The sequence below is a fragment of the Lagopus muta genome, chromosome 7 (assembly GCF_023343835.1).
Source record: "Lagopus muta isolate bLagMut1 chromosome 7, bLagMut1 primary, whole genome shotgun sequence".
Taxonomy (NCBI): Eukaryota; Metazoa; Chordata; class Aves; order Galliformes; family Phasianidae; genus Lagopus; species Lagopus muta.
Window position 1 is genome coordinate 12,675,418 of NC_064439.1, and position 72,089 is coordinate 12,747,506.

Genomic DNA, 72,089 nt, shown 5'->3' on the forward strand with positions numbered 1-72,089 from the left:
AACAAAAAGTGATGAACTCTCATAACCTGAATTCAAGATTAAATTCCTATAAGTGACCCCTATTGTACATTAAAGGTAACTATCCATCACATTTTTAAATATATCTACAAGGGAGTTCAGTAACTTCAGTCTAAAAAATTCAAAACACAGACATATTTTCAGCCAAAACAAAGCCAGAGCCAGGAATAATTTTAATTCTTTTCACTAAGTATTGCTTTGGCCATGAGACTACGTGTAAAATGGATGTGGTTGAAGCCACAATGGACTGTAAGGTTTATAGGATGAAAAAGTTGCTAAGGAAGAGCTTGCATGCCTAAAAACTTACATTATTCCAGCTGGAGTGCATCCTGTAGCAACAGTACTTCTTTCTTCTTCCATATCTTCCCTAAAAATCTCAGTGCTCTGGCTGAAGACAGGCCAGAAGAGGCACATGGACATTTGCCTCTTTCACATTGCTTGAAAACCTGGTCCTTGTCTCATCTGGGAACAAGACAGTCATGCTAAGTGGATGCATCTCTCTGCATCTGTGGAGAGATAGTAAATGTGCTGTCTGGAACATATCTGCATTCTAGGAGATGAGAAACTGGCTTGGGCTGCTTGATTTCACTTCTACTCAGAGAAATGGGGCAATGAACTTTCTAATAAACAGGTTTGATTCACAGAGGGATGACTCCACCATCAATCATTCCACCAGAGGAACAACTCAAGATTCCAAACTTTTAACCAGATGATTTTTTCAAAATAATTAAAAAAAAAAAAAAGCAAAAAAAAAAAACAAGGATCAAGTAATAACTAAAAACAGTTACTAGGATATCACATGTACACCCATAGGGTCCACTAGCCTATGGGTTAGTTTTAATGTGCCACTGATTAAATCCTGTGTACTGAACAAAATACTTACCAAAACAATACATGCAAAGTAAATAAATACTCAAGGAGTACTCTATGTCCCACATCCACTCAGATGCCAAAAGAGTGTATTTCCAGTCTGTGAAATACAATAAGTATAAGCAATGTTTCTCCACAAGCAAACATGCATTACTCAGAAAAAGCACTTTTAAGGCAGTCAGTGTGATCTTTAAAAGCCACTCCCAGTAAATAAATAAATAAACACCTCTACCTGCACAGCTATCTGAAGACAAGTTAACAAATTCTGTTTTCCACTTGTTAGCAAATCAGTTGTTCTGTAAAGAGTGTATGATCAAAACCTATAACAGCTTGCACGTGTATAAAGTGGGGCAAAAAATTCAAATGAAGCATTTCTGACTAAAAAATGTATGAAAAAAAAACAAAATTGAAAACTGAAGCAGATGTCAGATGACCATTTTGGCATTTGTAACTCACTTTTCCAGGACATTGCCATGTCTTTTCACTCAGTATATCCTCTGAGTCACATATTAAGCTGATCAAATTTGTGTATTATAGTAAACTGAAGCTTGAAGTTGCCTCCACTTCTTTCATTTCGTTTACAGTTTTGTTTGAGGGTTGTTTTTTTTTTTTTTTTTTCTTTTTCGCTTGCAGAAACCTGAGGGAAAAAAAGATTTTTGGGGTTACTATTGAAGTAGTTTATTCAGTAGTCAATGAACTGAGAAAAACAGATAGTTATAAACTGACCTATTATATACCACGACCCTTTTCACATCATAGTTATTCTTTCCACTCTGTTGCTATATTTTAGTGAATACACTATGAGTATGAGAATATTGCTCAAAGAGCAAGGTGAAGATTTGTCCCATTAGAAATCTGCTTTTTAACTTACATTTAATGAGGTTATCACATATGTCTTTATGAACTCTTCATCCCTTGCTGAAAGGTAAAGTTGAAATTGGGAGATAGATTGCATCAGCTATTGGGCATTCTGGGGTTCTCCCTTATTTTAAAAACCTTCTATCTGCCTAATTATAGCTAATAAGTATCATTTAGAAACATAGCAGAGAACTCATGATTTCCTTCTTCACCCAATGCCCAGAAAATGCATATCTGAGAAAAAAATCTTGAAGGTATTTGTGATCATGACCCATTCTCATTATCTGTATCCATTCTAAGATTTTTATATTATGTGAATGAATATTTTAAAGTGAAATTATAGCATTCAATGGCAAATTACAACTACATGTGACCAAGAGAGGATTAAACCCATCATTTTGCTTAAGATCTCTGATGACTGGAGTAATTGGATGATAGCTGTAGGGCATCTTTTTGGTCTGTAATTAGGTTATTTCTTTCTCATCCCTTCACTGTGTGTATAATTATGAATTAATTTGAAATCCCACTGTGAGTAAAGAAAATCAGTTTAATATAATGGAAGTGCAGAAGCCACAAGATATTACTTTTTAAAAGATTTTTACTGCTCATTTCAAAATACTCAGTCTGGCCCAAAGTTATATCCCTATGGACTGTATGGCTGATATTTGGTTTCTCTTCTAACTTTATACAAGTGCTGCTCTGGAAGTAATGCCTCCTGTTTTGTTATGTTGGTGTACAATGTCAGAGGTAGATTTTAGTGGTATGTCAGTAGAGAGTGAACCTTCACACCAATCTTCCATTACATTTTTTTGCTGTGTGACAGATGGCAGCAGAGGGGCAGTCTGACAAAATGGCATCTGACATGGAAGCATGTGAGAAGAAAAGATATGGAACTGAATTCCTGTATGTGGGAAAAAAATTGCACCCATTGACTTTCACTGATGCTTGCTGAACATTTATGGAGACCAAACAGTGGACATGAGCATAGTGAGGTTGTGGGTGATGTGTTTCAACAGCGGTGATAGTGGCAGTGTTTCACCTCCGTTGGTGCAAATTTTTACAAGAATGGCAGGCAGGTTCTTGTTCATGATTGGCAAAAATGCACAGCTAATGACAGTGAATATGCTGCAAAACAAACACTGTTTGTTGTTGAGAATTTTCTCTATGAAATAGTGTTATTATGCTCTTTGTTACAATTTCTATGGAAATTAATGGCAAGTATTACTTTTGAATCAATCTATGCTCTTGGACATATTTTCTCTTTTAAAATAAATGAATTTTCAAAGCACCACACTTTGCTCCAGTATCTGTCAGTACGTGTCAACAGCACAAAAAGGTATTGGAAAGAAATGAAAAGTAACTATGAGAGTTTTGATAGACAGTATTAGCATCAGAGAACTTAGAGGCAACTCTCAACACAGTCAATCATTTGATCCTTTTTACCCTGAAAGTGTTAAACATTGCACAACCCCAGCTAGCATACCTGCTACTATGTGCAGCAGGAGCTCATCGTTTCATCTCCTGGCTGAGATCTGCTGCTGGCAAGTTCTGCTTCCCTTCCTTTATCACAACACTGTGGTCGGATGCATCAGACCTCCTGCTTGCCTTAGTGACAATACAGGTAAAAACATGCATTTCTGACAGATGGATAACCCCAAGCAGATCTGTGGAAACAATGTTTTGACTTGCTGAACTTCCTGTTTCATTCAAAAGACAAAGGTGTTTTCATCTGTCCCCAGAAACTTTGAAACGGTTCAGTGAGAGGGTCCCAGGTGTGATCTGAGCACCAGTGATGTCAGCAGAGACCCCAGGAGCTGAGCAGGGTGTGAAGTTGAGAGGAAGACCAGAAGAAAAGATTGTTGGTAAAGAGAACAAGGGTATTGAGATTTGTATTTGTAAAAAAAAAAAAAAAGAAGAACAACTGTGGTACATCCCATGCCGTTAGCATGATAAGATTAGATTTCTGCCAGGAAAAAAAAAAAAAAGAAGAAGAAGAAGAAGAAGAAAGAGAAGAAAAAGAAAGGAACTGCTTAGATGTAAGTTCCAAAGTTCATTAAGAGGGTTCTTTTCTGCATAGCTCCAAAGCAAAGATGTGCTAAGGCATGTAGAAAAATAAGGAGGTGTTAAAAACCTACCCAACTTCTTAGCTTTGAAAAAACAGTTCAAAGTCCTAGTCTTCGATTATTTACATGGTGACCTCCAGGCCTATTTGTGATGCCAAATAAAAAATTGTACTCAGGAAGGAAGGAAGAGATTATAAAAAAGGAAAGAAATTCTGTTTAATAATGTCATGATAAAAATAATCTTTTTCTTTTACATAAAATAAAAAATTCATTAGAAAATCTCAACATATATTTATATACAATAATAACTGGCAACATAGCTAGAAATAAGAAGCAGAGAAAGAAACTTGGATGCATTTCTTGCTTGCAAGAGCACTATGAGGAAATAAGGTAATCTAGACTTCTCATTCTGAATAAAATAGACATGATAATAGAATATATAAATCAAGACATTTCTGGAGAAATAGTTTTTGAAAGTAGAAATAATTTAAAATTCGTGCATGAAACTGAAAAGGTGAAACAATTCTGAAATAATATAACAATAAAATTGATTTATAAAACTTTTTTTTTCAAACAAGTCTTATTTTATACTTGGAAAATTTTCTTTAGAAAATTTTCAATTCCTTCTAAGTAACTCCTGGGTAAATATGGTTTTATGAAAACCAAATAAATGAACTAAATGAATACAAGAATTATTTGCTCTAAATTTATTCTTTTTCTTCTGATGTTACTAGAACACTATATGAATTATAAAAAAAATGTTATGACACATATAGAAGTAATATACTTCCATGATAAATCTTCAATAGAAAGAATTTATTAGCGTCTTATATATCTACTTCTTTCAGATATTCACTTATGCTGCTATGGTTTTTAAAACTAAATTATTCTGATTAGCAAAGTCTGGAGGCTATCAGTGAGATCTCTTGTTTAAAAAAAAAAAAAAAAAAAAAAAAAGGCCTAAGCAGAATTATCATTGGGTTGTTTAAATTCAACTTCTTAATAATATTAATCTCTCTAAACCACAGTTTAAAAAGGGGTGGTCTCCAATTAGCTCTAAATAATACAGTTTATATTATGTAAGTAGTGAATTAACTCATTTACCTCCAAGCTTTTACAAGCCTTTGTTTGCTATGTAAACGATTCATGACATTTCATTTATACCAGATCATAGGAAATAAAACCCAGTACTATGATATTTTTTCTTCTTCTCTTATTACTCCACTATGCCTCAGCAGCAACAAATATTCCATTGATGTATATACATTTATAAGATAGCAAAGCATTTGTCCCTACTGTAAAGTTACCCTATAATCATTCCTCTGTTCAGGAACAGACTAATGTACTTAGAGCAAATAAATCCCACTCAGTTTACCCACACTACATCCCTCTGGATGCTACCAGAGCAGTGCAACATTCACCTGAAACCTCAAAACCACTTGAATAAAACCTTGGTTTGATGTCTTCCTGACCCTCAGGACATGCTTACAACAGTTTATGAATACAACTTGAGGTTTTGCATGCATCTGGGAAATTTGTGGTCTCCAAACACTTAAAGTTTCCCAGGTGATATTCTTTCCACATGTTTCTACCTTTCTTTGCTCTCCTAAAACACAGGGTCTGAGCTCTGCTTTTTGCTAGGCCCGCACTTCTTCAAGATTACAAACTCCACCAAAGCATGGTCACTACAGCCCAGGCTGCCTCCAAGCTTAACCTCTCTAATGCTCTCCTCTGCACTGGTGAGCATTTTGGGTTGGTCCATCTATTACCTGGATCAGGAAGTTGTCCTCAACAGACTCCAGGAATCTCCTGGATTGTCTGCCACCTGCCATGCCACTATCCCAGCAGATATCCAGCTGTTTGAAATCCCGCATCAGGACAAGAGTCCACAAGCATGACACTTCCTGCAGCTGAAGCAAGAAGACCTCTTCAACAGGCTCCCCCTGATCAGGTGGCCTATAGCAGACCCCAACCACTAGATGCCCTTTACTGGACCAATCCTTGATTTTAAACTACAAGCTCTCGACCCGATTGAGGCTGTTCTTCAGACACAGCTCTTTGCAATCTATCCACTTCGTAGCATAAATGGTAACTCCCCCACTCCTCCTGCCCTGTCTATCCCTTCTGAAAAGCCTGTAGTTCTCAATCAGGATATTCCAATCATGGAATTCATCCCACCATGTTTCTGTGGTAGCAATTATGTTGTATTTTCCTAATTGTGCCACGGTTTCTAGCTCCTCCTGTTTATTTCCCATGCTGTGTGCACTGGTGTAGAGGCATTTCAGCTTAGCTATTGGCCACGTTGCCTTCTTAGAGGAGCCCTCCCTAATATCTCCAGGGTGTTGTACTAAGGGACATGGTTTGGTGGGGAAATCTTGATGGTAGGTGGAGAGTTAGACTGGATGATCTTGGATGTCTTTTCCAACCTTCATGATTCTATGATTCGATGCTCAGGGGACTGGAGAAACTCTCCTATGCAGAAAAGTTGAGGGATTTGAGTTTGCTTAGCCTAAAGAAAAGAAGGTTCTGGGGAGACCTCATTGCAACCAATTAAAACAGGGGAGATTTATGTTAGATGCTAGGAGGAAATTCTTTGCTCAGAGAGTGGTGAGGTACTGACATAAGCTGCCCAGAGAAGCTGGGGATGCCCCATCCCTGGAGGTGTTCAAGGCATGGCTGGATAGGTTCCTGGTCTGATCTAGTGGGTAACAGCCCTGCCCATGACAGGGGGTTGGAACTAGATGAACTTTAAGGACCCTTCCAACCCAAGCCTCTCAGTGATTTAATAGCGCTCACTGAATTCTCCATCCTAGCACTGACTGAATCCTGGATCACTGGGTAAAACAAGAGCATTTCTTCCTCTCTTGGAATTCTGGCTTTTGTTTTTCCTTCAAGTGCCTGAAAATAAATATTTCTCATTGAGCTAGATAATCAGTTCTTTCCTGTTAGAAACTTTTATTTTCATTTTTCCTTCTAATTAAGGAAGTATTACTCTTTTCCAGTTATGTGCCATTCAGCATTGGGCCTTTTACCTATCATTATAAACACAAAGCAGGAAATCTAATCTTTGTGTCATCTTCTTGTATGAGGGAATACTATAAGGTGTAAGCAATGCCTCAGATGGATCCGATATATGCTCTCCCTATAGAAAGGAAGGTCTTTTCTTGTTTCTGTACTTGATCAACTAATAAAGATACTGAAGTTAGGCAATCAAGCCTAATGAATGTGTATAGGTGCAGCGTACTCTCAGAAATAATACATGTTTGGTAGAACTAATGTTAGATAAAATAAATTCAATTTCCAAGAAAGGCGCTGTTCTTGACTGTTTCATAAGATTAAAGCCATCCTTCCTTTGAGGTAAAATGATAGGTATATTTTGCCAAGACATAACAACCTATAATTGTTTTTAAATTATGATTCAAAATTGAGAACCTCTGCTGTTTCACCAGGCTTAGATCTATCGGGATAGATTTTCATAAGGACAGATGTCATGCTGGTGTTTACTGATGGGAATGATTTCCTGTCTTCCATAATGGACATTATTTTATTACTAGGAAAGAGTTTGTATGTTCTTTCATTCAATGTGTACAATATTAATAGAGTACCTAAACATTCCTGCTTTTCAAAAGTAGCATGTCTCTGACTTCAAGCAAGAACAACTTTAGTTTCCAGATTTTGTGGCTATGAATGAACACATACTAACTGATATTGGGATTAAGTAGGTACTGGGTTGCAGCTAAAATCTAACTAAATGGGTGTGTTCTTAAGCTTGAAAGTGAATAAAATTAAAAAAAAAAAAAAACCGTACTGAAAAAAAAAAAGTTGGATTGACTTGCCCAATATTGTTTAATGAAATCACTTTCATAGATTTAAGCTCAGAAGTGCTCATTCCTTCTGACCTGAAGTATAACATTATAACATGGCCCATAGAACTTCATTCAAGAATTTCAGCCTTTCCTCGGTAACTCAGAGTGGATTTGATCTTTTACAAAAACACAGAGTCTCTGTTGAAAGCCATGAAGGGTTTATCTTTCTTTACTAAAAACCTTACAGGTAATATTGCATACAAGAGGTTGTCACTCTTCTAAGGTTACTTAGTCACTAACAGGAAAATCCATTTAAGAGACAAATCTATCCTGAACAAACAGGCCTTTAATCTCTTGCATTATCTTCATTTAAGGTGATTTTACTCTGCGATCTGAGGAAAAAGACTTCTATAATTGCACTGTCTGCATATGGACATCTGTTTAATGACTTTTAACCTGTTAGCCTACCATGGGATAGCAATCTCAAGAAAATATATCTTCCAGAGGTAGCTAGATAGGGTTTGGTAGTGTCCTAGTGAACTTAAGTACAAATAGTATGAGAAATTATGCTATAAGGATGAACAGTATACAGAATAAAGAGAATCACAAGCAGGACAGTAAAGATATGAAAATAATTCTGAGTAAATAAAAATAATTCAGAAAAGACTCTTCCACATTTATTCATTGCTAGTGGAAGACAATGGACTTTCTGTGCATGAATATGGCACCATGGGGCCTCCCCTTTCCACCCCATGGCAAACCGAACCCATAGATAAAATGGAAATTGGAAAACAGCACTCTTTCTTCATGTGAGGTGACCTATTCTATAGGCTTATATCAAAGGTTTGAGATTTTAATGGGTAATCAGCCAGCTTGAGACATTCCCTCGAGGTACCTGCATATTTTGATTACAGAAGAACTCAACACTACAGCTCTGCTGCTAGGCTGAGCTCTCTGTAGCTATACCTTATATTATTAGACACATATTTTGTATTAATTTATACCTTGGGGAATAACAGCACATTAGTTTGCAACTTGAAGAAATCACCTGTCTCTTTAAATTGACATCAGGTGAGGCTCCTACAGCAGCATTGTGAAAGCTTCCTCACATACACATATTCACCACAAAAATAGGTCTCTCTCAGGGACTGAAAGGTGACAAAAATGGCCACTTAGAAGCCTTGTTCAGCTGCAGTATTGACTGCTCTTAGCATTCAGATCTCATGAATAAAACTTTAAAAAGATCACGAAAATAATCTTCATTCTTATTTTCTTTTTATTATTATTTATTTCCAAACTTTTCTGTCACCGTGATACTCAGTCTCATTTAATTCTTCAAAAGTGCACACGGTGATTTTCACCAAAACACATTACTCCAGTGTCCTGGTTTCAGCTGAGACACTGTTAATAGCGCATTGGTGTTTTGATAGTTGCTGAGTGATGGGACTCTCTCTAGGAGTATCGTACAGAGCAAACATGCTGATATGAGCAGATAATCTCTTCATATTCTGTATAAAAGATGGAGCCAAAATGAATGCCTGCAACACATAAGCTGTGGCTTGTCTTGGTTAAGCTCTGTTTGCTATCTGGATTTATCTACTGATAATCTTCTGCTCAGTCTTCTGTGCACACAGGCAGTGTACATACAAGCTTTTGCAAACAGGTTTACAAATCTTCACAGCCAAATATCCAAACACAAATCAGCTGCAAAACAAACGACTATCACAATATTACACTCAGGATAGAAAGTCTGGCTGAGAAGAGCAGAAGAACCAAAGCTTAGTGCCTTATTTATGTGTCTGTGTAGCTTTTACTCACTGAAAATACAGAAAAAGCATCATGTGTTCATCGTTGTACAACTACAAGGCCACGTAGTTTAGCGTTATCTCCAGCCACCTTCCCCTTCTCTATGACTAATTTGCTCACTTTTTTTTCTTCTTTCATCTTTCTTGTGTACTGCCTCCTGCTGACCATATATGCTTGAGATTCAACATACTCTATGGATGAGATCCAAACATGATATTAGAGCAGCACTTTCATGAAATCCAAGATGCTACATCTAACTGAAACAACTGCTAGAGATTTGCTATACTTAAATCAGAAGACATGCAGCATTTCAGCTTAAAAATTTCCCAGATGCCTTGAGCTCTGAATCTCTATGTGCATACAATTGCCTAAGCCCCCACAGCCAAAGAAGCCAATGTCAGAGTTCTGACAAAGCTTTAAGTCCACAAACTGGAAATTCTACTTATGGCTTGAAGACACTGGAGCACATTCTGAAAACAATATTAGAGCAAACATCCTTCTCTTTATTAAAATATGACCACAGTAAGAGCATCACACACCTCCCCTATTCACTGCTTTGAGGGTAAGAACAGTTGTCACCAAAAATCAGCTTCAGTTTACCTGAGGATACTCATTTCCACATATCCTCTTTATATCTATCCTTTCTTTAAGGTATACAACCAAAGAAGAGCATGCCCAAAGCCCTCTCACTGAAGATTTTCTGTTTTCCATAAAAGTCTTAAAGGACTCCTAGAAAAGGAAGGTAATTAGGAAACATAAGATGACCCTGAACCTGCGGTTACAACACTCAGTTTGCAACAGGGAATCAAAACTCCTGGTCTTTTCTGAAGGCTCTTTGTGTATGTGTCATGGGATAAAATACAGAAGCAGTCCCCAATGCAGGGACTAAACAGCACATTTTCCCCTCTGAAGATCATTTGTCTCTGCATAAAGAATCAATACTCCCTTTCCCAGTGACTGTAGTCAACCATTAATCACTATAATCACTACATCACTATTGCCACCATCTGGCCTGATTCCCTGGGAGAAGGGGGTTTCCATTTACTTACTTTCAGTGAGCTGAGATATGCAGAGGTCGTGAGGTTCTTGCAGTTTAACTTTAGGACTAATAGCACAGTGACTCCCACCCTCCTTTAGTCTGTTATTAAAAAGAAGAAAAAAGGATCTCAGTTGTGTTTTATAACAGAAAAATTACAGATGTTGTAGGAGAAGCTTCCTAGACGTGTAACAGTGTACTTTCTCATCACAGAGTACATGGCTACATTGTTCTCAGCAGAAGTCCTAAAGTTTGGTGAGAGGAAGAACTGATATTTAAAACACTTCACTCATTACTGTTTATTTGTTACTTAATTAAGTGTGTCTGTTCATAGCTGTTTTTGGCATATGGTTCTGTCCATTTGTTGCAGAGCCCTAGCACTATCACTCAGGCCTTTTTGAAAGAGCTGAGATGTAGATGCCTGCATCTCTCACTACAGGCTGTGTACCAAGATTTCAGAAGAGAAGAACCTTTCTCCATTTCTTTGAACTCTTTTGAAGCACTTTAAAAATGTTTATCAGAAATGTGCGTTCAGTCCTTAGATCAGTCCCAGTCCCTTTGTCAGTTTAAATCAATGATGGATTTTAAACACAAACCTAAAAATACAGGCCTTGTGTTCACAGACATTCTTCCAACATTTTTGTGGCCCCGATCAATCCATTTCTTTGGGCTGATACACGTCCTTCATTGGTAAACACTTCAAGTTTTTCATTTGATTAAATGAAAAACTATTTCTTTATAAAACAAATATCTTATTATTAGTGATGTGTGTTTGCATTTGCTCAAAAATTTGAGTTGGTTTCTGATAGAAAATTAAAAGTATTGTGGAAAAGTTTATATGTAAATATTAGGAAAAAATCTTATTTCATGGTAGACAGTTTAATAATTTGGGAAATAACTCTGATATAACTTTTTCCTGTTTCAAATCAAGCTTTACTTATTTAATAAACATCTCATGGCTATTTTATGTCATCAACTCTAGAAAACCAATTCCAAACTTATTAAAACACAAGTGATTATTTGAAATTCTAGACTACTAATCAGTGGAAAATTTTAGACATGCTGGGTCTTGAAGGCATTTTTTCCTACAGGAAAGGCAAAAACAATATAGAGGTGAAAACAAGTTCTGACAGGCTGTGCATGGACAGTGCTAATGGTCTGTGCCTTCAACTGCGCACATTCAAAAATTAGTTTAAACTTCATTTGTCAACTTTTTGGGTATATTCAAGTGGCACATTTTTCCTCTCTATTACTCTTTGACAGAATTATCTAATAACTTGAAAAATATTCTCTGGTCAGCTGCTAATAGCCATCTGAAAAGAAACCCTCTCTGATAGCTGACAAAGTGTCACTGTGGACACGTGATGAGGGCTAGCCCTTACAGTAAGCAGTCTACAACTAGTTTGAGAAAGCAGACACATGAAGTTGTAGATGTTTTCCCATCCTCCCACAGGTACAGCTACACCTCAAGCCCTCGCCACATGTAGTCACAGGCCTTGTAGCCACCAGGGTGGTTAACTGATGAGTGGGTGGTGCCCAGCGGTGTGCTGATGGAGCTGCACTCCACCACCAGACAAAGTTACTGTTTTCTGCCAAACCTCACTGCACAGCCACTTCCTAACCTGCCTAAATGGTCATGCTCAGGCTAACCACGTTTAAAAGTAGTAGTGCTATTTACAGAACCAGCTTAGAGCGCAGACATGCGGGCAGAGCCAGAGGGACAGTATACCCAGCTATGGAAGCAGAAGATTTAGAAGCATGGAGACTTCAATGCCTGAGAGCAGCTGAGCTGTAGTTGGAACAGCATGTTGGGCTGCAGCTGGAAAGATCTGCAGCCACACTGACAAATAGCTGCACCTCATTATGGAAATATATAAAACCACTCAATTTCAAAATAATCCTAATGACCTGTGATTCCTCCTGGGGATTGCTGGGCAATTTAATTGTGGTTATATGGAGCTGGCGCTGATTAGAGCTGGCTGGTGTGTGGTAATACCTGTTTGTTTGTGGTGAGTGGTGGTGGTGAATCAGCCCAATGTTTAGCATATGCCAAATAGCATTAATCCTGCAAATATAAAAGGAGAGCAGCATTTGGAGGACAGTTTAAAGCAGACAGGATAGCAGCATTCTGGGAGTGCAGTAAATAGAGGGAAAAAAAGTGAAGAATATGAAGAAGAAAAAAAAAAGTAATGTGATTAAACCTTTTAATTTATAAAAGATTATGGTCTCAGCTGACAGAGAGAAGTCAGAGAAAGGAGAAAACACAGCAGACTGACAGTAGTAGAAGGTCTGGGAAAAGTGTGGTTAAGCAGGTCTGCCATTCTCCAGTTCACAATGCACTGACCCAGGAGTTGCCATGTCCAACCTCACCCTAACTCTACTTGTCAGCGCTACAGAACTGCTGGCTGAAATGACTCTCTGATCATGCCATGACTTACCTCAGTCAAAATGAATAAAAACAGCTTAAATAAATCTTTACTGACTGGACTCATTTTGTATGAAACGGCTTTCAGAATAGCTCTAATTTGGAAAAAGTTAACTTATCCCAGAAATAATAAGATGAGGGCAGTAATATTATTATTTGGTACAAATGGCACCACACAGTACCATGTGTCTAAGCACAAATAGCATCACTCGGCACCTAGCCCGCTATTCCTCCCTAGTGAGGTGTGGCTGCTCAGCACTGGCCAGAACCACAGCCAGATGGCTACATCAGATTGCCCAAGTTCTTCATGGCACTGTACAAAGCAGAACCATATTGATTTGAAACATAAATGCTTTTGTAATTGTGTGCTTCTGGAAGGGAAAGCATATGCAGAAAGAAAAGAGTACTCCAGAAATCCTGACAGACCATCCAGAGGAATGAGAAAAAGGAAGGATCACACTATGTACGTCATCCTTCCTATAATCCTATCTAAGCATTCATTACAGAGCACTTGGAGAAATGGGATCTCAGGCCAGACAGAGGATGAACATGAACAGGACTGCAGACCTTGAAGTTCTTGAGGATCCATATGCACTCATGCACAAGTGATCAGCCATAGCAACTTGAAGAACATCCAGAAGATCCTCCTAATACTGACTGCAAGGGGTTCCACTGAGTTTTGACACAGTTTTCCTGAATGACCTAAACAAAGACCAGACCTTTACAAGGTTTTTTTTTTGAGAATACTTTAACAACAAGCAGTAGATACTAGCAATGGATTAGGCAGGTAGAAGAAAATCAAAAACCTGAGCAGCTGATGAAGTTCCATAAATGAGCAAAACTGTACATGCTCCAGCATGATGGCTGTCAGACATGGAGAGGCAGTGGAAAGCCATCCAAATTGTGTATGATATATGATACAATCCAGTATGAAATTCAAAATTTTAACATCTTTTGAGTGAGTGAAGGTGACATTCTTCCTTGCATTATTTCTATCTATTACACCTCTGACTTTTTTAGATTTGGCCATTCCTTCTAGATTCAGACCATGCTGTCAGCCAACAGCGTAAGTCACTGATCTGGACATATAGCAGTAATCCATTAGTTACCTTCCTTTTACAGCAAGTATTTTGTGGATGTAAGAGGGAAATTTTGCCACTGCAGATCATGAAGCAGCAGATTTTGAGCCAGAGTTTCCTATTCACCCTGTCACACTTTACTTGGTTGAGATCTCCCTATTTTCTTTTATCTAAATATGTTTCAAGTCTTTGAAGAAAAAGAACTTACAACAAACAAGTATACAAGCAAACACACAGCTACTGTCCAAATGTGTTACTTCTACTGTCATTACAAAACAAGTGAAAGAATAGTAGCAAGAAACTTCAAACTTAAGAATACAATTAAATCAAGAGAAATCACTGCTGAGAGAAAATATGGCTATGCTGTGGTTTAAGTCAGCGGGTAGCTCACCACCACACACTTGTTTATTCCCGTCCTTTTCCAATGGATGGAGGAGAAGATTGGAAAGAAAACTACAAAAAATCACATAAGAAACAGAACTTGTTGACTGAGATAAAAACTACCAAAACAGAAAGCAGGAATGAATATATATATACACAGTCTAAGTGATGCTCAGTCAGTCTCAATCAGTAGCTGCACATCTGCCCCACTCCCCACTCTTTTTCAAGTTTTATTCACATGATGTTGTATGGTATGGAATATCTCTTTGGCTAGTTCAGATCAGCTGTCCTGGCTCTGTCCCTTTCCAACTCCTTACTTCACCTCAGCCCCTCTCATTGGCAGGCCAATATGGATGCTGAGAAACTGAAATATCCTTTGCTCCATGCATCACTGGTCATCAACAATTAAAACACTGGTATGTTACCAACATCGTTTTTTGTTTTTTTTCCTAAAGCTAAAACAGCATCATACCAGACATTATGAAAGAAAAATCATCTCCACTCCAGCTGAAACCAGTCTATAAATACACCAGAGAGTAAAGCTGCAGAAAGGAAAATCAGTATTCTCTTTCAGTGCTAGCTACTGCTAACTGGTGTGCAGCGTTGGGTGGTTTAAAACATTACTCAGTTCAGCTGTCCACACACAACTCAGTCTACCTTCCACATAACCTGGAAGATGTCCTGTGGGAAAGGAGAGCCATCCTTCAGCCTAACACGTTACCTGCAAAGGGTATGCACAGTACACTGGGCTGGGCACTGGAGTATCTAAGGTGCAAGTTTGCTTTCTGCAGCATGAAATGTGTAGACAGGACTCACTAGAGAAGATATGGTCAACATCCAGGTGCAAGCAAATTCATGATATCCATCATTCCCACAAAATACTTCTCCTTACAGTATGGTGGAAAAGGGGGAAGACCTAACAATCCTTCTTAGTTTTCACCTTTCTGAGGTTTTATACACAACATTCATATGTGTCCTATCTTAATTTTGGTGGGTTCATCAGTCTTGTTTTCTCCACACTAACATCTGCTCCCATCTGCATCAGGTTCATCGATAAGAGATATTATTAGGAAAAAAAAACATAGGAAAAGGCTGTACATTAAAGAATGTAAAACTGGGTACTTAGGTTCACTGAGTCTAACTATATTAACAGTGAAGAGGTAATAAAGCTTCAGCTAATAAATGCTGGTAACCTATAAACATGGCTTGATAGTTTTGATGTAATGACTTTGGACTACATTCACTGACGGAGTTAGAGTCCCAAAAGTGTTAGCTTTCCTAGTTTGTACAGAAATTGCAGATTAAGTGCCAGAGTACCCCAAACAGAAACACAAGACAGCCAGTTTCTGTCCTCATGAGATGCAAAGCCTATGATCCTCTTCAAAACCTAATGTTTTTTCTTTTGAAAGAAAAGTGTGTGGTTACTTTTTTCTTTTTTAATTTCTAGTGGAAGCAGAAAAAAAAAAAAAAGCTATTTCAAAACTATTTTAAAGTTTAGTGATTTCTATCTCCATGTAAGAGGTGAGGGTCAGTTTCTTTACAGTAAATGATTAGAGCACATATGTGCTAGAAGAATGCCTGAACCACAAGGCAGTACAAGATGGAACAGTTTTTTCCTTAGAAAGTGAGGAATATTTTTTAATGATAGTGTCTGTTAGAAGCAGCTAGAAATCTGACTGCTAAGTAATGGTTCTGGTGATGACAAACTAGTGAGAAAGTGCAATTCAAGCAGGCAGAGGTGAATTATATGTCTCTGCAATATATTACATGGCTCTCATCACTTTGTGAGATATATGTGTGAATAATTAAAAATTTGAGGTTGCTGTGCTTGGGTTGGAAACAGAGATTTCATTTCTGATATTATATATATATATATATTATACTCTGATAAATAATATCTAAAAGCAAATACTTATAGTAAAACTTACTGGTGTGAGATCTATACAAATTGAGAAAAATAGGAATGTAACACATAGTTCCTGAAAGTGAAAGGCAAGCAGGTTCAAACCATTTCTTTTATTTCTTCACCTTGTAGTTGAGAACGCAGTTAAATTAGTCAAGAATCTTCATTTATCCTTTTTTTTTTTTTTTTCTGTGACCAATTCTTCCCCCCCCCTCTTCCTCCCCCCATAGTGAAGGAAACTAAATTCAGAGAATTTTACAGGCATTTCTATTGACTCTGTGCATAATCTTGACACAGCGGATTATCCTCAAGCAGCTGTGGAGAACACAAAAGCTTTCCCTAGAACACAGGAAAGAGAATACCAGTGCAGCCTGGGGCAGATTTTTTTTTTCCTGAGCTCTCAAGTGATTTTTAAGAGCCAGCCGGTCTGGAAAAGGACGTATTTGTTTGTAGCAAAAGTAAACACTGCCAAAATCAACAAGTTCCTTCCTTAGGGGGCTGTAGAGCAAATTGGTCCACAGATTAAGACAGTTCAGTCAAGTCATGTTGGGGCTGACACAAACCCTTCAGGCTCCCTAGCTTTTACCCTAGAAAATATGAGGAGGAATGATAAATCTCTTCTGGTGTTATTATATGTTATGGGTTCAAGAAAAAAAAAAAAAAAAGAGAGAGAGAGAGAGAAATTAAAATTGATCTTTTCTGATTCGAGGAGGGGAATGATATCTGAGATGGCCAGTAGGTTTACTAGTGGTTTCCTTTGCACTGGGTCAAATAGGCACTGTCTTGACTCACTGGACTGGTATTGGTGAAGGATTTAATGGTGATTAGAGCTGTGTAAAATGATCTCATATGTTATCACCTGCCAAAGAAATTTCAGTGGGTGAATGTTAACCCTATTTACAAGTCATTTTTCGAACCTAAGCCAGGATATGTAACAAGATATAAACAAGCAGAGCCACAGTGTCCTACATCTTCATGAATGTACAGGATGCAAGGGAGATGGGAAAAACAGCATTTTACAGTCAGCTTTGCACTTTCCCAGCATTTTTTGTTTCAAATGCACTAAAGAATGAAGACAAACTGCTTTTGAATCCTGTTAAGACAAAAAAAACATTCATCACTCTCATTTCACAGATCAAGAAATAGAGGGAAATAGAAACTCATCACTATTGCCAATTCTGGTTCTATAAATCATTAGGAAAAATATTATCAGAAACAGTCAAATAGGAAACTGGGACGACGTTTCAAACTAATCTGCAAACTGAGGTGGCTAAAACTTTAGCAAGCAGTAGTGAATATTTTGGCTGGCTGTAGCTGACATGGCCAGGTCACGCACAGTTCAGTCAGACTTTATTGGCATGACAACATCTTTGCACACAGCTACAGGAAATCAGCAATACAGCTGGGAGGGAACCTGGGTCTCCTGACTAGCAGTTCGGTGTACTAATGACAGTGCTCTGCTTCCTAGTCCCTTACATCCTCACAGCATTTTTCAAACATTTCAAACACCAGTCAGGTTTGTTTGAGAGGGAGGCGCAATGAGCAAGCTGAAAATGAAAAGCATGTAGGGCCACCATTTCAGTGGGAAAAGGTTAAATCACTCTAATTAAATCCCATAGAGCCTCTCTGTTCAGAAACCACCAGATTTTAAAAGCAGTGAGGGTTAACATCTCATTAGCAGGGAGCCTGGTTGCTATAAGTCTGATATATTAAGATTTTTAATAATTATTTGTGCTGGAAATCAGTGTCCAGGAAAGCTAAATTCAAAAAATCTGTCAGAAAGGATAAAGAACTGCTAACCAACAAAATTACATCTTATTTTGATCTAAATTTACATGATTCAGCAGATCTATGCATGAGCTCCTAGATGCTGCATGATGAAATTGGAGGGAGCATGCATGTACATCAGATCATCTGTTTGTCTTAGGACAGAGTTTGTTACATCTGCTGGCTCCAAGAAACACCAGTCCTGATTGCAGTGTATACGGTGATGCATTGCAGTGTTCAGTCTCCTGAACCCAGCTCCATTCTGGTCCAGAACCAAGAGCAGCAGCAGGGATAAATGCCACTGAATTTGGTGCACAAAGCACAGGCAGCACAGCAGCAATACAGCCTGAGTTTGCTTCTAAGGGTGCCACGCTTGGATCTGACTTGTAGCAATTATCTCTGTTTTAGTAATTTCTAAAAATGAACTTTATTGTTACTAGCCTGGGACCTCCCTTGAAACTGTTTCACCCTTATTGTTGTAAATAAATAAATACATAAATGAATAAATAAATAAATAAATAAATAAATATTTTGAAAAAGCTTAATATTTGCTGTAAGTTGAAATAGAAAACCTTTGCCTGTTCATCATATATTATTGACTGATATTACTGAAGTGCTGTTTAGAAGGTGAGTGACTAAGAAACATTAACCAGTTAAAGAGAGACCCAAGGAAATATTCACTACATGTGTTACTCATAGCCAGAGGAAGAGAAGAAACTCATGCTAGAGAGAATAAAATAGCAAACAAACAACACATATGCTGTTAGCAATTCAAAAATATAGCCCCCAACTCTACCCATTGAAGGATAAATATACAATCTCTCTCATGGTTAGATGAGAGAAGAACTCTTCCCTAATAAATCCATAGCTTAATAGCTTCAGTTAGCTTCTCATACAACTGAAAAAATCATTGTTGTCATCACCACATGGTGGAAACAGAATTCAGTCAGTTCCAAAGAAAAATCCTTAACATGTCAAAATTTAAGCTAACAATTTAAAACTGAAGTGTAATCCCAGACCTAAGAATGGAAAAGTACTGGATAAAACTTTGGAAAATATACTGCAGGGAACAATCCCACTTTGGCAGTGAGATAGATTAAATGACCTAATACAATTTTTCCATTCCTAAATTATATTACTCTGTGATTCAAAAAAAAACAAACTGCAAAATTAAAAACTAAAGCAAGTCTATAACCTGGCTTCCATATTTTATAAATGTGTATATACACATTTCTATAGGCATTTAAAATAGTGACTCTCTTGGCACCAGTGCTGTAGGAGATATATTCAGACTGTCAGATTTCCTCTTAAAACATTCATCTGTCCGCCAGGCTGAACAGCTGCCAGTAGCCTAAAAGGTAGACCTAAGAATAACCCCGAAGACACTCCAGAAAGAAATGATTGCTAAAACTGAAAAAGTCAATTATACTGACTGCTATGGGCTAAAACTCCAATTTTGTTGTGAAAATGAAGGCAGCATCAAAAAAAAAAAAAAAAAAAAAAAAAAAAACCAGGAACGGCAGGAAGACAGGGACCTGGATGAGAGCAAGTTTGCTGGAGGATGGATGCTCTTAGGCAGTAAGTGTTCTTTAAAATGTTGTGCTTCCCCTCAGCAGGGGATTAGACGAGGTAAGTGTTGCTGAAAAGTCCTTATAGTGTATTTATAAATACACAGCTCACACTTGTGCAAATTAAGTCCAACACTTGAACTGACCTTTGAGCTGACCTTCAAGGAGTAGGCTGATCAGAATATATAGTATTCAATTCCCCTTACTGGGTAGATGCACATAACAGAAAATTAATAAAAGTATGGAATACATCCAAGAACCTTCTTTCGTTTTTATTTCTATTTTTTACATTTTTATGATCTTTTAAAGGAAATCAGTACTCACAAGAGATTGGAAAGTGAGATCTATATGTGTAGGTTCTCTTAGCTTACTATTAAAGTTTTCCAAATGAGAACATGCACTAACAAAGGTTGTCCTGTTTTCTGAGAAGGGAAATATTGACTTTCAAATGCATTTCCCCATGCAGATAATCCTGTGACCACAGAGGTTCCTGCAGTTGTAAATAATTTGAGACCACCTGGACATTTGTCTAATACAGACAGCCCCAGTCATTCAAAAAGAAAAACAAAGTCTTCACTTTCGAGACCCTCAGTACATGTCTGTAGCTGAGGCAAATCAATTAGCTCTCAGAAGAAGAATGGGTAGCTCTGTTCTGGAGCACCAACTTCAGTGACTTTCCAAACAGTAGAAGAGCCCCGTCATCCTGCTTCAAACAAGCAACAAGCCTGAGGGGGACAAAAAACGTGGTTTAAACAGTTTATTAAAGGAGCAGTTGTAGAAGAAAATATTCATCCTATCTGTTTTTTTAAGGAATTTTTGTTCCACATGAGAAAATAGCTACTGTGAATTGCTTTTCCACAACTGTGATATTCCAGTTATTAAAGTTTTGGGTTTTTTGTTTTTTGTTTTTTGTTGGTTTTTTTTCCTCAGAGATTAACAAACAGTAAAAGTATTGACAAAAGCAAATGCTAGGCAGACCATATTTGAAGAGATGATTACCTTTGGAACTGGATAAAACAAGTTTACTTGGGAAGGTGTCTCAGCAGTAGAATACAAACATTAGGCACTGAAAACTGCAGACCTCTTCACTTGTTTTCAAACCCTTTCAAAACAGCCTTATTCAATTACCCTCCCACTTCCCACATCTGCTTTAGCCTTTACTGTACAGCAGATGTTAACTTAACAGTCAAATCCTTACAGAATCTCACATCTTGTGATTTAAGAATATTTTCAAAAGCCTCTGAGAGATTTAGGAGCCAACATAACTGATTTCCATAGAGCTTTGGGCTCCTGGGACAAGATTCACAAGTTGTTTTGAAGAATTTCTATTCTGAGAGTCAGAGTTCCCACTGCTCTCTCCCAGCTGTTGGTGGCCCTGGAGGCCACAGGAGGCCTGGAGGCCATTACTGCCAGCACAAGAGTAACAGAAGACCAGAGCAGGAATACGATGATGCATTCCACTGCTTGCTGCAATCATTTTTGGCTATAGATTTGTCAGTACTGGAAGTTATACCTAGTATTGTATGTTCAGACTTCTTGACCTTCACAAACCTAGAATGGATGCTTGACTTGTGCAGTTTCTTTGAATAAATTTTAGATTAGTGCAGAACAGAAGCACATCCCCATTAAATTAGCAACCATGCAGAAGAGAAATGCAGATTCAGAGGACATTTTATGGTTTAGTTTTAATTCACAAGCCATGGACTTTGCCAAGCTAGGAAGGGAAGCCTATCACAGGAAAAAAAAAAAAAAAAAAAAAGGAAGAAAGGGAAAGATAGCAGCAATCATATCCTTAAATTATTATGATTAGGACATTCATTTCAAACATCCATGTGCATAGCCCTCCTTATATAATTGAATCTGAGACCAACCTTTTCTATGCATCTGCTTTTTAGTATCTGGGGACAATGCTTCTCAGTTCCTCAGATCTTTCACTTTGTGTTCACAGAATCACAGAATGACAGAATGGCCAGGATTGGAAGGGACCTCAAGGATCATGAATCTCCAACCCCCCTGACACATGCAGGGCCACCAACCTCCACATTTAATACTAGACCAGGCTGCTCAGAGCCCCATCCAATCTGGCCTTGAACACCTCCGGTGATGGGGCATCCACAACCTCTCTGGGCAGCCTGTTCCAGCACCTCACCACTCTCTCTATAAAGAACTTCCCCCTGACATCCAACCTAAAACTTCCCTCCCTCAACTTAAAACCATTTCCCCTTGTTCTGCTGTTATCTACCCTTTCAAAGAGTTGATTCCCCTCCTGTTTGTAGGCTCCCTTTAGGTATCGAAAGGCTGCAATGAGTTCACTCCACAGCCTTCTTTTTTCTAGGCTGAACAAGCCCAGCTCCCTCAGCCTCTCTTTGTAGGGGAGGTGGCCGTGATATTTTTTGTGGCTCTCCTCTGGACCCTCTCCAACAGTTCTCTGTCTTTCTTGTACTGGGGGCTCCAGACCTGGACACAGTACTCCAGATGGGAAGATCACCAGAGCAGAGTAGAGGGGGACAATCACCTCCCTGTCCCTGCTGGCCACCCCTCTACTGATGGAGCCCAGGATACCATTCACTTTCTGAGCTGCAAGAGCACACTGCTGGCTCATGTTAAGCTTTTCATCCATCAGGACCCCCAGGTCCTTCTCTGCAGGGCTGCTCTCAAGGACCGCTCCTTCCATCTGTATAGATGCATGGGATTCCTCTGGCCCAAGTGCAAAACCTTGCACTTTGCTGTGTTGAACCTCATCAGGTTCACCCGGGCCCACCGTTCAAGCCTGTTGAATGGCCTCTCTGAATGGCATTCCTTCCTTCCACCATGTCAATTGCACCACTCAGCTTGATGTTGTCAGCAAACTTGCTGAGGGTGCACTCAATTCTGTCATTGATGTCATTGATAATGATGTTAAAGAGCACTGGTCCCAAGACAGACCCCTGGGGGATGCTGCTCACTACCGGCCTCCACCTGGACATAGTACCATTGATGACCACCCTCTGTCTGCAGCCTTTCAACCAATTTCTTATCCATCAAGTGATCCACCCATCAAATCCACATTCCTCCAATTTGGAGATAAGGATGTGGTGGGGGACCATGTCAAAGGCCTTGCTCAAGTCCAGGCAGATGACATCAGTCGCCTTTCCCTTGTCCACTGATGCTGTCACACCATCTGTTAATTAAGTAGTCTTCAATTTAGGGTAAAGAAAGGAAAGTAAGAAATTAAATGATGCAAGAAGTTGAAGAAAAAACACCTCCTAACTTTTGAAGCAGAACATATTCCTGAGAATTAGGGCACCTGAAGCTGAAACAAGGTTGGATGAGACACACTCTCCAAGGCTGCGTTCTCTAACCAGGCCATTCTCCTGCAGATGCAAAATGCCAGAAAACATGTAGGAAGTTGAAAATGGCCTGCGTGTGCCTATCCATCAAGGAAAATAAGAAATATTTGGTGATGTGTTGCATGGACCAAAGTACAACTGCAAAGATTTAAATGGTTCTCTACACCAGAAGTGAAACTAGAGGAGATTTTGACAGTGATGTGCAGACAGTTCTTTGCTTTTGATTTTAAAAGAAACAGGCTGCTGGCCCTAGATAGGGCCCCTTTGGAAATGGAGTCTCCAAGTACCCAAGTTATTTTGGAAGTGAGACATGTTCTTCTGAACTTACCTTTCCTGTGCAGTGGAATGATTTTCACAGATATCCCAATGAGTGCCAGACCCCAAAGTCTATAGCCGTGTTAGGTGGGTCCAAGGCTCTTCAGTACCAAGAATACTGGATTCAGTGGATGTCCCAACCTGAGCAAGACAATTCAAATTCTGTTTTATGATAATTAACTACCATCTTTTATGCCTGTATCTAAAATCTAGCCTTTGGGCACCTGTTGCTTATGTTCCACTGGATGGTGTGTTCATTCTCAGTGAAAACTTGAGCTTCAATCTCTCTTTAGTCTTTTACACCCATCTTTCCTATCAGTTGTTTATGGTTATTTGGTACAGTACACACAGCAAGTCTGAGTAACTACTGTAGGAAATTTAGAGTAATATGCAATTCTCTGGTGAAAAAGGGGAAAATTTGCAGAGTTGCAATATCTTATTTCAAACAAAGTGATGTAATTTTTAATTTTTATAGCTGATGTTTTTTAAACAATAAGAAGAAATGCCAACATTCAAAAGATTTTTTGGTCTTAGAAAGTTGAAGTCTTTGAGAGTTTGACTCCATTTGGAACAATGCCAAGTTTTTGACAGCTTGAAATATCTTATAGAATGGAATGTCAGCTTTCCTCGTACTTTGTGAAATTTAGTCCGCTAGTTGAAGTCAACTATCTAGTTTTATGGGATCTGTCCAGATAGTCTAGATTCTTTGTTCTGAATCTGTGTTTTTTTTTAATTTATGCTATTTTTTTCTTCTGTGTGTGGTCCCACTAAAATCATGAGGACTCTTCACAGTTGTTATATTAAACACAAGTGTGAGTGTTTGCAACATGACGGCCTGTGCCTACCTATTCCCAAAGAAAAGCACTTTATTTGGGGAGAGGGAAGTTTCTCTGGGTTATTTGACACCCCTATTATTCTATATAAACACCACAAATGAAATAACAGTGTCACATTTTCAAGTTCAAACTCTGGTACTGGCGGCTTTCTTCTGTGATGTCAAGAATCATATAAGTCAAGAACCTTAGAATAGGCAATGTGTTTTTCAAATTATTCCTTATTTTCTTAAGTTGACTGGGCAGTGATATTTTACATGGCTCTCAATCTATTATCTTTTATAATAAGGAATGTTACTGGAGAAATACAATATTATGGAATACTGCTGAACATATTATTAAATCTAATCATGGTAAATGTGTTTCCCTTCCAAAATTTTATGACTCTGTCTATCTTTCTCTAAAATATTTGGATAACCAGCATTTTCATTCTACACACATTTAAAGGTCCAGTAATTACATTATGAAAAGACCTTTACTTTACAGTATGGGAACTCTGGTAGGTTAGCACTGCTCCTTCTGAGAGGGGGCAGAAGTGCTGAAGCAGAGGGACTGCACTGCTCCTGAAAAATTCCAAAACTTCAAGCTTTTATGTTCATCTGAAATTAGACAAAAAGTCTACATTTTAGAACGACTATAACCAGGAACACTGCTCCTTTTTATTACTGTTTGGGATTAAAATAGCACCAATTTTAAAACATTCACCCTTTTAATTTTACCACTGGAAAAAAAAATATCACACAGAATCACACAAAATCAGCGTTAGTACAGAGTAATGACTGGTCCCAGATCTCATATTATACAGAGGAAAATTCTATAGTCAAATAACTGCTGCCAGATGTGATTTTGAGTGAGAGCAACAGTTTTTCCTCAGCAATGAATGGGGAGATATCTCCAAAGAGAGTGGGTTGGTGTGCCACACGCTCAGTGGGAACAACCCGTGTCACATCTGTGATGTGCACAGCTGGCTAAGAGGAATACTTGTGTCATGGCTTGTCTCTGTACCATCCAGAGAATGTAGCTCATCATTGCAGCAATTTTTAGGATCCTTCCTTCCATTATAAGGCTGGAGCAGCAGCTCCACTTATATACAAGTGTTTTAGATCCAAAACAAGAGAGAATCATGAGCAGGAGCAGCCATCAGGGCCAGACACTGAAAAAAATTGCTTCCAAAAGTCCCCATGAAATATTATCTCTCTCAAGCAGTTGTTAAATATCTCATGATGTGCATGAGGCAGTGCTTCCCTGCCAGCCTACTGGATGGCTCAGTATGCACACCTCTGCTTGCTTTATGTTATTAGATTGTGAATTAAAAAGCATTATTATCAGTGCTCAGTCAACAACTTCCTTTACCAGCGACTCACTGCTGCTCTTACAACCTTCATGTACCCTTGGGTCCACCCAGGCCATAATTTGTCTCACTATACCACACAGTGTCAAACACCTGATCCATTAATTGATCCATTAATGCAAGTAAAGTCATACCTTGTGTGTGTACCTGTGCCATTTCAGCTGATAATTTCTTCAGTCTGTATGAATGGAAATTTTCCTTTTGGTGAGAGTGTGACTTCCATGCATGTAAATATAAATGAAAAATATAAATCTGGATGTTGCTCACTGTGAGCAAACCTCTTGGGCCCCACTATAGCCCCAGTCTGACCATGAGCCCCTACACCTGTGTACAATTGGCAGAAGACTGCAAGTTGAGCAGAATACAAATAACATCAACAATTACTAATCTGCCTTTCTGTTAACAAAATAATGAAAGAGAAATAAATCTTCCATATGCACAACATGAATATACAAATAAGATCCGTGAGGAATAATTCAAAGAAAGCTTGCAATAATTTTCTGTTGTTTGGATTGCTTAGTCCAAATAAAAAATTCTTTATTCACACTCTTAAATCCAGTATGGAACTGAAGGCTTGTTCCACAGGGCTTGGTCTCACATATCACTGGAGTTTAGAGAATGGATTCAACAAACCTCAGAGAAAATTTTATTGCTAGCTCTTTAGAGTACAAAGTGTCATCATACACCAAATCTGCAAACTTTTCTCTAAGTAGTCTTATCTTTTACAGACTTTAATACAGACTGGGTTTTTTTTTCTCAGAGAATTGAAAAGAGAAGGCAATAATTCCCTAGTTAGTCAGGCTAAAACTCCATGCGTTATTAAACAATCATTTAGTCAAGGTCAAAGACCACCCATGAGCCCAGAAGAAGCATCATATAAAAAAAGGGCATATTTAGGAGATCTGTAATCTCCTTCATTTTTTAGCTGTACTATGTAATAGCAACATTTAGGGCAATGAGGAAAATGACTGTCCTGAAAAATGTGTAGAAGCAGCTTCTCTTGCCTGGTCCTCAGCCACTCATCGTTTCTGGAGGTCAGAAAGGAGTCCTCAATCCTGCCACAGCCAGGATGAATGCAGGGAAACACATACCAGTCTCACAGCACAAGCCAAATCATTAAGAAAAAGATGACTGTAATGAATGTCAGAAAGATCAAATAAGGGTCAGGATAGCCTGATCTCCTGCTTGCTTCCTGCTTACTCAAAAATAATTTCTTCTTTATTCAAGTGAGGTTCATAAGAACTGTTATTTGACTCAGCCTCCATGCAATGATGTTTGCCTCTCAGAGTCAGATCAATGGGAACATTGCTTGTGATTTCAAATGGGAGCAACGCCTGACTCATCATATACTATATTTTCTATATTTTACTATACAGTTCCTATATAGCATGCATTCCCCACAAATGACAAGAATATGCCAATTAGTAATAATGTAATTTGCCTAAAATGATATGAGCTTCAATAACAGTTTTCTTTATAAAATTGTTGTATTTTTTACCCCTGAAAGGAAGCCTATCGTACAAATAATTTCAATCGTAATTTTAAGTTAAATGTCACTGTATTTTCCCATTGAGTTTGAGGACAATATTCCACCATCTCCTGAGAAAACTATACCAGAATCTCAGTAATTAATATATTAAGGAGAACGACTGAAGTTCTGAAAGTTTCTTCTGAGTTTTCAAGCCCTGTTAGGGTTGCATTTACCTACAAGGTTCTGGTTTCTTATTTAATTTTAGTGCTATTTGCAGAAAGACAGAAGGAATCTTTTATTTGCAACAGCATATGACATCGAAGCATACTTATGTTTTTAATCTTAGACTCATATTGCTCTACTTTTCTACTTAGCCCTGCAGGTGGCTCAGCACCACACAGTTGTTTGCTCACTCCCCCTCTTCCCAGTGGGACAGGGACAAGAATCAAAAGGAAAAAAATAAACAAAGTAGAACTCCTGAAATAAAACTATTTTCTAACATACAGTAAAAAAAAGAATAATGATTATGAGAAATATATGTATATATGAATGTGTATCAAAGGTAATGCACAAGCAATTGCTCACCACCCACCGACAGACACCCAGCTCATGCATTGAGAAACTGGAATGGTCTTGGCTCTGTACAGTGCTGCTTATCAGCAACTATGAACATCAGTGTGTTATCAACTTTGTTTTTCTCCTAGAAACAAAACAAAGCGTCATATCAGACACTCTGAAAAAAAATACTCTGTCTGCTGAAACAAAGACGATTCATAGGGTGCTAATTGATTCATTTATTTTCCTTTCTTTTCTTTCTCCATTCTACTACTTGTTGGGCTCTCCATTACCTTTGCATATGTGTTACACCTTATCTAGCTTTATCAGACAAAGGACTAAGTATCGTAGGAACTTTTTGATTTTTAGATATAGCAGTTTTATTCATTAGAAGATGTTGACAGAATGTTCATTACTCATAATGAAGCCTGAGGTCATTTACCTCTACTCTCAGAAAAAAAAAAAAAAAATGCAATAGTTTCTGCAATAAACCTCACTGAAACAAATGGTTGTGTCAGTGCCACAGCAAACAAATGAAGTCTACAAAACAGAGTTCCAACTAGCCCATATCTTCATTTAAAAAATTACTTTTTCTTCATTATCCTCAAATTCTTTATACTTACCATCTTCCTTCCTCATACAAACCTTGCTTATATCAGATTTGCTTGTAGCTCTTGCCTCTGGTCAAACAGGCTCTGCTGATTTCAAGCTGTTCTGTTCCACCCTTTCTTCAACCCACCTTTTTCCTTTTCATGTCTCAAAATGCCTTGCTTTTACAGCAGTCATGCATGGTTGAGTCCTTCCCTTGGAGGATCTTTAAAAGCACATCAGCAGAAAGGAAATCTGCCAGTGCTCATACTGAAAAACTATGTACAAAGTGCAACCTAAATAAGAATCCTCCTCCTTTGGGAGAGTTTTCACAGCAGAGAATGAAGCAGAGCCTGGTTTACATGTTTTATCCTACCTGCTGTGCCTGGTTTGATCCAGTCCAAACAATGTCTATCTACATGTTCCTTGATTTCTTTACCCAGAGACATAAATAATGACTACTTAAAAGAACCTCAGTCCCTAAAGTGTTAATATAGAATAGATAGCATAAAAACTAGTGTTCTTTTTCTTTTTCTTTTCCTTTTTCTTTTTCTTTTTCTTTTTCTTTTTCTTTTTCTTTTTCTTTTTCTTTTTCTTTTTCTTTTTCTTTTCCTTTTTCTTTTTCTTTTTCTTTTTCTTTTTCTTTTTCTTTTTCTTTTTCTTTTTCTTTTTCTTTTTCTTTTTCTTTTTCTTTTCCTTTTCCTTTTCCTTTTCCTTTTCCTTTTCCTTTTCCTTTTTCTTTTTCTTAACTCAGCAACTATTCTTTATTGCAGGAAAACCCCAATTCTTTTAGCCTCAGAATTTAAGTCTTTATTTTATTCCTCAATAGGCATGCTGAAGCTCTGCCTTCATCCAGCGAGTGCTCGACTGCTGCTGAGTTAATCAAGCAATGCAGCAATGATGCAAATATAGAGAACAGACCTGACACTTAAATGCTTAGCAGCCAGTGACAGACAGGTACCCAGTTTGCTTCAGATAAACTGCTCAAAATTTAGATCCTTATTCAGGCTATGTTTCTGCCTCACTGCCTGGAAAAAACTGTAAGGACTAAAACACTTGAATAATGAGAATTTATAGCAGTATTTCTATGATTCTCTGAATCTATTTTGAAGAACATACAAACAGAAAGTGACAACCAGGAAAAAGGAAAAAAAAGAAGGAAAAAAATATATTCACCCCAACCAATGGATGCAGAGGAGCTAAAACCACATTTTTATAAGTTTCTTGTTTTCCTCTCATCACCTTCCCCACATCTCTATCAATCTACCAACTGTTATTTTTAGAGGTTGAACAAGAGGAAAAGGAATTTTCCATACTCTAAAGGAATTTCTTAAGGAAATAATGTCTGTCTGACAAAAATGTGTCACAGAAAGAGCTTTCCATGGATGAAATTCAGCCTGACTCCAAACACATTTTTTCTGGAAGGTTTGAGGCTTTCTGGGGCTCTGCTGAGACTCGCAGGTTACAGTTTTCAAGCAATCTCTTTCAAATGCAAGACTGAGTATTCGTATTCCTCAGCCAGCTGATTCTCCATCACACTCAATTTCTAGTTTTGTTTAAAGAAAAAATGCGATGGGCAAGATTTCATTCAATAGTTGCTATAATCAGATGCAATTTAAGGAGCCAACTTCAAATGATATTCTTGTTGTTATTGACAGTGTCTGCTTCATAACTATCCTTTTTTTTTTCAACTGCTTTCCATATAAATGCGGTAAAAAATTTCCAAATACTGAAGTTTGCCCTGAATCATAAACTATAATTTTTTGTCATCTCTGGCCTGAAGATGATTCACAGTTAAATGCAAAATCCAGCTGTTCTAATTAAGTGATGGGAGCTTTTTTCTCCCTATTTCTTACTTTCTTCTACCCAGTCCTATTGAAGATGGAATAGAAAACTTAAGTCTAGATGTTAAAGACCAGCAAAATGAACAGCTGTTAAAGAAATCAACCAGCCCACGTAAAGCAACTGATCTTCCTTCCATCAGACAAAATTCTATGCAGTGGAGACCTGTTAAATGAATACCTGAGGAAGGTGGTCTTTAGTGTATCCAGCACAATGGATAAAAGAACACTGGTAATCTATTTTCATCAAATCGAACCAAAATGTATTTCATATAATGTGATAGCTTGCTTAAATGGTATCACTCACTCGGAGAGGTGCTAAGGTATTTGGGGGCAATGTGGATATATATTCAGCAGATTTATACTTTAGATGTAATAACCCTTTAGAGATTTACCATGCTTATGGCTTCAAAATCAGACTGTAAGTCTACTGACTACTAATAGGGACTTTATTGATGTCTTTTCCTGTGCATAAGAAAAACCGTATAGTACACTGATATTGACTTTCACAGCTATGTCTACTTTGTGTATGTGTTTTTTCTTGTTTTGAAGGGACTTCTGACTTCAATGTATTACTTATGCAAAACCAGCAGTGCTGTCACCAGAGGGATTTCGGGAAGTCAAAAGGTTATTTAAAAAGAAGTCAAAACTCCACTCAAAAAAAAGTTCGTTTTTCTTCCTTTTCCTTCCTGGATGAAACTGTCTGGGATAAAATCATGATTCCGGTATGAGTAGGACATTGTTCTCCACACAGTCATAACAGTGAAAATTTTATTTAGGAAAAATACTAAATATTTGTTGCTTTTCGAAAACATTCCACCTGATACATATTTGGTGTTTAACCAAATATTGAGTATATTATTAAGTTTACTAATTTTATAACATTTTTAAATTATAAGCTCCCTAAACACTTCTACAATGTCCAAAATGATTTTCATCATTCAGAAACCAATTTATGAGTTTAAAACATACTCTCTTCAAATTAAATATGTGCATTTTCTAAGAAAAAAAATTTGGAAATAGAGATTTCTTGAAGTAGTGAACCCTCAGATCTGCTGCAAACCAAAATTCAGATCCTCTCCTAGAAACTCCTCATCATGGCCATTTATAAAACCAATCGCTCAAATGAAATAATATCAAGTCAACAGATTTCTACTGTCAAGAAAGAATGAAAAAGAGAAGCAGCCTCTTAACTTGGAAGGCTCCAAATGATACACAAATTCACAAATCAATGGCAATCACCCAGATGCTGATGAAGAACTTATCAGTGAATTAGTATGACTTGCTCCTTTCAACTACCAGTTGAAATCAAATCCTTTCACACTTTTTGTACCAACTTTCAGGTATTAAGCAAATTTTATTATGAAGCTTGGGAATTCCATTGGTATGGATAGCTATATCATCATTAGAGATTGCAGATGGTGCTCATATTCTTAATCATTTTCTCCCAAGCTTAGCACGATTAGAGATATAGCTGCCTCAGAAAAGTACATCTTCCCCACGCAAACCTTCTCATCCTGAAAAAAATACAAACCCAATTAACAGCAGAATTAAAAATGATAAAAAAAAAAAAAAAAATTCTTGCAAAAGAAGACATCAATAAAAATGTGTGTCTACATCCTGGTTCACTGCACATGAAAATGGCGGAGCCTGTTCATATGGAAAGTCAGAGAATTCTGACACTTCTTGCACAAGAAAGTCAATTTTGAAAAAATAATTCTTTTTCAGATAGTCACTTTCCCAGAAAGTTCCTGCTCTACCCCTCATAAGCAAGAGAATCTATCCACATTCTAAAAAAAGATGACATAAATTGCATGGGAAGGTGCTATGGATAATTTTGTCCATGTTGTTGTAACACCAAATGTCTTACTGTCTCTTTATACTGGTAAGTAATATCTTCTTGACATAGAGAAGAAATTCAGTTGAAAAGAAAATTCAAAGTAAAACATCTGTAGGAATTACTGATACCCTGAATCTATGTTTCCTAAATACACTGAATTAAAATTTGGTAGAAGGGTGAAACATCTTATCTTAGCAATGTCAGAATTTTTTCCCTAACATAATGCTCAAATTTCAGTAAAATACATCAGATTTGTAGTGTATTTGAATCTCACTGAAATATAAATTGGGCAGGCTGAATGTTTCCAGAACAGTTCTGCTAAAGATTGAAAATGGTTGGCTGAAAATCAATTCTAAGAAACTGTTACTTGTCCCTTTGGGATACACATCTACCACTACAGAAGCAGACACTCTCCAGATCTGATCTGGGAAAGCAGTAAAAGCTGTTCACAGTGAGAATAATCTGACTTTGCTCCCAAAGACTCTTTGGACTCACCAAGCTATATACCACCTGGAAAGGCTTTACATTGAATGAGAGAAGAGTTTATTTTCTTTTTGCCTTCAAGAAGCTCCTTATTAAAAACAGCTTTGTTTGTGGGACTTTTTGCACCTACACCCATAGACAGAGCCTACACAAAGCTACTTGTATGCTATGGGCCCATCAGATAGGTTGTGAGATGAAGATACAAGGTAGACATCAACCATGCAATTGATTTCTTCACCCAGATGATGGTATTTAATTGTTTCCCCATATGAGGACAGAACAAATACACCAAGAGTCTTAGAAAAAGCTCTGTGAGATGAGATATAAGGCAGCCTTTGCCAATAGAAGGTGCAGTGAGATTGTCCAGCTGGAAGCTGCTTTTTCTGCCTCTTACATGCACAGTTGTAGCCAACGTGTGAATTTGTCATCAGGCTCTAACAAATTACTATTTGTTTTGCAGGAATGAGCAGAGTGCAGAGCAAGAGGCATTGCAGCTGGTGTTGCAGCCCCCACTGACAGACATGAGACAACTGTTGGGGTTTAGAAACACCCTCCTTGCACAGACTGATTCTGCTCTACAGACTTACAGCCGGGTTCCATCACTCTGCTTTGACTACACACATCGCAATCCAGTTTGGGATTATGTGGGAAAGATCCCTGGTTTGCCGATGCAGATTCTGAAAGCCAGACATTGTACCCAGATGACTGCTCAGAAATAACCTGAGCTTGCCAAAACACTCCCAGGTAAGAACACCTTGCAGGCAATAAGACTGTGCTACTCTCCCAACATACGTGGAATAAATGTCAATTTTTCATTTACTTATAAGACAGTATTAAGAGATTGTGTTGCAGTAGCAAGAGATTGTGTTACCCAAGGAGCAGGTAAGTTGTCATTTTTTCAACTTCTACCTACAACAGGAATAATCACTGTAGATTCAGAGGACAACACATAAGTAACTAAAACCTAGAGATTTCTCTTATTTCAGGAAGATCAGTAGAAATGCTTTCTCTAGCTTTAACAATATAAGTTGTCCTTACTCTTTCCCATGTTCCTTATAAATATGTTACTCTGAAAGTAATGCCTTCTACTTATTTCCATGGGAACTTGAACAGATTCAAAGAGCACAATAACTATTTCATAAAAATTCTCAACACTGTTTTTCACTATATTCACCACAATTAGATATAGATTTTCATCAGTGATGAACAAGAGCCTGCATTCTGTAATCATAAAAATCTGCACCAGCGGAGGTGACCTACTGTCATTGTTATTGCTGCTGAAACACACCTTCAATCGCCTCACTGTGCTCACATCCACTATTTGGTCTCCTTAAACATTCGCAAGCATCAATGAATGTCAATATGTGCAATTTTTTTGCCACACAGAGGAATTCAGTTCCACAGCTTTTCTTCATATACAATTCTATGTCATTTACTATTGTTTCAGGCTGTCCTTCTGCTGCCATCTGTCACACGGCAACAAATGCAATCAAATATTGGTGGGAGGGTTCAATCTCTATTGCCATACCACCAACATCTGCCCTAGAGGTCATGGGCCAATATAATAAAACAGCAGTTGTTACTTTTGGTGCAGCCCTCATATTATGTAGGATCCTTACCACAGAGGGAAACTCTTTCTGTCCTTTGTTGTTCAACCTTCATCCATCAGCAGCCAGCAGTCCTCTCTGCTCCTCTCCCTTTTCTGAAATTCAGCTCACTATACCTATTTATTTCACAAGCCACCCTGTTTAACCATCTAGAGAATGAGTTTATCATGGAGTACCGGACAGTTAAAAGGACTTCATAATAGTCTATAGTTCTCGCCTTTTTTAAATTACCAACTTCCACCTCATTTAGGATAATCTGGTGGCTCTCTGAATCATCAGTGACGCAATATTTAAGATACTGGTGACCATTGGTTCAAAAACTGAATGGGGCTTTGCTGTCAGGCTGAAGGTGAAGAGGAATAAATAAGAGAGTGTAGTATGTCAGTTAGGAGATGGGATTACCATCAGATGAGAACCTGTGTAATGACCAGGTACCCTCTCAACCAAAGAGCACTACAAAGCCAGTGGGGTGAGTCTCTTTGCAGACAGAGGAGAAAAGAGATCTTCAATTTTTTTTCAGTAATGCCAGGATGCCAGTAATGCCAGTAATGCCAGGATGACCTTTCACTGATCAGCTGAAAGACAGTAGGGAACTTAGAGCTCTTATTACCCAACATATATTCATTGTGAAACTTGTTTGCAAACTGCATTGTACAGATTCTCCAAATGAAGGAGAAATAATTCTGTCTCCTTTCTTAAAAAGGAATCATGATATAATATGAGAAAAAGAAATTATTTATTGTCAGGAAAAAAGAAGGAAGGAAGGAAGGAAGGAAGGAAGGAAGGAAGGAAGGAAGGAAGGAAGGAAGGAAGGAAGGAAGGAAGGAAGGAAGGAAGGAAGGAAGGAAGGAAGGAAGGAAGGAAGGAAGGAAGGAAGGAAGGAAGGAAGGAAGGAAGGAAGGAAGGAAGGAAGGAAGGAAGGAAGGAAGGAAGGAAGGAAGGAAAGAGAAAAGAAATGTTAGAGTTTCAGTAAACTTAATATGTGGATTTCATGGCTTTTAAAATAAAGAAAAAATTCAGACAATACATTGTGCCTTGGGAAATTTGAAATGAGCATCACTTTAATCCTCAGTTATGGAACCCACCCTGAATTTACAGTATCTGCTGTCCTGGATTTTTATTCTAAAATCTCTATGAAGCATTGCAAAGATGGAAGCTGCTCTCCTCCACTCCCTTCAGGTTTAATGTTCTTCCCTCACTCTTTGGTTTGGTGCTTTATTCTCCACTCCTCCTCATCCCCCCCCTTCAGCTCTTTACTCATCCCCTGTCAATTGCAGCCCTGTCCACTGTACTCTCTTCCTCTCAGCTCTTCATGTTTGCATTACTTGTTTCTCCCACTTTTTACCTTCTCTCTTCTACATCACTTAGCTCATCTGTGCTTGCTTCATTGCTCCATAAATTGAAGGGCACATATAAGCAGGAAGGGGAATGGCTGTTTACGAGAGTGGATAGTGATATGACAAGGGGGAATGATCTTAAACTGAGACAGGGGAGGTTTAGTTTAGATATTAGGAGGAAGTTTTTCGCACAGGGTGGTGACACACTGGAACAGGTTGCCCAAGGAGGTTGTGGATGCCCCATCCCTGGAAGCATTCAAGGCCAGGCTGGATGTGGCTCTGGGCAACCTGGTCTGGTGGTTGGTGACCCTGCACATAGCAGGGGGTTGAAACTGGATGATCATTGTGGTCCTTTTCAACCCAGGCCATTCTATGATTCTCTGATTCTCTGATTCTCTAATTCTGTGATTTTATGATTCTGTGATTCTATGATTAGATTATATTAAACACTAACTGTAGCATAGTGCTATAGCTCAGAGACCAAACGACCCATGCTTTACATACTGGCTTGAACTGTTCATGATTTTTTTATTTTTTTTTCTGATCTATTTTAATAAGAAAATAAATTAAAAATGGGTAATCATAATGAATCAAGTAAACAACTGTGAGAGGAAGAAAACTGTAGAAGAGACAGGAAAAGCATATCTGGGCATTAGAAAGAAAAACTAAAACAGATATTATAAGATGCTCTTTAAGCTATGGCAAAAGAACTAGAGGGTAGGAAACAGAGGTAAAAGGAAAGAAACAAAAAGACATATATAAATAAGAAAACACTGGAAATCTTTTTTTTCTTTTTTTGGCAATTTTTCATTTAATACTCACCATGTCTGCAGCTTGAACCTTGATTTTCCTCAGTTAGACATGTCCAGGTGAAGATGCTCACAATGTCTTGCATCACAGACTTTAAAGAACAGCCTCTTCAGTTCAGGAAGAATGAAAAAAAAAAAGAAAAATGAAAGGGAGTAGATAATCTATGGTTGTATCTGGGCAGATTTTGGAAGTAAATATAGCAGAAATCTTGCCGTACTGATACCTTCAGCATGGCTGAAGGTTCAGATGTGCTGTTCCTGTCTCAAATCATACACTTACATAGTCACATCTTTGTCATGAGAGGAAATACGTCCAAGATGTGTGTTTGTTCCCTTCTACGATTTGTCTTGGCAGGAATACTAAAACCACTTCATTACAAATATTCTACTTACTCACATTTTCCATTGAATGTCTATCTTTGGACTTTTCCCTATCATATGAATGGGTGCGTGCAAGCAAACAGCACTTCTTGCTGGCTGGAAGAGCATCACAAAACAAAACAAAACAATATATTTTAATGACTAAGCTGATTGACCTTGGGACTGTAGTAATGCCAGAAACACGGCTGCTTTGTAAAGATACATTTTCTCATCTTTTCAATTGAGTGTTGTGGTAGAGGCCACAAGGAATGACCTAGAGGGGAAGCACTCTGCTTACCATCAGGAAGGCAAAGGGAATGGTACCCCTCCCCACAGCGTTTTGCAACACTACCCTTAGAGGATTGACTCTAGATAGAGCAGGTCAGCTCAGAATCTGTGCTCATCAACTCCACAACTCCTCTGATGAGACAAGAGCTAAGGAGAACTTGCTCTGGGAAAACTAAGTATGGATTAAAACCATTTCTCACTTCAGTTTCAGTTGCATCTTAGCCAATAGGTTACAGTTTTGCAACTGTAACAATACAATAGGTTACAGCGTTGCAAGTTTCTCTGGCAACAGATTTAAGGCTCCTAAGCTCCCTAGAAGACAAGGAGCTGGCACTGAGTGCTTCCCTTGAAGAGCTACATAGCAGAAGTACTCACTGGTCAAGTGAAAGACTGTGCAGGGTTAGATTTGGAAAAAGTTGTCTGATGGAGCTGAGGTCACACAGGGCACTTCTGCAGTTTGCCTGTAGCAAGAACTTCTTCTCAAGGTTTGATGTCATGAATCCCTTCCCAAGAGGACCCATTAGTTAACATTTACATACACATTTTAAACTGCAAATTAGGTTCTTTGCATGACATGGAATGCAGTGTAAGGGGCAGAGTTTGGGAGTAGGTACAACCCCCTCTTCTCCAACATTAAACAAATTCTCAATGAGTCAATTGAAGTCTTTTAATGTATATTCATCATATACATTCCTGTTGGACCACACAGCAAAAATTAGTCAATGTAATACTGTATGCACATGAACATGCTTTTTTTTTTTTTTTTTTAATAAGAAAAAATGGCCTGTGAATATTTTTCTTAATCCAAATCCAGATATCTCTAAGAGCAACCTATTTTACCTTCCACTTAATGAAATCACACATAGAGCCTAAACTTTTCAAAAATCTCAGTATGGCATGACTTTTATTACTATAGCCAGTTCCATTATTAAGTAATCATGAGAGACTTTTGCATTCAAACAACAACAACAACAACAACAACAGAACATATATTCCAACTTGTGACAAGTTATCAAAAAAATCTAAAAGAGCAATAAGTTCTGAGGGTCATATGTCACTCAGACTCCAATATAATAATTTCTGGGAAAATCTACACAAATTTTTCTTTGTCACTGTATTTTGTTCATGCAATACAGTTCAAATATTGTACTACTAGAAATAAGTGGTCTTGTGCTAATTTTATTTTTATACTATCGAAAAATTTGGCCATAAGCATTAGAAATTATTACAATTCCGATCAAAGCTGCTCCTGATGTTAGAGAAATACAATTTTTGTGAATAAGTGCATTGCATTATGCCAAGTAAAAATAGTCTTGCTTGTTGTTCAGTGTAGAAGGAGTTAAGACAGAACAAAGTATTTTTGGAGACACTACTTTGCAAAGGGGAAAACTTGCTTGGTTTTTGTTTAAACTAACACCAGTGTTGTACTGACATGTCTGGATTAGGTTTTCAATGCATTTTTCCAATGCATTGAAGGGAATGACAATGTTACTTTTGCACACAAATTTCTCCCTAGAGGTTTATAGAGAGGGTCCATGCACATTTTTGTGCATGGGTACAGGACAAATTTATTACAACAGAGATTAGCAGTAAAAGCAAATTTATTACCATTTTTATCATTCCTCACTGTTCTTCCAGCTGACAGCCCAGGTCCATGAACCATGTAACGCTTTTCTGTGTGCTTGGAGCTTCCACATACAAGCAGGTCTGGCAACCAGAATATACTGTTTGGTCCAAAAGCAAAAGCAGTACAAAAGAATGGGCCATGTCCTCTAGCACACCCTGTGTTCCTGTACACAAAACCTAAGAAAGAGAGAATCTGAAGAAGGATCTTTCATTTTTCCAGAAGTAAAATAAATTTCCTAACGATTTTATTTGAAAAATTAGATAATTTAGTGTGGTGGTGGTTTGTTTTTTTTTTCATACTCAGTTGCATTATCTCAGATTGAAGATTATTTTCCTGTCTGTTAACTATGGATCATTTTTTTATTCATTGACATAGACATTACAGCTCACTGTTTGAAGACAGGTGCTGGGAGATAACAGCAGTTTCACAAAAAGTCAATCATTGTTCCAGAAGTCACAGGCCCAGTTGTTACACAGCATTCCTGCAATATCTTCTTCACCATCGAAACAAGCCAGTCACCCACTCTCTAAGAGCTAAAATATCAGCTTCAGTTCTTGGAATGAGAAAGGAAAAAATCAGCATTTTTCCCTTGAAATTATTATTCCTGATCTGTTCTGCATGCATTTTTTCTGTATTCCTTCTGGGTCTAATGGAAAGACTATAACAGTGAGTACATTTTTATGCAGTTTAGGAGTAAAGGGCTAAAATGGAGATGCTTTTGTTTCTCACTGAGGCCCTACATTTTCCAGATAGATTAAACATCAGTTTTCTAACATCATGCTCTGAATATCCCTTCTTATCTCATAAACTATTTTTACTTTATTGGTGCCAGACACTCTGTCATGGCCAGAGATGTGGATTCCCCCTTGAAAGTGAGGTAAGCTTGGAGGTTGCTTGTGCTTGGTGCACAGATTACAGATTGAGTCCACAGCTGAGAACTGAAATGTCAGGTGATTTGTAAACAAGATGAATTATGATACAGATGGTTCGAGAAGTATGAGAATGAGAGTAGCTAAATATATAATTAAATCTGCAACTAAAATCCAACAATTCCAGGATTTACCTAGGATTCCTAATATTGAGTAGTGCCTCTCAGTTGTCTTCTATCATGTATGGAAGTGGCAGTTTAAAAAAATTGACTACGCTATTCTCCAACTCTCTTAATAAGAGAAAACTTACAGAAGTGAATAGCTTCTGACTTGGATCTTCAACAGCCCTGTCTTTTTGTGGACTATGAATGCAACCCTAATTTTACATCATTTGTTTTCTGGTTCTCTCTGAATTCAGAATCTTCTAAATCATCAAGAATCAATTAATTTTCAAAGCATTACAGGAGTTTAATGAATAACACAAATAAAATGCTCTTAAGGACATGGATCTGAAACCACTCCACCTATGCTATAGATGGTTGATGCTGGCAATCAGGAAATCAAAATGCCTGAGTAGTATGGTATTTTGATTCCAGTCATGATGCCATTCAGATCACAGAGATCTTCAAGATTCATAGCTGTCACCATCTTCAGAAGCATGTCCCTTTTCTTACTTGTAGTCTGTAAGCGCCTTATTCCTCAGGATGAAAGTGAAGACAGTGCAGCACCCACCTGTAGTTTTATAGTCAACAGCAACAAGTTGGGTTTCATTCATTTTGATGACGAGAATGAATTCATTTTTACGATAAGAATGAGATGAGAGGCATCCTGGGATTGTAGGCCTTGCTTAAAGTTTTGGGGCAATGGAGCAATTCCCTGACAGAGGTATGAAGCTCAGACTGAGATCACACTTGATAATTCTGATGATAATTATCAGAATTATCTGATGATAATTTTGAGATATTTTACTCTTTCTTCATAATATGTAATTTGGTAACAATCACTGTGTCTGTGAAAAAGAAAACAATGTCAAATAAACAACAAACTCTGCATCAAGAATTAAGAAACTGCATGAGTTTCTTTTGTACTCATCACTGTGACTGCATGCTAATTCATACACTGGATATTCAGATGATTCATACTAATAATTTTATATAAGCATGTTTAAGGTCTTTAGAATAATTAAAAATCTGGACCTGATTCAGGCAACAGAGATAATTGCCAAATCTGAATGATTTTTACTACAGTTCATGTGCGGAAGGAAAGAAATTTCTCCTATCAATTGCTGAAAACATTCAAGGAGAATCCTTATTCCTCCAACTAATTGTTATTTTCATCAGAAATGTAAGCGTTTGTCATGGCACATCATAAATTACTGATAACATATCACCAGTGAACATTCATGAGATAAATCCAGCAAGTATTTATACTGCTTCCAGAGCAGTTAACACTCTGCCACCCTTCACCACCCAAGTTTGCTGGTATTTGAGTTATTTACACACCAAAGCTTCATGACTTTAAATAATCTTCGTAGTTGTACTGTAGTATTATCCAAGATGCTTAGCAAAACTCCAACTCCAGGTCAGTTATGAAATTCTCCCCCTGGCTCCCTCAAAAGGGGCCCTTGTTGATTTCTCAAGTACTTATGCAGCCAGTGCCCACAGTTGCTCTATGGAAAGACGTGACTCATGCCCAGTTCATTCCTTTAAAATTCTCTTCAGCTCAACTGCTGGCAGTCATTCCAGACTGTTTTCTGGGTGTCAGAAGCACACTCTGTTTTAGCTGGATGTTCTTTCTGGCTCATTAAATGGAGAAGATGGTTTGTTATTTCGTTACTATCAATCAGGTGCTATTCAGAAAATACTGTAGATAAGCTAAGAGCGAAGTGAGGGATTATTTATTCATCATTGAAAATCAATACGTTAGTTTTAACTGAAGCAATGTTTTACAGCAGTTATCCATTATATCAGCCCTTTTACAGTAATTTATTGGAAATGTGGGAATTACACAGACACAGCTCCAGAAAGCACAAAAAAATCCTGAATAGTTCTGAACTTGAGACAATTCAATCAATCCTTAAACTTGTATTCCAAGAACTCCTTCTTCTCTAGCAAACTCAGACAACTCATCAACTGACTTTGCCCAAGACTGCTATTTGGAAAGGTAAGTCTGTGTCCTCCAGCAACCTCACTGCCTCTCACAACTTCTTTAGTATATGTATGACTTCTCCTGAGAAATGGCAGACATTGAACAGTTTTTCTTCACTGAGATTTTAACGTTCCAGCATTTCCACCCTTTGGCAGTAGAAAAATTGAATCTATGTCTTCAAGATAGGAGACTGGACTGCCTTAAAAAATTCCTCTGGAGATAAAGACAAGACAGAGCACAGAGAAACTGAAAATGGAGTAATCCATGTTTCTATACCCCCACTCAGAACCTGCTGCAACCAGTCCACAAGACTGCTCACTGGTCCCAGAGACATCAGAACTGGACATCTGAAGATGAGGAAATATAAGAATGGGGAGAGGAGGGCAAGCCAGAATCATTTCATCTGATCCAGTTCCCACTCAAATAACTTTCCTGTGCTTTTAAAAACACACATTGAACGATTTCAAAACCATTCTCTCTTTTATGATTTACTACAGCTGTAGCTGAAATTCTATGTCACGGCCTGAAATAGTGATTGAGCACCTGGTAGGAGGGCAAGGCCAACCCAGGGGAGCTCAGGTGTATGCAATGCCCCTGAGTAACCAGAAGGGGTGGAGCCAGGATCCACCCATTCCCAGACCTTATTTAAGTGTTGGCAATGGAGAATATCTTGCCAGAGATCCCTTCCTCAGATGCTGCAGCTTAGGACTGCTGTTCTGCTGTCATTGCGCTATGGCAATGGAAATTACTAAATTACATTTAGCAAAATGCTGTAACTCACCACCATCTTCTATGCATAGGCAAATACAAGGATAGTGTTCATTCAAATAGCATGCATTTATATTTTCACAGCTTTTGAGACACTGTGTCCTGAAGTGATTTCTCAGATACTGGGACAGGAAACTAATTTGAACGTATTAATAGCAACATTACTAAAACTGTGGAAAAAGGCATGTAAGCATCAGTTTTATTGTGCTTTCTGTTTTCCAATGCTTTTGCTTGCCAGACTGCTAAAATATTTTAACAACCTAGGCAAATGTCAAGCTCAATAGTCTTCAAGATCTGAAACGAAAAATGTCGTTGTTGAATATTTTCTAAATTTTAGATATACAAAAAAAGTAACTAGCATCATTTTCTTTTTCTTTTCTTTTTTATTCTTTTGTTTCTTTTTTTCTTTTTTTTCTTTTTTTCTTTTTTTTTTTTTTTTTCAGAAGTTACAATGTACTCCTGCCAATTGGGATAGTGGTACATACATACACAACTGTCTGAGCATGTCTGACGTAGGGCCACAGTTAACATTACTGTCTACCTGAACTTGCTTTTGAGAATTTGTCAGCAACACCTTTTTCTTCTTGTTAATTTAAGGCAATATTTGGAAATGGCTAATTAAATCTAGTACAAATGAGAGCAGAAATCGCAAAAAAAAATTTTGCAAAGCCACTCTTTCAGGTGTTGCAGTTCAGACACCTAAGTAACTTTTACCTGGGATTTTTCCCACCAATCTATATTCACATAGAAATAGGATGCTTCACCTAAGCTAGATATCTCCTCTCACTTTGTTTTTAGTGAAAAGATGAAGTCTCTCTATCTCAAACCTGTAGTTCAGTCCCAGATTTTGTATTCTTCCAGAGACAGGCACAATCAGAGGAGATTTCCAGTGGATCACAGGATATCTGTGATTGATAATTCTTATAAAGGTAAAGGTAAGCTCAGACTTAGCTCTATTGGTGAAGGGAATCAGCCTTTTAAACACCAGTTTTCTTTTAAAATTTCAGTCGTTTCTGTTTACTGTAGTTTTCACACAGTTGTATCAGACAGTGCACTGCTAAGACAACTCTTTTTCGAAGTAAAAATGTATCCTCTTGAAAAGTAATGTTATAAGATATCAAGAAATACACTTTCAGAAGGCAGAAGCTCTCTGAAAATTGTAACCTTATGTGAAAAGGCCAACATCTGAGCTATGTAGTTGTCTGCAACTTCATTAATTGTAGGCAAAATAGAGCTTCCATTCTTCACAAGAGATTCTGGAGGTTCACCTACAGCATCCACCATAGGTAACCGTAGGAGGAGGTCCACCTACAGCGTGCACCAAGATAACCATAACTTGCTTTGTATTGGACATCTGTTAGCATCACCTAAGAGTCACAGTATTGCTAATTAGAAAATCCTAGTCTATTGGCTGATTTCAGTTCCTATTGCTTTTCATTTTAATTTTCCCCCTTTCAGAAGAAACATGCATATTCAGCTTGTGCGCTAGTATGTTTTGAAGGGTGGGGGAAAAAATCAGTATTGAGCATTTATTGTTCCTTCTGTATTTCCTCAAGGATGAACTCAAATAGACTGTTTGAGGGAAGGCTAATGAATTTAGGTCAGGGCTTACAACAGCTGCCGGCAGATGGAAAGAGATTGGGGGGAGCAATCTTCACCTCGGGCAGAGAGGCTATGAGAGAAGCAGGAAAGTACATGCAGAGAATGCTGCCTTTTTGACAGGTCAAGTAAAGTGCAATTTATGAGATCAATAAACAGACCTGCCACTATTATGGATTAACCAGCCCTTTCTTTATTTAGAGACTTCTTCAATGCTGGAGAAAATACATAGGATTCTTGGACCTTCTGAAATAAGCTGTCTTGGGGAAAGGTGTGGGAAAAGGAGGAAAATGGGAATACAGGACATTCACACAGACATTCAGCTTCCCCTGCCCTCTGCCTTGTCAAAATATTCCTATATCTACACCTTGATAAGAAGTTTCAGCTCTTTCCTGATTCTGAAGTGTTTCATCATCACAAAGCTCCTAATATACACATATTTTTTTAAAAATAAATAAAAGTTAATCAGAATCATGCCTTTTTATCCTTAGAGAATCAGAATTTTCTTTAAAATCTCTGCATTAAGTTATTTCTTCCCCAACTTTTATACATGTGTCAATCTTATCAGCAGCTGTACACTAAAATGACTAACCAAAATAAAATGACTAAAAGCATATTTATTCTTTATGGTGCTGCACCCTTCCTCAGGTCTCCTATTGTCTGCTGTGGACCCTGTTGTAAATGGTTAACATACCACACTGGAGATGAAATCATGCTCTTTGAAATTTTTGTATGTTGTAGTATTGAAATTAATGAATCTGGAGCAATAGCACAGTTGAACATCCAAATGATGAACACACAGCAATTTTGACTATCATATATGGTAACAAAATGTTAATATTAAAGGAGAAGTCAGGGTATCTTCAGTAGAAAGCAGCATACAGAGTGGTGAAACCACTTACCACTGAAATCATAAGCTTAAGGTTGTTTTGTATTTTTGAAACACTAAGACTCACATAACATCAACCCTGATTAAGAGTGATAGAAGCTAATAATTCTAGTATTACACGTCCCATTATTGAACCTTTTAGGACATATCTCTTACCAAAAAATCATCTTGGTTAAGGCAAGCCAGAATACTTTATTTTTGGGTAACTGGTTTTTTCAATAAGAGCAGAATTAATAATAAAGGAAAAAAAAAAAAAAACAGATCTCTTGCTTCAGGCTAAAACTCATTGCTTGTAGATTGGTTGCTGGATGGAAAGAGGCATCAGTGTCATGACAGCGGTTGATTAAAATGTGACAAATTAAAAATTTTCCTGTCAAGGCTCTGTAAAACAAACAAAAATGTGAAATCCTCTAAAATTGTATCCTCTCTCTTTCTCTCCCATTCTCTGTATTTATACATATACCTAATTCTGTATTAGAAGATTCTTGTTCATGTGTATTTATGGGAGAATCTACTGCCAGAAAAGTAAGAGAAAGAGAGATGAACAATATGTAAATGTCAGTAAACATTCCTTATGGTTATTTTAAGTAACTAATCAGTGTTGCTGGAATGCTAATTATCTTTTGAAGGAAAATGAAATATAGTAATCTATTTCATGAAAATTCTGTTTCAACAAAGACCAGGATCACACATACCATCTGGCTTGTCCTGTTCAGGTATATACTATTTATTCACTTTAATCCTAATTTATTCAAGAGATTAGATACCATCACAATATGAATAAAGCTACGAGTGTTATTAGGGACCTGGAGCATCTCCTTTATGAATAAAGGCTGAGAGATTTGGGAGTGTTCAGTGTTGCTGCAGCAGCAACTCTGTCACTTCATCTTCCCATAGACTAAGTTGCAGCAAGATACAGTATCATCTTGAAGACAGCAAAGGGATATGAGCAGAAAAGGTGAAGCCTTTAAAAAAAATAAGTAGGCTAAATAATGATCTACCTGTGCAGGTATGATGTATTTTGTGGGTGAAAAATGTTGTGTTCTGTTTATTTTTCTCTCTCTTCTACAGAGTTATTTTTAAAGCTGAGTCATTTGAAAATCACATTTCTTCAGGAGTAGAACAGTCTCTCAGTTATAAGTGTTTTCCATAGTGGTAGATAGCATTGCTGTTAGTTTTTTGTGCACGTGTTTTAAAACTAGATTTTGTCTGGGGCTGAGGGCTACAGGCCTGCTTGCTCTTCACGGCATAAAGCCACATTTTTCTCTGTGAATACACTTACAGAATTTGTAGGGAGGATGTTGTATGAGGAATGTGACTGTCCTTCATCTAAATACGCAGTACCACCTTTTCAACATATTCTTGTATCATCTATTCAGGCTGTTACTTCCAAAAGTCATTTCACCTTGTGTACTTTGACTAGCTTGAGAAATTTGAGAGAAAATAAGCAGGGGAACCTCTGGAATCTCAAAGCAGTCAGGAATCCTGTCAGATCTAAAATTTGCTGCTCTGAGTAGTCTTACATTACTTAACTGGAAATAGCTGGTTGTCACAGTGCTGCACTACAACTGTGAAAAGAATCTAGATGCTATGTAGTGAGAGAACAAAGGGGACTGACAGAAAGCTATAGGCCCATTCCTCTCTTTTCCAGTATTGTTTTACTCTACACTTTCAGAGTCAAACTTTCAGTATTTTCAAAATGAAATGCTTTCAGTTCAGCATTTGAGTGGATTTTTCATTTCATAATTAGGCTGTACTTGTAGCAGGGTTAAAAATGGATTGGAAAGAACTGTTGGTGTCTCATTTCATCCAAAACACTCTTCACCAGCTTGATATAATGCAACATTATGGAGAATAGCTATATCTGTTAGCTGAGCTAGATCTGTTCTCCAAGTGGGGTAAAAAATAAAACAACAACACAACACAAACAAAACAAAACAAAACAAAAAAAACAGCTACTAATAATCAACAGTACAGGTGGAACTGAAATTTACTGAATACCAGTTAGCATTGATATTTTTAAATAAAAGATTAAAGCAAAGAAACTTCAGAAGTTTGTTACTTAATCCATAGTCAAAACTACAGCTAAAAATTCTGAACTGTCTTTATTGATCTACTTAAATGCACTCCTAAAAGTTATTATGAATAAATTTTCCCATGTTGGGGTTTTGTTTTCAATGTTTTTCCATTATTATTGCAAGCTACAACTTTGGATACACTGCTTCTTTAATATCCAAATTATTTCTAACACACGTTGTCTAAGAAGTATGAGATAAAACTGATGTAAGATAAAAATAGAAGGGTATTCCTCCTGGTTTCACCTTTTCTCAGGCGTTTGAAAGTTCACAATTCAATAGGATTGCTCAATAACAATATAAGCATCTCTGGATTGACATTCACCTATCTTAAGTACAGGATCCAAAGGAGATTATCTAAATTGCCTCAAAGAGGAGTCTGGATAATAAATTTTGAACTTTTGGTAAGCAAACTTAGAATTTAATTGATCTCTTTCTGTGTGATTCTTGTCTTCAACAACATGAAAATAATCTTGAGATTTAAGCAGAAAATCACTTCATTTTCTCCATATGTTTAGAGTTTCTGGGGTAAAAGGCATTGCTAAAATGCAACAGAAGTGTTAGTGATGCTTAAGGACATTTATACAAAAGTTAGTGTCAGTGGATGATTTCTAGGTGAAATTGTAGATGAACCTGTTCTCTTTATTATTTTTTGTTTTTAAAAATAAGTTGTTTTTCTGCTACAGTTTCAGAAGTTCAGGCAGTAACACTATATTGTCACAAATAGGAAACAGTATTTCAGGTCTAACAAACTCTAATTTGTAGCATCTTTGTGCAGCATCCTCTTAGGGTAAAAAAAGAACAAAAAACAGACTCCTAGTACTCCACTTTAAAACATAAAAATTTCCATAATTCTTTCTTTTAAATGCAGAGTGTTCAAAGTCTTACTTAGATCAGCCACTCTATGTTGGTTCCACATAACTTCCTTGTCTTCTTACACGTAGAAAATAAACTGCTTACTGAATGATTAAGATTTCAGTTCAGATCTGCCTGCTATGCTTACAACATTATTACATAATTGGAAAATGATTTAGCAACAGGCTGTGAACAGAAAAGAAATCAGTGGACCTTGATAATGAGATCTGTCCTGCTTGTTATTAATCAATTACTTTAAAAAAATCAACAATATATATTACAAGAGGTGCTGCACATGTTACTAATATTGCAAGACTATGTATCATATCCTATTTTACTAATAAGGTCTTGCGAGGAAGGGTGAACTCTGTTTAAACTATCATTCATCTTCATTTCATATCTGGCCAAGTTCCTAAGCAAGGCCAGAAGGGCATGAAGCTTTTGTGAAATAATAAACTATTCCTTACTCTGGACGTTGATGATATTATCTCTACTTAACTGATAGAGCATCTGCTTTCTACCCCATTAATCACAACCATTAAAATGCAATAAACCCTGTTCTTGAGTCTTAAAGAAACAATATTTAGCTTATTTGGTCTTATCTTTTTGACAGGCTCTGTGCTGCCTACTGTAACAGCAGAATTGTTTTCCCTTCATGTCCTTGTGGTTCAGTATATGTACTTACAACTCAGCAAACTGTATGAGTAAATTTTGCTTGTCTTTTAATATGTTGTCTTATGATCAGATTATTTCACTTTTGAAGTAATAAATTCCATTGCCATGCATATTAAACCAATTCCCCGTCATAGTCATTTTGTTTTTATTTGGTTAAGTCAGTTTCAGTTTACAAGAATGTCTGAGGCAATAACATGGACTTTGTTGACCTGCACTGGGTGCTTTATAACTGCACAGACTCGAAAGAAGAAATGTCAGGAGGAAATTCTGCAACCTCAACATTAAAGTCATGTTTGGTTCCTCTGTTCTGGTGTTCCCATGAACAAGGACTTTGCAGTGAAAGTTTCATTATTAATTTATTTGAGCTGAAAGGTAATTAATCTTCCTCTCTCAAAATGCTGGAAAGTAATTTACAAGAATGCAGCCAGGAAAGCAGATAGACTTTCCTAACGCTTCAGCACCATTTTCTCTCCATTCTTCTGTTTTCAGTCACAGATCAATCACACAAAATTTCAGGTATGGTAAGCCACGAGTTATACCCCTCAAAAAATCGCAGAGAGCAAGGCAGATATCTGAACAGATGGTAATGTTTATCTATATAATATGCTTTACAGAGAGCTTATTGTACTGAATTGAAAGCTGTTATTCTTTGTCAGCATAATGGTATTTTTAAATCTTCCTTAGGAGGTCAATGATACATGCTTTGAAATGTCTTTTAAATTATAATCTAATGTCTAGAAGTATTTGGTTTATTCACTGAAAGTTGTAACTACTGTGAGAGTCATTTTGTTAGCAATCACCTCATACTTCCATGAGGCCTATGTCTTTTATACGGAAAGACAAATTATTTATGTTAAAGGTGGATGGCTGGAGAATGAAACGTTTTTGGTCCTTTCTTAATTCGTGTTTCTTCACAAATGTTTTTATGTGAGTGTTTTAGGTATAATGCTACACCAACAGACATAAAAGATAAAGGCCTTCTAGAGAGATTTGTAAATAATGACACCCAGAAGAATCGTCTTGGAAGAGGAGGCAAAGTCTGACTTGAGAGCTCATAAGAGACTCAGTGAGATGCTTGTGGAATAAAAGTCTAAGATCAAGAATTTTCAAAAGCATATGATTAACAGTGAGTGTTTTGGGGTAGTTAAATGACAATCAGATTTTATTTCTGTTCTGTTTTCTTAGTTTTTGGCATGAATTTTGATAAATATTTCAAAATTTCACCACAAGAGGATAGCTAACAAGATCTGCAATTCAGCATCTGCCACAGAGAACTATAGAAAACATCAGATATTCAGAAACTGGCAAGGAAAATCAAGTGAATTGGCAACACCACCTATAGAAAGTTGTTCTGCAAGTGACCAGAATTTATGTCCCCACAAAAATGAACACCAAGTTCAGAATAATCACTTTATGGAGTCATTCTCACACACTGAAAGTTTTATAGCTAAACCTTATATCATTTGAATCAAGTCTGTTCTTGTCATTTTCACTGAAATGAATTGACTTTACTATCTTTATGATTGTCAGCACGTGTATCACAGCTTGCCAAGTTCACAGCAGAGCATATGTCAATAACTACTGGTTATAAAAAACTTTTAGAAGTCATCTCCCTTGTAATCTTATCTTCCATTCTGAATGTTGACTTTTCTGATAAAGTAATTAGGAAATTTCTGTACTTGGTTACTGAATCAGCCAGCAATAAGCTTGTAACACAATTAAAGATGTTCAGGAGAGGTTAAGTCAGTTTTTCAGTAGAAGTAGTTCTACTCTGAGATTCAACCCAATCTCAGGAGTTCATTCATGAGAAGAATTCAGACAGAGTTAAATATGTATTTATTTAGCCATCTGACGTGTTAGATATGAGCACAGCAATATATGGAAAATTACATCACATATGAATTCAAAACAAGGCTTATACAACCCAGAGAGTGATAAGATTTGTTTCTGCAGCAGGTCATAAACAGATCCTGACAAACTATTAATGGTAAAGGAAATTCTGTTCCAGTTCAGATTCTCAGTTTCTATCCAGTACTGAGCATTATAGGAATTATTTATGCTGAGATCAAATGGAGTAGTGCTGCCCGGTATGTGCTGTAGATTCAGAGTTGCTGACTGTGCATGGGCAAACTGAATAGGCTCTCACTTGGGACTGACAGAATTCCCAAAGCTTTTCAGTGGTGAGTATAAAGGTGACATAATAATGCACTGTGTTGGACTATGTTGAGATACCACACTCTTCCATAATCTCATGAGGCCAAATGAGTTATCTCATAAAGAAGGAAAAGGGGGCTCCTTTTTCTGCCTGTGTGGAGAGCAGACAAGAATGTACAGTTTCACTTCAAGTTGGAGTTTGTTCATAGTGTTGCAGTACACAAATCCCTTGATTGCATGATCTAAATTATCAACACTATGCACACAGCCAACAGTGATCTCAACCTCAGCATCTTTAAGAAAAGGAGCAGACATCTTGATATGACTTTGGCCTTTATTTCTGTTTATATTTCTGTTGTAAAAATCTGACATTTTAGCCTCATATTGTTGTCTGTGCTTTGAGTAGGGCCACAGTAAGACCTGTTCACAAGCTGGGAATTCTTGGTCCAGCGGATGATTACAACTCTATTATTAGTCTCCCATCCTTGTGTTACACACAAAAAGAATTAATGCAAGAACAACTGCAGGTATCTTGAAAAGATATTGAGTCAGTGCACTAATCTGGCTACAAAGACCACAGCTGAGATAACACTTTTAAAATTGCTGAGTGCTCTCACCTTGGACAGTGATACAGAGAAGATGATGGAAATAACTTTTGCTGATTTTGATGAGCATTCTGTCCAGCCAAATAACTAAACTGCCTGGGAGAAGCATAGGTTGCAACATAGGGAAATCATTTTTCAGTTAATAATAAAGCGAGACAGAAAGATTAATGGAGTTGATGTAAATGGTTGACCAAGGCCATTTTGAAAGCCCCAAATAAACTTGAAACCAATAGCTACGTATCACAGAATCAAAACAGTGGAGTGCATCTGATTTGGTTCTGGAACAATTCCCAGCCCTGCCTTGCATAACAAATAGGTGTAGTTAATAGCACATGTTTACATGGTATTTTATAGCTTAGGATTCTGAAGTAATAATGTGTTGGCCTTCCTAATAGCTTTGAAAACTGAACAGTTAGGCCTATAGGTACTGAGAGGCTTGCCCAACACCTTTTGCAGCTATGGAAGAGCTTGGAAAAAGTGTCACTTATGACACTCAGGAATTGATCTTTAACATAAGTTGATCTTTTTCCTCAACTAAAAAAATGTAAACAAATGCTCCTTTGAAAACTGCAGTGTATTCTATAACTCTTTCTACTCCCTTAGGTGCTCTGTTAGTGAACATTGAGGAATGTATCTAAAAGCACCGAGTTTGATGGTAAATGACACAAACATCAGGTGGGATTGTGTGCTTTAGAGCTGTTCTAGAGTTGTCTGGCTGGATTTGCCAGGCAATACAAAGTAGCAAATCATTCCTATCTCCTACACAACTTTGTTAAAGTTGCCCCTTGCAGCAGCTCACTCTGAAGGTGTGCAAATCCACTTTGACCCAAACACAGTTTCATCACATGGATGTGTTCAAGTCAACCTGTACATCCTCCCAACACAACAGCAGGAACAGGTACAGCTCTAGGCAAACTAAGACTTCAGTGTCTCTAGTCAGTGCTGTCTTCTGCCCTGACCTGTCTGACGCAGTAGAGCAGTGGTATCTCTGCTTTGGGCAACCATATGAAGTGGTGCTAATCACAAGAACAGTGCTCACCAAACCATCCCTTCAATCTTCAGCAGGATGAACCTAAGATATGCTCCTTTAATTAGCGCTTTTTGTACTTGAATCTTTTCCTCTCCTTTTTATTAACTAAAGGGGCTGTTAAGGAAGTGTATAAGACCCTCCACCTTAAATTCTGTAATACTCTATTGACTAAAGCTGAACACGTCTGTAAATGTAAGCTCATGAAAATGAAAGCTCCTGCTCTACTACATATTACCAGATTTCTGTAAAGCTATCATTATCTCACAGAACATTTCACACTGCAACAAATATTTCTGGCTCATAGGAGTTTCTGGAACAAGAAAGAACACGTAGGTGTTGTGAAAGCCTCTCAGTGTTGTGTTCAACTAACAAAGAAATGTCTCCCGTTACTAAAATCTCTGTCCTATGGCTGGACAAAAAGCGCTTACACTCCAAGCATTGCAACAGCTGGAATCTTGCATTATTCATGTCACCACCAGCCCTACGAACCAGAGCCAAACCCAAACCAAGGCTCCTCCTGGCTGCAGTGGTTGGAGCTGTGCTAGGCTATGCTCAGCACAGAACGAGCATTCAATAGTTTCCAAATGCTGATAGTAACAGCAATAAAAAAAGTGACAGTAATCTTAATAACTGTAATAATTACAATAATAATAATAATGATATATCTACATACTTCAAGCTGCATTTAGAATAGCTTAAACCAGATTGAGCATGTCACAGTCTGAAGAATCCGCCCAGGAAATTCAGAAATGCTTATCTCACCACAGAGCAAAGAGAAAACAGTGAAAACACTTGCAACAGATTCTTGTCAATGGGATATTTAAGGGCCAGTGCTTAAACTGGGAAAAAAAATAAAATAAAATAAAATTGCTGAATATTTTTATTCAGGAGTTTAAGTGTTGGTTTTTGGTATTTTGAAATTATGACATTGAAAAGTGTTGAAAGCTATAATTCAGTAATAATCATAGAAATGAGATTAAACTGCCCAGGCTGAGGAAACCCTCAGCCAGGGTAACTCAGCAAAGTTACATCAGTGGAATTTTACCGAATTTCACCACCAAGCACTTGGCCAAAATTGCAAGGAGGGAAGGAAATACAGTTGTGTACACAGGAATGCCTGAAAGCTGAAAAAAGACAAGATAAAAATCCTGTATAAAGCTCCAGAATTCAGGCCATCATATTATTTTCATTTAGATGAAAATAATTTGGTCCTTTCACTTGTACAGACAGAGATTTTCCTCCAGATGAACCAGTGGAACTAATTTTTAACATTCTACTTGAAAGCATCTGGCCCATAACCAGAATCCCAGGATCCACTCTTGCAGAATATGCAAGCAAATGTTCAGGAGAATTAAAAATACAAGGAAAATAAGCCTGTTCTATTTCATTAAGCTCCTTATTCAGTATCGAGAAATAATATCACTTCAGCTTGAAAGACAGATGGTTTCCCCAGAATATTTCTGTCAGCAACAATTTTAAAAACATGGTACATTGACTTAATTGTCCTATTACAAGATTTTGTGTGGGTGAGACTTATAGCTCCTGACTTACAATATCCTCAGTGCATGAGGGTTACATTCAGAGTGCCCCACTCAGCCTGACACAATCAGCCCTGAAGAGTACAGTTCTTCCAGAAATGCTTTGCAATATCAGCAGCATCACTTGGACTGCTGACACAGTCATCTAAAGGGCATCTGAAACAGCTTGTGTTTAGCAAGATTATTATTAAGATCAGTATCAAATGATATACACTGCATACCTAACCCATCATGATATTCTGGGGTTAGGTGGGTGTGTTCAGGTGGCTTTGATACTGAAAGATAGACACCTAATACTGTTTGAGAAAGCGTAGATTTCTCAGATTTCCATAAGCAAATAGCAGATTTGAGGGCAAATAACATTTTGTAAGAGCACCTAGAAAACAACTAATTTTCTACTTTTATGCCATGAGATGCTAGTCCCTGGAGTCTCAATCTCAGCTTGAGCCCATGCAGACGTGAGGGTAGTTCAGTTGCCAAGGTAGATGCATACACTTTGGCATGGGTGAAACAAGTCCCAGATCTCCAAGCTCTTCAGATTAAAACTCCATTCCCTGTAAAAGAAGTTTGTAACATCAGTTTATAGACCAACACACAAGCACCTAAATTTGGATATCTGAATCAGCAGTCACTGACATCCCAAACTACATAGTAAATTGAGAAAAATGGGCTTTATTCAACAGCAATTATCTGATCTCTTTTTAGACCATATATTGTGGCACTAAAGTGATTTTTTCAAGTAGAAACATTTCATGGTAAATTCTAGGTTAAAAATAGATGTCTTTTCCATTCAAAATGGAGCCAATTTTCTAATTTTCAATCCCTTTCCCAAGTTGAAGCTCTAATCTAAAATTTCAGTGTTCTATATTCTTAAATTCTCAAAATAAAGTAAAATGAAATAAAATAAAAATTGTTCACATCCCTGCTGACCAGCAATTACTCACCACTCTAAGCAGTGCAAACATACTGCAGAGTACCTGTGTGAAAGAGGAGATTTAGAGTTTCTCCTAACAGAATCTGGGGTAGACTCCCAAGTCTAATCTTGTTCCTTTGCATCAAGCAGCAGGATATAAAGGTTCTGTTCTATAACAAGCAAACAAGTTACTGAACCGATTCTTTTGAGTCCAATTCCACTCCTTCAAGCTTAGTTAAGAACACAGTTGTTTTGTCTAAGAAAAAGAAAGAGAAGGAGAGAGAAAACACAGTCCTTTCTGTCTTCTTTTTCGTCTGCTTTGAGCTGCTTTTACAACTTGCACCCTGCATATTTTTTCCTAATGTCACCAAGTCTTCCCTGGTAGTTTGCTTTACTCATGTAGAGGCACAGTACCAGCCCTCTCCAAGCTGTTGGCATGAGCGGAATTGACTCCTGTTGTGGTTGCAGCTTAAGTAGGAAATCGCCACAAGTAAGACTTTCTTGCAAATAGAAAGAGATGTATAAGAAAATAAGAAAAAAGGTCGTATTTTATGAGAAAGAAGAATTACATTTCTGTATCTTAAAATAAGTAAACAAATAAGTAAGAAGCATTATTCTCACATTTTACTATCTTTTTGAAAATGTTCTTCAGTTCTTTATTGGCAGTTAGCTTGTTTCTTCCGGGACATGCCACACATCAGATGCAGTGGTACTTAGAAGTCATGATCCCGCAACAGCATCCATTTCTGCTAGGTAATATGGAAAAATTTTCCATGGTCCTCACCCAGAGAGTTCATAATCTAAAGGCTAAAGAGTCATGCAGCCAGTCCTGTTTCACTGGCTATTTTAGCCTCTGCATAAACTATCAAAGTAAGGATCTTTGATGGTAATTGCCAAATTTTAATCATCTAAAGCTGCAGATGAGACCTAAACAGACAATCCCTTTCCCAGTCTGCACTGCAAAGTAAGTATATACCATCAGAGCCATTCCCTGTCTCATGGGACAAATTATGACCAACACCTTGTGGCATTAATGCATGGAGCTTCAGAGATAAGCAGACTAGTTGAGCTCAACTAACACTTTACTACTTTAACAGTAAAATTATTAAGTACATTATCCATCACTTTTCATAGGAATTTTCTTCATCCTTGCCATCCCATAATCTGTGCAAAAGGTGGATAACTGCAGTGTTTATTACCATTTAACCTTAGAGATGTAGAGGATGTAAAGAAAGAGGAGTGGGAGACAGAGTTGACGATCTGAGTATCCTTTTGTGCTGCTGATACTAATCTTGAGTGAAACTCTTTTCTTGGCCTAAAGTAAGGACTAATGTTTTTCTCTCATTCCAAAGCTGGCTGACAGTAACATCAAGATGAGACAGATTTGCTCTGTTGAGTCTAACAAGACACTACATGCTTGAAAAAGAACTCCTGCCCAACTTTGTCTAAATTATAGCAATTTTATCTACCACCTCTGATCCAATTACCTGAGTTATCATTCTTGAAGCTTCTTTTGCGGGTGCATTTACTATTACTTTTATAGTCTACTTACTAAGGAATAATTTATTTAATAATATTTTCACATTATTTTCATTTTAAGGACAGACATCAAAGAAACTATTTCAACTTAGTCTTGAGAGAATAACTTGTGCAGTTTCATTCATTTAAACAACTTTTTGACACTTCCTTATTGTTTCTTTTCTGATTGGCAGCCTCTGTGTTCCTGTGTATTTTCCATGTCACTCACACCTTCTCCTGCAACTACATAAATCCATCTTTAAAATCCCTTACTCTAAATTTATTATACAAAAATGTATAGTAGAGCCCACTGGATACTTCCTTTTCCTGTGTAAGACTGATTTTTTGCTAAAGTGATGTTTAATTAATGGCAAAAAGAAGCATGAGGTGCTTAAATTTAGTCCCAAATAACATTATGAAATTCATTATGGGACTTACATTGGAGAAGTTTTTATTGCTACATCAATAGATCTCCAGAAATTCAGTGCTCCTTATTACGCTAGGAAGAACAAAGTGCACGGAAATGGACATGAGCAATGAAAGTCTTGCAATAATAAATATAGAGAAAACATACATTTTCACCTGAAAATAAAGGCGTTAACTTTATCTTGTCAAAGAACGGTACGAGTCGAGAATCAAGGAACTCAGAGTGGAGTTAATGAGAAGGTAATTTAATATGAATTATCCTTCATAAAATGTTTGTAAATATTAATAGATTGGAAGCCTAGAAGATCAGTTGTGTTTACCTCATCTGTCAGTTGAATATCAAGGGAACAGATCTTCACCCAGTGAGTCCTGCAGCAACTCCATGGTATCTATCTATATTAAACCATTTATTAAAAAGATATATACTCTTAGTTTTAAAACATCCCTAGTGATAGATAATCTGTTGCAACTCACACTATATTAGCTATGTTTTCTTAGTCTCTTTGCTAATATTTGCAGTTCAGTCCTAGTTCTTTCATCAGTCTAAATTAGACAAAATCTTCAGTTAGCTTTCTCCCCACAGCTGGGATGAGATTAGGCCAGTTTTTACAATTTAATTTCACCTTGGAGATACTGATTGATGCAAAAAAACAATCTCTTTGCTCATGCAAAAGAGATGTGCCTCATCAGGCAGAGGATCATCATTATAATTCTTTTAATTTTATCCAACCTGCTAACCTCCTTTTGAAAGCATGGATACAGCAGTGTGATTTAGCAGTACTACAGAGATAATACATATTACATTTGCTGAACAACGGTCTTTGTCCCTGCCTAACTTTCCCTAGATTTATCCAGGGATAATTCTTTCCTGTTTGCATCACAGCAAATCCTCACGTTCAGACAGGTCTTTATCAAGTCTAGAAGACCTTTGTTACTTTCAGAGCATTGTCTGCCATGCTGTAAATCTAGAGGGTGAGTTTAATTGCCAGATGTGTGACTTTTAATCTGGCAGTATCAAAAGTAATATTTTCAGTGCTTCTTAGCCAAATAATTCACACTGATCAGCATTATTTATTTATACTGTTTATATCTTCTCTACTAGTCTTTGTGACATATTTGTCTTACTACCATTTAGTTTATCCTTTCTTTCGTATCACTGACAAAAGTATTAAATAATATTTGGCCTAGGATTCCCATATATAACACTTGGAGATCTTTCAGCAAGCCATGTTTTTTCTTTCATTTATAGAGTACTATATTATATTATTCATTCTTTTCTTCCTGACAGTTCCCATAGTTCTGTGTACTGTCTACTTCACTTTCACCTTCTTTCATGGCTGAATAAACCTATAAATAACTTCTGTTTGAAAGCCATGAGTCTGAAAATTGAGTGTGGTGTAGCTGAATATTTTAACACACAATGCACCTTGTTATTTTTTTAAATAGGTGGGGAACTGAAATATCTAACATACATTTGAACAGTTTCTCAAAACTTACTGATTTAAAATAGATTACAAAGCCCTGACAGACTTGTGAAATATCTATCAACATTAGACATATTCAATCCACTTAATATAAGATCTGTTAATATCTAATACGATCTAATATAAGATCCTGTAACCACTGCTTCTACAAAAGTTTTCACTGTAGTGATGGTACCTATGAAGGAAAGGACACCCTGTCCAAATAAGGAGCTATATTTCTGTCTTGAAACTGGATATGTAGAGTAAAAGAGTTACCCAGGCTCCCTAGTCAAGGATTGATGGACACCTTTAGATCATTTTAAATGACCTAATTAGGATTTTAGTCAGGATTAGTTGCCTTTTGAAGTCAACAATGCCTCTCCGTAGAAATGTAGATGACTACCTTATTTTAAATAGATTTACAATTTTTTTTTTAAATAGAAGTTTAGAGATGAATGAAGCTATAGGTGCTCAAACTTTGATGGATGCCATTTCTTACAAGAGTCTGATAAAGAATTCCATCCCATCCACTGTTACACAGAGAGCATATGTAGGCACTCAGTCTTCAACAAGTACTTCACTAAAATATACATAAGCCTACAGTAGACATTTATTTTAACCAGGTATCACTGCAATCTCATGAGACAGATTTCAAGTCTTATATGTCCTATTTTTTATAAAATGTTACTAATTGCAATATTTTATTACCATTTTTTAACCTTGAAGTTATTATTTTCCAGATTTCTTTTTCAACTTCTCTCTGTATATCACCATGTGTTAAAGATATATGTAAGAATCCTGAAGTTCCCAAGAGTTGCAAGATCTGCAAATCAGTGAAATAAATTGTTGAATCTCCTCACTCTGGCACTGAAGGGTGCCAGTCCTCCTGATTTCAGAAAAATATTTAACTTCCACTGTTTGTATTTGTGATCTTCCCTATCTGCTGGCTCAGTAAAAAGTATTTCCTTAATGTTTTATCATAAGAATACATCATCCTGCTTTTCTACAGGAATAGATTAAAAAAAAAGTTGTTGAGCACTTCCTTTTTTGTGTTGTGGTTACTAACCTTATCTCATGTCAAAATGCTATAATTGTTGAACTGCTGTTTGTTTCTGATACATTTAAGAAATTCTTTACCAAATGTAACCCTTCTGATCAGAGGTTTTCATCAATAACTTCAGCTTCCCTGATTAGCTGTCTGTCTACCAGGTGATATTAATCAACATTTAACATCAGCTTAAACCTTTTTTTGTAACATCCTTAAAACTAAAACATTTTGATCTGTTAAATCTGAACATCTTATTCTATAGTTACAGCAGCGGTAACCTGAGGACTCCCTAGTAAATACAAATGAGACAGAATAATGCAGAACAACCAAAATATAGAAATGACAGAGAAGTCTCATAACTTCATTCTTCTGCAATTTTGTGTCAGACTCAAACTGCTTGGAGTCTCTGTTACCCTTTTGATTTAAATCTTTTGTGGCTAAGTTTGCCCCTCTGAACACTGAGCCAGAAGTTTGTAAATCTCCTACTGCTTTTTTTATAGCAGATCTTGCTGTCATAACAAGCTGCTGCAAAGCTGAGAATCACAGCCAGTCAATAGTCTGCATTACAGTTTTTTTTCCTTTCAGTATATCACAGCTGCTCAGATGTCAATCAAAACCAGTTGTTATGAGTAGATTAGAAGCCTGCAGAGATTAACAAATCCAGACCCCTATGATGCCATCCTGAGAACCAAGTGGAAGGATATAACACCTTGAAGCCAGGTTTCAGTGAACTCTACCTACTCTGTCCAGATGTTTGGAGGGATCTAGATATGTCAGAATCTTCCATGTCTCAGAATATCACATTGTCAAACACAAAAATCAAAACACTATGAGAAAAGCTAGTTCCATATGCCTGCAGCCTTTCTAAAGCCAGAAAATGCTAAGAATACCAAGATTTATAGCCCACTTTATAATCCAAATAGAAATGAGTTTGCCATTCTTTCCTTTGTGTAGGACTACAAGAGAGTCTAACCTTCAAATTCAGAAAATGAACATGTATTATTTCCTAAGCACTTTGCATTTTTTAAATTTGAAATTTACTAAGAATTGAAAAATGTGTGAGATTATTCTACATTCATGAGGTGAACACTTCACACTTTCTTCAGTCAGTGGAGACAAACACCTTTACTGAGTTTATTTTCTTTTTCCTAAAATGGAATTAATTCAAAGATCATATTTGCTTCCAATTAGTACACAAAATGGGACTTTAGAGTAAATTCTTTAGAAAGACACATCTATTTACAAACAGATTCAGCATTATCAGAGACAAACTTTACCCTGCTTTTTCAACTTTCCATAAGTCTTATTCAAATTGCTTTTATCTTTCCTCTTCCATATTCTTTGTTACCCCCCAAATACCTCATATATCTAAACAATGCCATATAGTTGACATTTAATTTCTTCTCTAGGTGGTTCCTTTTCATTCCACAGCTTTGCTAAAGGCCTTTTTGCCTTCAAATCCAACCCTCCTCAAAGCTGAATCAGCTCTACCAGACACATAGCTACAGAAAGGAAGAGGTAATTATGGAGCATTTGCACTTTAGTGGTTCTTGACACACAGATACTATTTTCCCATCTAAATCACAATATTCATGTGAACTGTGAACCACTATACAAGCAATGTGGTTTTGTGTTTGAAAGTGACTAATATTGCATCATTCTAAATTGAAAAGAGCTAGGGAGGTAATTCTCAGTCCAGTTAGAAAAGTCTATATTCTGCCTCATTCTGTCCTCAAAAAGGTGATCCAGTCCTTAACAAAAAAAAAAAAAAAAAAAAAAAAAAAAAAAAAAAAAAGTCCTTCTGAAGTATTAGATCAGGAGTTGTCAAGGTTTCCCATACAAACTCTCAGCAGTGCTTTCTCAACTGCTTTGACTATTGTTAACGAAGCTTCCTTATAACTATTTTGCTGTTTTATTTGATTAGAATAATGTCTGAAAGAGTGTCAATACTAATATTGCTTAAAATTGACACAGCTTCTCTCCTCTTTTGCTGTTTATGACTTTTCTGCACTCTATCACACAGTCTGTATTTTCCATACCAGGACTATCCATTCTGATGCATGTGGAATGGAGAGAGTAAGAAGCGAGGAGGGAGGAAAAAGGAAAAAGGGAAGAAGTCAGTCACAGATACACATCAATTTCCCTGAATAAGGGTAAGAAAAAAACAAGTTATTTTCCTCAGGTCAGAATTCTCATTCTAGTAACTCTTTGACGTATTTGTGTGCTTTTGTATTTTGAATTAGTATCTGAAAGTTTGCAAGATGAGGAGGGACCAAAATATCAAGCATACAAATCTGCCATCCCTGTAAGAAAACACCAAGTCTCTAAAATTTCAATAGTCACTCAGTCAGTAATGTGTTTTTTTTTTTTAAATTGTTAAAGAAAAAAAATTGTAAGTATCTAATCCAGTTTCTGTGGTGTCTATGGCAGATAGGTCTGTGGCAGACAGTTTAGGAGTTCAAGTAAAGCAGGGTGCTTCTGCAAATGGTGCTGATATAAGCCTCTGTACGGAAGTAGTCTTTGCCTAGGCTCCTGTTTTTCGTCCTTTGTACCCACAAAGAAGCCTAGGGAACAGGGAGATGAAGATGAAGGATTGTTATTAATTACGCAGCAATGGAATGATACAAAAAGATGTAAGGGTGGTGAGTAATGAGTGAAGATTCACTCAAAAAAGACAAATGCTAAATGTTGCTGCATGCAATGATTTTAACTAAACACAAGACTAAATCAAAATATTATGTTTGGTAAGTGAAAGTGGTTGCATGGAAACTCATCTGAGTACGGGTCCAAATGATAACAGACTCTGAGAAGACCTGTTGATGATAGTAGATTTATCAGCATGATCTGCATTGCCAACATGTATGTCTCAGACTTTCCAGTGACCAGCAGAGCAGTTACGGAATTTCTATTTCAGGTTGTCTATTCTGCCTCAATTATCTGATCTGCGTATATGTCTGATGACATAGTCTTGAATGATATGTTTTCATAACTTATTTTCCATTCAGCAAATGAATCAGAAATAAAAGTGAGGCAATATTTTCTTTCTCTTCTCAACAGTCATAGTGCAGTTTTAAGCCCAATTATGGAGAACTATCCAAACCTTTCACTGAAGATAAAGTCACTCATTATCTTACCTACTTTTCTATGGGCATGCCTACACCACACAATGAAGGGCGGTGTAAGAACTCTTTGGAGAATGCTACCTGAGCCAGCTCTTGAACCAGAAGCTTTGTTGCCACATCAGCACGGTGCTGCTGAGATAATTAACTCTGTCGGAGCCAGAGCTAATTAGAATGGGTGCAGTATTGTATCAACACCACTTTTTGTGTATTTCATACATGCATGGTTGTGCATGGTGGATATTTTTGCCATCTCATGGCCAGCTGAAGGAGCTCTGCTCCATACTCTTGCGGTGTAAATATTCCTAACAACAGTCATCAGCATAACACCAAGTGAGATATGCTCAGTGGCAAAGCCATTCAAGATATCTTGACACCTTCCCATTCTTTTAAACTGTTTTTTAGAAACACCGGCTGCAATCTCTCATTTCTACACATAGACAGAAAAGACCTTCAGAAAACTAGAATTAAATTAGAATCTCTCCCCCAAACATTGTGGAGACCAACAAATAAGTTAAAAACATTTTCAGAGACAATCAAGAAAATTTTCAAGACACTGTGCTTTCACTGAAAAAATATTTTCTTTTTCTCTTATTGCAAGTGAGATTAAACTAGCTTTCAAAAACTATAGTGAAAAAAGTTGACGTTCTGAGGACTGTGGTGACTAATGCTAGCTTTATCGCTATTCTGTAACTTATAAGAAAACCACATAAATATATGGAGACAACAATCACTAGACAGAATGTCTTTACTTTAGAATTCTGTTTTTACTTTAGAATTCTGTTTTACATGGCACACATAGCGTGAATAATATGTAGACTGCACCATTCCATATATGATGAAAACATGTTAGGGTTTTTCTATTAGAGACACAAATTAGTCACGAGCCAGCAGGTTTGAGAAACACAAAGGGGTAAATTACAATGCAATGTGCAGAGATTTAGCTGCACGACTCCCATTAGAATCAATGGGATTTAACTGTGTGACTCCCTGTGCACCACTTTGCAAATTTACCCTAAATTGACTAGCGTGGCAAATCCTGGACAGCATGCAGTGGTGAAGTGACTGCTTCTGTAAACACAAGGGACTGTTGATTCTCAAACGCCTCCATGCTGCACTCAACAAAGAACAAACATTCAAAGAAACATTTTATTCCCTACATCACAGGAGCACAGGAAATAAATACACTAGCTCAGAACTCCTGCTTCATAGGGGAAAACAGTTCTTGAAATACAATTTAGGGAAAACAAAGCTGTTAATGATCACTGCTACTGTCAGATTCCTGACCTGCTGAGTCTAAAAAATCTGATCCAGTGATACTACATGGGAGCTGAGGCAGCAAATTAGAGTGATTCTTGTACGAAATTAGACTAAGAAATGCAAAAGAACATTTGATTCCAGTACTCTCTTTGATATTGCTCTTCCTGAAAAATTATTTTGGATTCAGTCATTTAAGGTTTTTAATGTTTTCTTAAAACATTTCTTTAAAATGTTTTTCTTTAAAAAAGGTTTTTGCTTTCCTCTTTTCTTATAAAACTTCTCTCATTCTTTATTATTATTATACCTCATTATTAGGTAGCTGAAGGTGTTCACTCGCATTTTATTATCTTTGCATACTAGTTTGAATAGTTCAATTCCTGTCTGAAGAAAAGAGTATAGGTATTTTTTGCACTGTATTTTTTCCAAAGCAGAGAATAAATGTTAAATGAACACATGAACCATACTATATGCAGTACAGCAGAATACTAGCATGCAGGTGCTGTTCATTCATGACTTGAGAAGGAAGGAGACAGTTGATAGAAAAATATGGAAAATATTAGAATTCATGAAGGAAACAAAAAATACGACCCTTTCTTCCAGCTGAGGAGCTACTTCTGGATTTTCAGAGCTGCCTTCAGTTATCTGTTCTAAAGAAACAAAACCATGCCATTCTGTCTTTTCCTTCATCTCCAGGAACAGTACAGACAAAAGATGGCTCACGGCTGTTTTATTCCACTATTTCCTATGTTTCACACGTGTTCAGCAGTTGCTGGATTTTTCACATCTGGCCATTGGAGAGGCACAACCCCTTCAAGCCTGTAAAAGCACTACTGGACTGATGAAGCCAGTCATACTTGTACATGCCTACAATGTCATGGGAATACTTGCAAATCCATCTATCAGTGCCAAATGAAAATTCCAATGAAGATCATGGCTTATCAAATGTGAGATGGAAGGAGGCCTGGTGCCCACTCTGTCCAATCTAAGCAATGGAGAAGTCTTTGGCAAGATAGTTTCTGATGTAAAATTTCTCTTAGATGTGGTAATTGAGAGAAAAAGGCTGAGTGAGTATGAATCAGCATAAACTCACACTAATGGTTGCTGTCCTGCAAATTTTCCCATCAAATCTACATTTGACTTACGGCTTATGCCAAACCATTGTGACAATATCCTCTCTAATGTCTACCTGACCATATCAACTTTTTGTTTGAAACCATCATTCATGCTTAGGTAAAATCTTGGACCCAGCCAACTCAGGCACACAAAGCTATTCACTTTGGGAAAGTCAAGAAACCCATAATCTGTCTTCAATGAGGGAAGGAAAGACATCTGAGGGAGGTAGCTATTCATCTTTTTCATGTTTATTTCTGACTATTCCACAAGATTTATCAGTTTTTTCCATTGGTCTAACCTGCTTCCACCTCACAATCACCACTGAAACCAGTGACAAAGAACTAAAAGGGAAAAAAAAGGAGAAAAGGAACACCAAATGTGAAGAAGAAAATGATTGCAATGGGCAAATATTTTTTTCTTCAGAGGGAAGAAGGAAGGAAGTGGCAAAGAAGACATCTCATCATCATTTAAAATACAACTGGTCTGATTCAGAGCAAAAACATATTTTATGCTATGATCCAGACGTGTAGTTCTACTGGATGTGTAAATGTTGTTGCCAATGACCCTGCTTCTCAAAAGGTAATCTGATGAAAGTTAATGTGAAGAGATGGTTCTGTTCTTGGAGAGATTATGCTGTAAAGAACAAACAGGACAGAATCCAATGCTCCACATTATTATGAGAGAAGTTTCCTTTCTGTGCCAGATAATATTTTTATTTTTTTCCCTCAGGAGATGTTTTTTCAACTACTAATATAACATCAGTATCAACTGCATAAGTCTTATACTACATAGAAGTTGCTGAGCACTTCTAAACTCTTCTGGGTGCTTCCTACTATCCTTAGTACAGTACACACCCATAAGATGAGTCAAACCCCAACAAATAGTGTTGTAGACCTGCACAACAGCAAAGAGGAGTAAAGCTAAGCTATTCTGATTGCATTATTCTTTCTGATAAGTAGTCATTATTCACAGTCTCAGGATGAATCTGGATCATCTCTTGGGTACAATATGGAAACATGTAAAACCATAAGTCCCAAAAGAAGAGGCTGGAACTGGATGATAAAACACACAGGTGTTTTAGAAAGTCACAGAAAGTCAGAGACATATGAATTATGTCTACACATGTATCATCACTAGCCCTCCAGTCTACCATCTAGTCCATTACATTAATTGTTTTAACAGAAAGCCCCCTCTCCCCTGTATCCTATTTTCTTGTCCATAAATATTCCCTGTTAGCATATGGAGTTCTGATCCACTGAAATCAATAAAAAAAGTTGATAAAGGAGGGTCCTGGATGGCATCAGCTTCTCTCCGTACTCATCACTGAGGCTTTTTTTTTTTTTTTTTTTTTTTTTTTTTTTTTTGAGCCTAGGGGAAGATCAGCAGGTATCCATTTCCACCCTGTTTTATCTAAAGATTCTCATTTTCATCTTTCCATTTGAGGAGTAAGTAATACTTCTGTATCACTTAGCTCCTCTATTAGCACTGAATCTCCTGAGCCCCTTTAAAGTGAATTCTCAGATTAAAATCAGCTGTCCTCACAGTCTCTTCATTCAAAATGCACTGAAAGGCACTGAGAGGGAACTGTATGTTGGATAATTATCCCAATATCTCAGCACAGTGAAAGGCTACACGCATCCCTTTCATGTCTGTGTCATTTGAAGGGGTTAGCAGTTCAAGACAGCTCTGTCTGATTCAGATACTAAAAAAGAACCTGTCCCAGACTTACTGATTTTCAAAAATACAAAATAAAATCTTATTACAGCATCACTGGGAAAAATATATAGAAACAAAAAGAATTCATCCAATACACAATCGTAGTTTGAGTAGGTGAATGCACAGTTCTCATGTGCCAAGGTGCATATGCACTTTAACATAAGAAAGGTGCTCCAGTAATAATGCCTCCTATTTTATGATATTGGCCTACAGACGTTGGTGATATGGCAGCAACAGTTGAACCTTTCCACCAATATTCTGTTACATTTCACTGCTGTGTAACAAATGGCAGCAAAGAAAAAAAATATAGCCTGACACAAAAGTGCTTATGAAGCAAAGTTGTGTCATTAAATTTCTTCATGCAGAAAAAAATTGCACCCACTGACATTTTTGCATGCTCAATAACCACTTACAAAGACCAAACAGTGGATGTGAGTTCAGTGAGGTTGTGGGTGGTGCGTTTAAGTGACATTCTAAATAGCCATGCCCAGCTGTCACACCATGAAATGAAGAGTATTTTGATTGGCTCTTTTGAACAAATTAGCTAGTGGTGCTGACTATGTTAAAAAATAGTGTTTTCTTGCTGAGAATTTGCTTTATCAGTGTTAATGTGCTCTTTGTATCTGATGTAGTTTCCATGTAAATAAATAGGAGGCATTAATTTCAGAGCAACCTGGTGTATATTTAATGTTACCTGAGGTTTTCTCTAAATCCAGGCTGATTGTTGCTGTCAGAAAGACCCTCTACAAGCATTTCTCTGGTCCATAATTTTTAGCCAAATATAGTAATTTTAATGGGAAGTTTCAATTTTATCATCCTTTAACTTAAAGCTCTCATTCTTAGATTCATGCAGTTAGAAAAGGCTTTGGCTTATTTATTTATTTTTCTTGTCTGTTTCTCATCTACATGCAATCAACAATTAGCAAGAAATACCTGCAAATATGTTTTTACCCAGCGGAAAATCATAAATAGGAAAACCACTTACTTATATTGACAGTATTCTTTGAAATGTTGTAATAGTTTGCTGTACCTAAAAAATTAGCTTGATATATTGAAATAATTATTTTTCAGCTGCGCTATGATCTTTTCAGAAGCTAGCCTATGATTTTGGAATGCCTGGAGCCAGAATATGTTGAAAACCCTATGTTGGTAGCAGCAATCCAGAACATCTTGTGTTGAACTGTCTGCAAGAAGAGAAAATTCTCCACAGATTTTGTTCTGCTTTCAAAAGTGAAGAGGTCAGTCTGTTATAAAACTACGGATGTGTTTTCTCTTCCCCAAGTAAGAAAACCACAGAGTACTGAACAACATCTGTGGCAATTATTTTTATTGAAACATAAGACTTGTTGACCAGAAATTCAGGTAAAATATTTTAAATTCATCAGTTTATAAACTTCTGATAAGAACAAGAACTAAGGATAAGAACATGTGGTCACTATTGTCACTAAATTCAAATCTTCTCCCATGAATTTAAATATTCTTCTACTACAGTTATGTTGATCCCTCACCACTGACTTATAAAATCTCTTCCTTTTCAGCTCCTGGAGGCTTTCAGCACAATCACGAGAACTCTAAAACAAGGAGTTCTGTATGTACTTTGTAAAAACTTATTTGGCAAGCATCTTTCAGTAGCAGGAAATAACTGTTAGCTGATAGCAGATAATCAAAATGCCTAGTGTTCTGGTCACAGAAATTACTATGGTATTCATCAGGTAGGAGAAAAAGAACTCATTTGTGTTAGTAACTATGCCAAAAACAGTTGATACTGTAAAGTCTGAAGGAGTATACACTGTATGCATAGCTTTTATTTTCCTGGAAAAGTTACAATCAGATAAAATATATTCATTGGCTTTAAATCGCAGAGAAAGCTATCCAAGACAGTCATTGTAAATCTATCATTCAGTGATGTCTGCTATATTTCACTGAGCCTTTGATTTTCATTTCTATATACAGCTTCAGGTGGAGACATTTTGGCTAGCATTATTGCGATAACATTAATAGCCTCCTTGCACCATTTTTTGACTGCCTAACAAAGTAATTTATTACTTAACTTCAGGAAGTTATAACACGGAGAACAGACTTGTAGGTTACAATCCATTAAAGCTGTGTACAAGTGTCTGGATTTCTCAAATCATGGGCTGAGTATCCAAAGAAAGGAAAAAGACAACAGCCTAGCTGCTTGGAATGAGAGACCTTCCTTCATTAAAATGAGTTTGAAATCCCCAGTACTGCCATCACAGACCGCTGTTCTCTTGATGTATTTTAATGCAACAAGTAATGAAGAGGTTATAGGAGGAGGAAAAACCAGAAAGAGACTTGCCTTACTGACAGGCATAGAAATAAAATGACAAATAATAATGCATGTGATATTCAGTGCCATGTATGCTACCTTCAGCATAAAAGTGGGCCAAAAGCTATGAAGTCCAGGGTATTAGCAGCCAAGTATTTATATCTTGTGCTGTTGATGCAACTTTTGAGCTGCCTCCAGGGCTTTCATACAAGCCTTGACAGAAACAAGCCACATCTGTACATAGAAACGCAGCTACTGAGCTTGGACATTTTTCTAACAATGATTCTGCTAAATTCAAGAAACCAAGATTCATTCACGGAGAAGGAAAACCATCTGTGCTGTGCAACATACAGGGGCTCTCTGTAAAGTTTCCTTCCATCAGCTACCTCAGTATTCTATAATTTGTAAAGCAGTCTGTAGAAATACTAACTTCCTTGCCAGAGTTACATCTCCAAATTTTGTTAGCAAAGGACAGATGCCTTGCAGGATGAGCCATCATGTTTTACAGTCGCTAATTCATGACTCTACTGGACACGCTATGGTAATTCTTTCATCCCATATTTGCCATCTTAGTGTTCCTTACTTAATGAAATCCTTAGTTCTACTCCCTGTAGGAGTTCTGCCTGAGAAATGAGGCCTGAATAGGTCCCAGAAGAAAAGAAAAAATTACTAGCAAGATAAATCCCGCTGCAGTGGACAGTCTACATTTTCGTCCACAGTAACATTAACACAGCTGAAAACTACAAATTCTGCTCCAAAAATAATGCCTTCTATTTTATGATGTTGCCTTAAGATGTCAGAGATGTATGTTGGTGATATGGCAGTAGAGGTTGAACCTTCCCACCAGTACTTCATTATATTTTGTTTCTGTGAGAGATGGCAGCACAGGGACAGTCCGACAGAATGGTTTCAGACATGGAAGTGAGTGTGAAGCAAAGGTGTGGAATCCATTGACATTCACTGATGTTTACTGAATGTTGATGGAGGCCAAACTGTGGGTGTGAACACAGTGAAGTGGCAGGTGGTGTGTTTCAGCAGTGGTGACACTGACAGTGGGTCACCTCTGCTGGTGCAGGTTTTTGTGAGTGCAGCATGCAGCTTGTTCACTGCTGGTGGAAATGCATAGCTCATGGTGGTGACTATGTTGAAACAGTGTTCTGTGGCTGAGAATTTGCTCTATCAAATACCATTACTGTGCTTTTTTATCTGTTTTATTTCCGTGGAAATAAATAGGAAACATTACCTTTGAAGCAACCTACCTGTTCCTAAGTGTGTATTGCACTTGAGAGGGGTTCATTTATGAACATGAAAAGTTGCCTTACAGTGGCCAGAAAAGTGTTTTGAGATGTAAACTTTGTGAAGTAACAGAATTATGTTTAATTGTGGCTGTAACACTAAACAAGATAAGAATACCCTAGAATCTGGCTAAGTTCTGAAGTAGTTATTCATTCCAAACAGTCCCAGCTGTTTTTACTGCTCCAGAACTATTGTAAAAATGTACATTTTGAAAAGTCTTCAGTTAGAGAAAAATTCCAACTAGACATTGGATTTTTCATGTCAGGAAATTTAAATTTTCTGGTGATGCTCCTGGTCTCTAACTGAAGAAATCCTCAGCATATTTATATCTAGAAGAGAAAACAATCACGGAACTAACAAATTTTATATTAACTTATAGTTAGTCAATAATCTTTATAGCACATTTCTACCAGGACATGTGTAAAAAAAATGCAAAAGATATCCAAGGGAAATTAATTGTATTTTAATTAACTTAGCTCTGTCTTCTCAAGAGAGTTAAGATGTAGATAAAATGTATGGATTTATTTTTAATTATAAGATTGAAGGCAGAGTTTCTGTTAATTCTGCAGCAATATTTTAAAAGTTTATGCAAAGAATTTCATTGAAAAATTCCCTCTTTCTTATATCATTTTAACTCAACAGCTTACAAGCAAAAAAAACCCAAACAAACAAAAAACAAAACAACAACAAAAAAAAAAACCCTGCCAAAAAAAAACTTAAAAGTGGCAAAGTCACAAATCAAATCTAACAAGGGTGTCCTTCTTGGGGAGCCATTCCTGCAGCAGCCTCTAACTGCAGCTAACTGGCATAGGCTGCAACACCACGCAGTGGTTTATTCTACTTAGTTTTGAATACAGCACTATCTCAGTCTCCCTGACTCTGCGTGATCACTTGTGATCTAAGGCTAAGGCTGTGTGGTCCACAGATAACTACTAAGAGCTTAAAAATGGACAGCAAATTATTTCCTACAGCTTGCGTTACTCTTAACTCCATCTGAGAATATGAGTAAGATGGTAACACTTGAGGCAAAACAAAGGGATGTAAGATCAATCATGCTGTAGAAAAAGCTATGAATAAATGAAGACAAAAGATTTTGGCTAAAATTTGTATTTTGTTGCCATTTAGATGAAGTTCTTTGAGTAAAAGGCTATGGAGTCTTTCACTAGGACTGCAGCATAAAGTATAAAGTTTAGAGGAACTCATACTAGATTCCAATAACTGTACTTTATATGGCACCCGAGGCTTCAACCTGGGGTTACCCTGATGAAGAAGCACCTTGGTCACTGCATTGCTGAGTGATGGGACTGATGCTAATTCACAGCTGTATGAGACAAATTTGCAAGTGCTTCTTTTCACCTTCTTTCACAATGAAGAAAACCAAAACCTTAGCCTTTGAAAAATTTCATAAAATAGAGTTGTTCTGTCCACATACTCAAGTTGAATTTTTTATTCTCCTCTGCTTTTCTATCACATTCACCAAAAAGCAGCCATTTTATTGATCCCTATACTATTCACCCAAGGTTTCTCAAAGGCTTTACTTTCAACTATTCAATTGTCTTCCTGTTTTAAAATAAATACTTATCATGAGAAAAAAGTAAAGAAAGTATATCACATCTCAGGCAACAGATCTGAACTCCATAGTAAAGATCTTTGATAACAAGACTAAAGGTATTTGTCACAGGTTAAGGAAGCAATTGATGTCTCTGTGGGTCCCAAACCATAGGGAATCCTGCAGGAACAACTGCAAGGCTAGTAACAACCATTCCAATGTAATACAGTATGTCATAATGTTTTCAGGAGAGTATGTTTCCTTCCTGAATCTCTTCCAGAAAATGGCTGACTACTTTCTTAAGCAGGAGTAAAGATCTGACAAACTGGACACAAGTTGTCAGTTATCCTTTTGAGGAATACTGAATGTTAAAAATCGCATATACGTCTGTGAACATTATCTACATAGGATCAAATTCTGCAGCACCAATTTTTTGCAAGCTCTCTCCTCAGGAAACAAAAAAAAAAACTGACTCAGTAAATTGCTATTCAGTTAAATCAGGAAAGATCAAGTGTAAAATGCTAGTTAAAGCTGGCAAGCATCCTCTCCATATTTACCAACCTTTCCTTCCCCTTCCTCACAATTTCCAACGCTATCTTTTCATTCTTGTATAATTATGAAACCCCATCTAAGATCACATTTTTGCATGCTTATCTCTTCTAAGGAACTGGTTTTAAGCAAACTTTACACAATAAAAAGGTTTTAATATCACCAGTCTTTCTGAGGATGGACACTGACAGGAGGGGAGATACTAAGCTGGCTGTAAGCCTACCTCCCTGGGTGCTGAAAGGCAAAAATGGTAAGCAAAGACACGCCTTGCAGTGTGATGAACAGGAATATGTGACGTAAAGATAAGCTTAGCCAGGAAAGTATGCAGACAATTGAGTCTGCAGGATTTGTTCAGTTGGTGTCAGAATCCTCTGCTTGTTTAAAAGTACTTAAATATCAATCTCCTAAAA

The 72,089-nt window shown here is 37.2% G+C and overlaps 2 long non-coding RNA genes across 2 annotated transcripts in view; both read right to left on the minus strand.

The window, feature by feature from the left end:
- LOC125696464 (uncharacterized) overlaps nucleotides 1-1,505 on the minus strand; it is a 2,252-nt gene extending 747 nt beyond the window's left edge. The window contains exons 1-3 of the long non-coding RNA XR_007378348.1: nucleotides 1,345-1,505; nucleotides 902-988; nucleotides 1-524 (exon numbers count right to left, since the gene is read on the minus strand). The exon at nucleotides 1-524 is cut by the window's left edge and continues 747 nt beyond it. This is a non-coding gene — a long non-coding RNA (uncharacterized LOC125696464). The remainder of the gene's footprint in view (nucleotides 525-901; nucleotides 989-1,344) is intronic.
- An 8,963-nt stretch (nucleotides 1,506-10,468) lies between these two features.
- On the minus strand, nucleotides 10,469-36,193 carry LOC125696463 (uncharacterized). Its single transcript, XR_007378347.1, has 3 exons — nucleotides 35,953-36,193; nucleotides 23,238-23,365; nucleotides 10,469-10,559 (listed from the first exon to the last, which is right to left on the minus strand). It is a non-coding gene; the product is annotated as an uncharacterized LOC125696463 (long non-coding RNA).
- Between the last annotated feature and the right edge of the window lie 35,896 nt (nucleotides 36,194-72,089).